General features: G+C 43.4%; 2 protein-coding genes across 4 annotated transcripts; both read right to left on the reverse strand.

Annotated features, from left to right (window-relative positions):
* Positions 1-16,712: 16,712 nt before the first annotated feature.
* FBXO5 (F-box protein 5) lies at positions 16,713-36,203 on the reverse strand. Of its 2 annotated transcripts, XM_006114979.4 has the most exons (6): positions 36,066-36,203; positions 31,728-31,835; positions 27,662-28,386; positions 25,439-25,529; positions 21,517-21,699; positions 16,713-17,869 (listed from the first exon to the last, which is right to left on the reverse strand). In XM_006114979.4, the coding sequence occupies exons 3-6, from the start codon at positions 28,366-28,368 to the stop codon at positions 17,618-17,620; spliced, it is 1,233 nt and encodes a 410-aa protein (XP_006115041.2). In that variant the 5' UTR covers positions 28,369-28,386; positions 31,728-31,835; positions 36,066-36,203; the 3' UTR covers positions 16,713-17,617. The 2 variants fall into 2 exon arrangements, with proteins under 2 accessions (XP_006115041.2, XP_075780586.1); XM_075924471.1 differs by lacking the exons at positions 31,728-31,835; positions 36,066-36,203 and adding an exon at positions 30,603-31,697.
* MTRF1L (mitochondrial translation release factor 1 like) lies at positions 34,907-56,175 on the reverse strand. Of its 2 annotated transcripts, none has more exons than XM_075924472.1 (7): positions 55,762-56,175; positions 54,075-54,154; positions 48,394-48,577; positions 42,885-43,048; positions 40,370-40,487; positions 37,547-37,683; positions 34,907-36,576 (listed from the first exon to the last, which is right to left on the reverse strand). In XM_075924472.1, exons 1-7 carry the CDS (start codon positions 56,066-56,068, stop codon positions 36,361-36,363), a joined length of 1,206 nt encoding a protein of 401 aa, XP_075780587.1. In that variant the 5' UTR covers positions 56,069-56,175; the 3' UTR covers positions 34,907-36,360. The 2 variants fall into 2 exon arrangements, with proteins under 2 accessions (XP_075780587.1, XP_075780588.1); XM_075924473.1 differs by having other exon boundaries at positions 48,394-48,552; positions 55,762-55,810.
* Between the last annotated feature and the right edge of the window lie 473 nt (positions 56,176-56,648).

Genomic DNA, 56,648 nt, shown 5'->3' on the forward strand with positions numbered 1-56,648 from the left:
GTTTTGGCCCTTCAGGTTTAAACTGCAAATCTTCTTGGCCAAAGCAAGTCCTGCCCCTCCCCCTTGTCCTCTGGGCTCCAGGCCTGAAACCTCTGGCCAGACCAAGACAAAGGGCTGGCTGGGCATGACTCCCTAGCTCACAATGGCCCTGGAATTCTCCCCCTTCCCCCACTCAGTGGGGTAACAGCAGTAAGCTGTAGACTCCCAAGTCTCTCCTCTGTCCACCTCCAACCTCTGTTTCCACATGGAACCAGATATCAACTTCCCTGATTGAGTATGAGTGTCCACCGTGTCCAGAGATGGGAGCTTAATTGCCATCTCCTGCATCCTAGGGAGAGTGACCACACAGCTGTTCTGCTCTGCATACTTAGCTACCCAGCCCTTCTCCTGAATCTGAGACACTAAGTTCCCACTCTCCTCCTTCACCTGGGAACAATCCTGTCCCACACACACTGACTTCCCAGCAAGCTGGTCACACACAGTTACTGGGTTAACCGCCTGCTCCAATTCTCTGGCTGTTCCTGCCTCCTTTGGAACAACCCTCAGTCCCTCCGAGACCTCTCCACCACCATCCATGCCGGGTTTCCCTAAACCCAAGTCAGTGGAGTCACTGTTAACAGACAAGCTCTGTCCATCAGGCACTGCAACAAGTGCCTCACACACCAAGCTGCTGCCTTTTACAGGCAGAGCTTTCTCCTGAATGCCTTTTCCACGCAAGGTCCTGTCACCTCCCTCAGTCACAGCAAACTGCTTGCTACAAGCACTGCCAGGACTCTCCTCCCTATGAGCTTCCTTAAGCAGCAGTTCACCCCTCTCTGGCTCTGCAGCAGCCTTGCCCTGCTGAGCCACAACCAACTCCTCCTGCAATTCCCTTACTCCCTGAGTCACCTCTGGCCCCTCTGGTGGATTCACAGACAATCCCCTCTCAGGCACACAGACAGACCCACAAGAGACAGGGTCAGAAGCACCTTCACTCCCTGTGCAACTCTCTAGATGGCTGTAAACTTCCACACCATCATTAGGCTCCAGAGTTAACATGACATCAATCTCACCTTGTGCCTGGGCTAAGGGGTCACCCTGGTCCCACAGAGTTGCTCCCCCCTCTGCCAGCAACACAGCAGCATTAGGCACAATATCAGGGTCACCACTGTCTGGTCTCTGGGGTTCTGGTAAAACACTGACTGACTCTACCTGAGTCACCTCATCCCTCTCCCCAGCAGACAGAAACCTTGGGCCACCCCCTTCCTGGGCCTTAGCCATATCCAGACCCAACTCTGGGACAACAACACTGCTCTCAGCCTTCACAGGCTGTGGGGCACCTTCCTCAGACAAAGGAAGAAACTCTTCCCCACACACAGACAGACAACCAGAGACAGTTTCTCCCTTGTCCCCACACCCCTGGCTAATCTCAGGCATACAGCTAGCCACTGAGACAGCTTCCTTTACTGCCCCACTGCTACTTCCACCAGCCAAATTGCCAGCTTGCACACACTGTGCTTCACACGACTCAATTTCAGCTCGTGCAGGTTCAATTCCACAAACCTCACCAGCCACCAACTCCTCAACTAAAACTTCACTCTGGCCAGCCCCTCCAGACTGCCCCAGAGAAACATTTCCCTGACTTCTGGGCTCTTCCTGCCCTGGTTCTGATTCCAGCCTCTGAGGCATCAGACGGGCCCTCACTCACAGGCTCATTGCCCCCCTGCACAGACACACAGCCATCTGCCACAGGCACACATGTAGAGACACTTTCCCCTTGGTTACAGGGAGACTGACCAGCTCCAGGAACCTTTCCATACCCACATGCACCCCCTTCCCAAACCTCCCTGTTAGCTACAGGTAACACAAAAGGTTTGCGTTCACACATGCTTTGGGGTTGGGTTATAACATCAGCTGGGCAAAATACGTCTGCCATATCATAAGCATACCGCATACCCACAGAGTTATACATTGAACCTTCAGGGGGATACAGTCTCTCTTGTTCTTTTAGTCTCTTAAGCTGGAGGTCAAGTCTAGCATTTTCCTTCCTGGCTAGGGCCATCTTCTTTGCATGCTCTACCTCTTCCCTCCGCTGTCTCTCAGCATATTCTGCCTTTTTCTCCTCAAGTTCCCGATCCATCTCCTTCTGTCTCTTAGCAATTTCTTCATCTGCCTTCTGCCTTCTTTCAGCAGCTTCCTTGGCTCGCTTCTGATCCCTTTCATCTACATCTCTGGTTAGTAACAACACTACCAGATCTAGTTTAGAGGCCCTTTTCCTAAAGGCAATGCCTCTCCCCAAACACAAATCCTTCAGAGCATTTTTGCTCAGACTCTCATATAATTCTGGGATCATCGCAGCGGCTCTTTAATCAACCAAACTCTCAACACCAAAAATCAAATTTAGACAGTGTGGGGTCCTGATCCCAAAGCTCAATTGACCAAGATCTGTGGATCCTGCCGACTACGCCACTGTGACGGACCGGGCCGTGTCTGGGCACAGCTGAGGGCGTCCGCTCAGGGCGAATTGCTCAAGTCCGGGGCTTCTTATAGCCCCCTTGACTGGTGACCTCTCCACACAGGCCACAAACCAGTCCCACCGAGCGCTTCAGCTGCCTGCCTGAAGCCTCATGAGCAAAACCCCTCCGACACCCCAGCAATATCCGTGCCCCAGATGGCCCCGGGCCTCATACACAGGTGGGGGGGTCCTAGCACCCAATCCCACCTACCCCGAACAAGTTCTGTCCGGTTCCAAGAAACCAGCCACAGATCCCTGGTCAATTTACCCTCTGGACCTTACCACAAATCACGCTGGGCCAATCCTTTAGAATCTATATCTAAAGGTTTATTATTACAAGAAAGAAAAGCCTGAGAGTAAGGTTATTAAAGTACAGTACATTACATGCACCGAATCTCCCAGTTCTCGATGCAGGCTCTAGCAGAGATGTTGCAGCTGCTGGTTTAAAAATTCTTATTGCACATCCTACGATCAGGATGGGTTCACAGGTCTTCCGGGCTCTTCAATCCCTGCAGTGCTGCCTCTGGGATGAAGTGCTGAGCTGAGAACAAAATGGCATCGACCACATGGCCTCTTTATACCCCCTTCCTGGCCTCTTCTGGTATGCAGCAGGTCACCTGGTCCTCAGCCTCTCTCTGCTGGCCGCCCTCAGGTGACAAACCCCATTCTTTGGGTGTGTCCATAGCCTATTGAGAGCCATTGTTCCACAGGGCTTCGCTACTCAGCCTGTCTTTAGCAATGCTTAACCACATTCCAAGAAATATTCAGCTTCCACACAGATTTCAGATTCCTACCTACACACATAGACATTATATACTCACATAAACAGTGTACACAGGATCAGAAAACAACAAGCTCCCATTCAATACCCCACATGGCTCCCTTTTATTCCAATTTCTGGGGCCAATACCCCCACCTAGGGGTGCAGCAGCGATCTGGCTGCTTCCCCCCAATTCGGTAATGTGACACAAACCTCTGATCATTTTAGTTGCCCTCCCCTCTTCCAGCCTCTCTCTTCCCCTCTCCCACCTCCTTTTCCCAGTCTCCCCGAGTATTGTTCAATAAAGAGAGATTCTATTTTCTAACACACGTTTTCTTTATTTTGTACATTAGGAAGGGGGGCTAGGGAAGGGTAAGTGGAAGGAGGTGAGAGAGGAATGGGGTACAAGCCCCCGATGGGGAGGACTGGGCTGGCTCTGTGGGCTTCTGGGGGTGGAAGCTCTCCTGCAGCCCCCCAATTACCTCCTCCCCCGAGATGGCAGCCTGCAGCAACTGCAGCCGGTCTGATGGCCGAGTGCTGTGATGTGCCCAGTGTGGGCACTCAGGGCACTCCAAGACAGGACTGCTTTGCAATCGGGGTACCCCTGAGAACTGTCTGTCCGGGGTAGAGGTTGGGTCCCTTTAAGCACAGCCCTCGGCTAGCCTGAGGCAGCAGTTCCACGCTCTAAGTCCTCATCTGATGCCCTGCCGGCACTGCTTCCGGCCATCCTTAACCCCGGTTCAGGGTCCACTTAATGTGGACATGCTAGTTCGAATTAGAAAAATGCTAATTCGAACTAGTTTTTTAGTCTGGATTCGTTAGTTCGAATTAGCTTAGTTCGAAGTAATTAATTCGAACTAAGTTAGTTCGAATTAGCGCTGTAGTGCAGACATACCCTGATAGAGCACTTTACAAAGGACAACAATCTCATTATCCCAGTTTTATAGGTCAGAAGACTGAGACACACAGCTGTAGAGTGACCTGCTCAAGTTGTCCCAGAAGACCAATGGCAGCGTCAAAAATAAAACTCAGGTCTCCTGGCTCAGTGTGCTATCCACCAAGGCATGCCCCAGCTATGAGGCAATACTCAGTTTGTGCATGGAACAGTAGCTTAAGATTGAGACACATGAACATGGAAGCTTGTACAATGCTGCCTGTGCTGTAACTGTATAATAAATACTGGACTTCAGTCTCTAGCCTGTCAATCAGGCAACCGTCACACACATTAAATTCAATCACACAAAATTAAAGTGAATATGAAGTTTTACTTTAAATAAGACGGGGAGACTATAATCATTAGCAACCAACTGCTGTTCCAAATTGTTATCTAGAATCTATGCTGTGACACAGATATCCTTGCTTTATTTTCATTGTTTCGTTTTCTTTGGCATATGATGACAACTCTGCCATCATTTTGTATCTCCCCACCAGAGCAAGCTTTTCTTGCTATAATTTATGTAATGATCCATTACACAGTCATTAACGCCATAAGGAATGGCAGAGATATGTGAGCAATAAGGGGACTTTCTCATTTTCATGTCAGCACCTGGCACACTAAGTAAATGTATCACAAGAAGCTAAAGCTGCATTATTCCACTGTCTTGATGTAAATGGCTACGTCTAGATTGGCATGATTTTCCGCAAATGCTTTTAACAGAAAAGTTTTTCCGTTAAAAGCATTTGCGGAAAAGAGCATCTAGATTGGCACGGATGCTTTTCTGCAAAAGCACTTTTTGCAGAAAAGCATCCGTGCCAAGCTAGACACAGTTTTGCACAAGAAAGCCCCGATCGCCATTTTCGCCATCGGGGCTTTTTTGCGCAAAACAGTTTTTAGCTGTCTACACTGGCCCTCTCGAGCAAAAATATTTCTGGAAAAGGGCTTTTGCCCTAATGGGAACGTCAAAGCATTTGCACAAAAAGCACTGATTTCGGACAGTAGAACATCAGTGCTTTTGCGCAAAATCAAGCAGCCAGTGTAGACAGCTGACAAGTTTTTGCACAAAAGCGGCCGCTTTGGCAGAAAAACTTGCCAGTCTAGACGCAGCCAATATGTTTTGGTTTGGGCAATCCCTAAAGCATTCTAATCTGAAATAATTTGTATGGACTTCTTCAAGCCGCTGGTATTTCAAATGCATTTGTAATCAAATTGCAACTGACTTCTTCCCTAGTAATTTGGCATTCTGGGACAAGTTTGAAAAATGACTTCTAAATAGGAATGAGGAAAAACTATAGCTTAATGCAATTAGCATAAAAGAGGTAGACTAAATGCACAAGGTGTCTCTCACAGGCCTGGTATCATACTGTTTGCATTATGATTCATGTGCTATTAAGCTACCATAAAGTGACAGCCCTGCACTGGTGGTGTTTATTGAAAAGGTGTTACTATGACCTCTAGTGGAAAGAAAAGAAATGAGCACAGAAATCCAGAGTTTCAACAGGTAACAATCATGATCATACTTAACATTTATTATAGAATATTGTAAAAGTCATTGCTTTTGCCATACAATAGCCTATTAGACTACTCCTGTGGTCATGCTCACCATGATAAACTTCCAGGCTGGAGAACTATCCAAAAACAGTTGTTGCTAAAGATATCAGTAAAGATAAACTGAACTGATGGAAATTGCTGACTAGTCCTATCAATGTAGAGATCCTAGAAATTAATTATTGAGCTTCTCTCTGCAGGATCCGCTATTGCTGGTATAAAAATAATATTTTCTAAAGTTGAATTAATTCCTTCTAATTCAAGAAACTTTGTAGAGAAAATCTTGTAATTACTTATTTATTTGGTTTATTACTGAAACTTACTTACTTTTACCAGCAACTTATTGACTTTTATCATGCAGCACAGCAGCAAGCTTTTATTTCAACGTAGCATTTAAAAAAATGAGTGAAAGAAAGGAAGATTGTGGGGAAGTAGAAATCATTTTCATAGGATAAAAAAAAAGATTAGCCATGTCAAACAAAAATCCATGTGATGGGATAGCTATGTAGAATATTTTATTACTAAGAGTATACAATCCTACTAAAGGAAATTGTAAAAACTCCACATTCTCTAACATGGTCCATTTCGACATTTTGTTTGTTTTAACTTGTTTATTTATTGAGGTCTATATACACACCAAATAAGAGTGTCTATCCATTAACTATCAATGCCCTTCATGTCACTTAAAAGTACAACAGAATGAATACCTCAGCATAACTAAAGCACATTAGCATTGGTACAATTCAATATATCATTCCTAGCAACTAAGACAGGCAAAAGTTCAACTCCTCCTCCCCTTCTGTCAACTCCCCACCCTTATATTGCTTCCTCCTCTCCCATTTTCAAATGTCTTGTGGGGGCAGAGAAGAGCTTTCTGCCATAACCTGGTCAAACCTGAAGACCATCTGATTCAGTCTGATTGCACTATGGGTGGAGATTGATTTCCAAAACTAGGGGTATATTCCACTGGAGAGGGAGGGCTTCAGTACAAGGGCCTCTGCTAACTGCCACTATGGCAGTATCTCACAAAAGAAAGAGAGACTCTGTCGGATATTGAGGTGCTCTTTTGCCATTTAGGGCTTTTTAGGTCACACCAACAATTCCGAAGTCACTCTGAAACAGCCATGGGGCTGTGTCTACATTGGTACCCCTTTCCGGAAAAGGGATGCTAATGAGACCAGTCGGAATTGCAAATGCTGCGGGGGATTTAAATATCCCCCACGGCATTTGCATGAACATGGCTGCCGCTTTTTTCCGGCTCGGGGTTTTGCCAGAGAAAAGCGCCAGTCTAGATGGGATCTTGCGGAAAATAAGCCCTTTTCTGGAAGATCCCTTATTCCTACTTGAAATTTGCAATTCCAACTGGTCTCATTAGCATCCCTTTTCCAGAAAGGGGTGCCAGTGTAGACACAGCCCCAGTGTTTCACCTACTTATATATACTTTATATAAATGTTGAATATGTTGGGGATGGAAGGAGTCAGTTTGGCATGTGGCATAATTCACAGAAGCCTCATAACCATTCCCCCTGCTTGTTCCAGAATACCCACTGTGCCCACTATGCAAAAGATGGTGAGCAAAGCTGGGTGAAATGCTCTGCTCCAAATGTTTGAATCTGAAAAATTATTTTTGATCAAAACAATTAAGCACAAATGTTAGAAACATTGAAGTGTTTTGCTTTGATATTTCCAAATGAAATATTTAATTTTTTCTTTCAAAATGTATTTTGTTTTTAAATTTGTCAGAATTCTTTTAAGGAGGTTTTAAAAACTCAAAAGCAAAATGAGACATTTAATTTTGGCCTGAAGAAAACATTTTGTTTGACTCTTCCCCTACAATTTTTTTTTAAAGTTTTGGTTTGCTAAAAAATCAGTTATTTGCACAACTCTAGAAGGGATTCATCAGAGTCAGGCCAATTCTTTATTATTCCCAGTTTCTCCCCAGCTTTTTGGCCCCCTTTCGTCTTCAGAATGATACAAATGCATGGAGCTGGGGGTACAGAATCTGGCCCATAACATTTACTAACTTTCATGGTAACAATGCAGTCTCTGAGAAAATGTTATTGATTTAATCAAGCAAGTCACTGCTTGAACAAAATACATATATATTGCCAGACAGCACTATTAGTTTTTTAGGGCATGTCCACACTAGGAAATTATTTCAAAATAACTTATTTCAAAATGACTCCCGAAATAACTATTTTGAAATAAGTTTATTCCCCAAGGAAAGTAGGACTTGTTATTTTGAAATAACCAGCCCCTTATTTTGAAATAATGGGTTTGATAGTGTGAACGCTCTGCTTGTTATTTCAAAATAAGGGGAGCCCTAGACCAGGGCTCAGTTAGGTAGCTTACACTTAATCAAATAATTGCAGAGGGATAGCTGTGTTAGTCTGTAACTTTAAAAACAATGGTAGCCCTGTGGCACCTTAGAGACTAACTAAATATAAATATATACTGACATTAACTTTTGTGGGCTAAAAACACTTCTTCAAATGAGCTGGAGTTTTGTCCACAAAAGCTCATGATTCTCTCTCTCTCTCTCTCTCTCTCTCTCTCTATATATATATACATTTGTTAGTCTGTACAGTGTCAAGGGATGCTCCCTGTAAATCAAATAGAGATAACACAGGATTGCATCTAATATCCAAAGCTGAGAATGAACATTACTTTTGGAACTAAAGATTAAAATCAAGTGCTTAAATTCAAGTTTGTTTGCTGTACTATTGATTTAAAACTAATATTTTTACTGAAAAATCACTAATGATCAATTTCCATGTCCTCAATCTGTATGCAAGAGAAATGGCTGAAGAGATCCCTGATGATATCAGCAAAAGGAATTTTATTAAACTAATTTTGTGTAATGTTTCAAGAGCACCATCTTGTGGTTTTCCCTTTGCACAACACATTTTAGCTTTAAGAACTCTTTAATACAGCATTAATTGCTAGGAAGGGAAATTTTAGTCTTACATTAGTGTTGCCTTTCTAGGATCTTTCATATCTCTCAGTCTTAAATTGATTTCTTCTCCTGCTATGTGATTTGACAGGCAGATCACACCTTTGGTCCTTGTTGAAACATAACTGCCTTTGTAACTTTCCTGGAACAATCATTTCCAAAGCTATGAAAGACTAATTTTTTTTGTTAGTCAAAATATTTCAGCATGGAAAATGTAAGCCATTTGTAACTGAGCCATCAGCTACTAGCAACAAGTCTGAAATATAGATTAATTCAGCAATTTCTTAGAAATACTCTATCAAATGAAGGTCAGAATAGATTATGGAACACTGAAGGGTCAAAAAAAAACCCAAACCAAACCAAAACAAAACAACCCACCAAACTGATCAGGTAAGATTTTGGCTGGTGTTTCCTCCATGTCAATCTCAAGAGTGGGAGTTGCCCAGCAGGAAAGGTCATTTCTCACAGGTGGATTACATTGATGGCATGGATTCTGAGGAAATAGGTTCCTCTTTCGAATTTTTGTCATTTTTCACTGCCGCTGGTTGCTGAGGTTGGATCTTTAATATAATTGTCTTCTTTGAAGAAGATACAGGTCTGTCTTTTTCCTCAATCTCACCAGGACAGTTCCCGCTTCATTTGGTAACAATGAAAGAGCCAACCACAACTTTTCTTGCTTCTTAATTTCTTTCAGTTTGTCTCTCAAGCTGAACCTGTAACTAACTGAGGTAAGTACAAAAGCAAGCTATTCCGCTGCGTAGGAAAGATAGAAAATATGGCAAAAGACCACCTTGGCTTAACCACGAGATCTTGCATGATCTAAAAATAAAAAAGGAGTCATATAAAAAATGGAAAGTAGGACATATTACAAAGGATGAATATAGGCAAACAACACAGGAATGCAGGGGCAAGATTAGAAAGGCAAAGGCACAAAATGAGCTCAAACTAGCTACGGGAATAAAGGGAAACCAGAAGACTTTTTATAAATACATTAGAAGCAAGAGAAAGACCAAGGACAGTGTAGGCCCACTGGTCCGTGAGGAGGGAGAAACAGTAACAGGAAACTTGGAAATGGCAGAGATGCTTAATGACTTCTTTGTTTTGGTCTTCACCAAAATGTCTGAAGGAATGCCTAACACAGTGAATGCTAGTGGGAAGGAAGGGGGTAGGTTTAGAAGATAAAATAAAAAAAGAACAAGTTAAAAATCACTTAGAAAAGTTAGATGCCTGCAAGTCACCAGGGCCTGATGAAATGCATCCTAGAATACTCAAGGAGCTGATAGAGGAGGTATCTGAGCCTCTAGCTATCATCTTTGGAAAATCATGGGAGACAGAAGAGATTCCTGAAGACTGTAAAAGGGCAAATATAGTGCCCATTTATAAAAAGGGAAATAAGAACAACCCAGGAAACCATAGACCAGTTAGTTTAACTTCTGTGCCAGGGAAGATAATGGAGCAAGTAATTAAGGAAATAATCTCCAAACACCTGGCAGATAATAAGGTGATAGGGAACCGCCAGCATGGATTTGTAAAGAACAAATCATATCAAACCAATCTGATAGCTTTCTTTGATAGGATAATGATTCTTGTGGATAAGGGAGAAGCGGTGGATGTGGTATACCTAGACTTTAGTAAGGCGTTTGATACGGTCTCGCATGATATTCTTATCAATAAACTAGGCAAATACAACTTAGATGGGGCTACTATAAGGTGGGTGCATAACTGGCTGGATAACCGTACTCAGAGAGTAGTTATTAATGGTTCACAATCCTGCTGAAAAGGTATAACAAGTGGGGTTCCGCAGGGGTCTGTTTTGGGACCGGCTCTCTTCAACGATCAACGATTTAGATATTGGCATAGAAACTTTGCAGATGATACCAAGCTGGGAGGGGTTACGACTAATCTGGAGGATAGGGTCATACTTCAAAATGATCTGGCCAAATTGGAGAAATAGTCTGAGGTAAACAGGATGAAGTTTAATAAAGACAAATGCAAAGTGCTCCACTTAGGAAGGAATAATCAGTTTCACACATACAGAATGGGAAGCGACTGTCTGGGAAGGAGTATGGCAGAAAGGGATCTAGGGGTTATAGTGGACCACAAGCTGAATGAGAGTCAGCAGTGTGAGACTGTTGCAAAAAAGGCAAACATGATTCTGGGATGCATTAACAGGTGTGTTGTAAGACACTAAAAGTCATTCTTCCGCTCTACTCTGCACTAGTTAGGCCTCAGTTGGAGTGTTGTGTCCAGTTCTGGGCACCGCATTTCAAGAAGGATGTGGAGAAATTGGAGAGGGTCCGGAGAAGAGCAACAAGAATAAATAAAGGTCTACTGAATATGACCTATGAAGGAAGGCTGAAAGAATTGGGTTTGTTTATTTTAGAAAAGAAAAGATTGAAGAGAGACATGATAGCAGTTTTCAGGTATCTAAAAGGTTGTCACAAGGAGGAGGGAGAAAACTTGTTCATCTTGGTCTCTGAGGGTAGAACAAGTAATGGGCTTAAACTGCAGCAAGGGAGGTTTAGGTAGGACATTATGAAAAAGTGCCTAGCTGTCAGGGTAGTCAAACACTGGAATAAATTGCCCAGGGAGGTTGTGGAATGTCCATCTCTGGAGATATTTAAGAGTAGGTTAGACAGTATTTGGTCCTGCCATGAGGGCAGGGGACTGGACTCAATGACCTCTCGAGGTCCCTTCCAGTCCTAATGTTCTATGATTCTAAGTAACTCCTCTGATCAAGTGAGTTTTACCCAGGAAAGCTCATCATGTAATATATTTGTTAGTCTCTAAGGGTGTGTCTAAACTATACCCCTCTGCCGACAGAGGGATGTAGATTAGGCAAATCGCTATTGCATATGAAGCAGGGATTTAAATATCCCACGCTTCATTTGACTAGAAATGACCACTGCTTTTTGCTGATGTGACACTTTACTGGCAAAAAGCGGCAGTCTAGATGGGGATCAGTTGACAAGGAAAGACTTTTCCGACCGATCCCTTATGCCTCATGCGACGAGGTTTATAGAATTGGTCGGAAAAGGCTTTCATTGTCGACCGATCCCCATCTAGACTGCCGCTTTTTGCCAGTAACGTGCCACATTGGCAAGAAGCTGCGTCCATTTCTATTCAAATGAAGCACGGGATATTTAAAGCCCTGCTTCATTTGCAATAGCGACGTGCCTAATCTACATCCCTTTGTCGGCAGAGGGGTATAGTTTAGACACACCCTAAGGTACCACAGGACTGTTCCTTGTTGTTCAAGTTACAGACTAATACAGCTACCCCTCTGAGACTTTCTCCGGATTGTAAAGGTTAAAAGCTTAAAACCTTTTCTAACCATTAAAGGGATAATTTATGTCAAAATCTTAATTAGGGCACAGGATTATCTGCCTATTCATTTTATTTCTATTATTAAATCTTTGATATTGGGGTGGTCTGGATTCTGGGGATAAGTTAGACTCACAGGAAGTGTTTGACTTTTTAGTTTACTCTTTTGGAGGAGGCTGAATATTCATGTGATTGAGGATTATGGAATTGGTTTCACCTCTTTCAAGTGTCCATTCTGACAACTGACACTCTGGGATTGAAGCTGAGAATTTTGGAAAATAGAAGCCATAGAAGAAGCAGTGTCCCATGAATTGGGATAGAACAGTCTCTAGACATAGTGGTGCTGAAGAAGAGCAGATGCATCGAGCCAAATCCTCATACGTGCTTAGTCGTTGCTTAGTTAAGTGTTGCAATGCCTGCCTCCTATAGGCCCTGCTGCCGAGTGGAATCCACAAGTTAGGCACCCAAGCTTCTCAAACAATTCATGATGGGGGTTAGATTGCTAAGGACTTATTTACATGATGTCAAGCTCACTGATGAAGGAAGGGGGAGAAAGGAGACAGTTGTCCCAGGGCCTAGTGATGCAAAAGGGCCCAGGGCTCCTGACTTTTAAAATCTCCATTGGAGTGCTGCATGCTGTGCTCCAGGCAGGGCTGACTGCCCTGGACCGTTCCTTCTTCCTGAGGCTCCACCCCTTCCAGGAGTGCAGAGCTGTCCTCACACCTTGATCTGGGGCCCAGCACAGCTGTCAGCTCCCTTGTATGATGTATTAGTGCACATCAAATGGCTGGTAAATTCTAGTGCAGTGCACACCAGCATGTTGTGCACTAACCTGTCCATATGAACCCTGCTGGCTCTCATTAAAAGTTTACTAGTGTGTGCTGACATAGCACTGTGAAACTGAACCACATCAATACAGACTAGGAACTTTTAATGGAAATCAGCAGCCTCCACTTGGCCACATTAGCACACATGAGTAGCTAGACACTAGGGCAATAAGGAGACTCAAGCACACTATGTCTCTGAGAGGCTTTGAAAATCAGTTTCATTAATGCCCCAGCACTGATGTGACAGGTATGTATGTGCGCGCTAGCATGTGGTAAAATTCACATCCCAGTTGGTGGGCACTAACACACTGTGTAGACAAGCCCTAACAAAGGAATCCTCAGAATCCAGCCAACTGAGCAGGGAGCTGCTAAAGTTAGGCAGGAAAAAAAAAATTCTGAGAAGGGCTTATGCATCTAAGCTGCTAACTGACCTGGTTGGTGGGTTAGATAAGCACAGTACACTGCTTGGAATTCTCAGCCATGAACCTTCTCCTGAAATGAGACACCTAAGCCAGATCAGATGTTTAGGTAGTCTAAGACAAAATTGCATATATCTCCTGATCACTCTCAACACCTCATGCTTATCTATATTTTCACTTTCTGGCTGTCTTCTTGAGTGCCATGTTACCCTCAACCTATCAGGGTATGGCTCTTGGAGAAGGCTTTCATTTCCCACAGCTTTGATTGCTACACAGTGCAATTGTAAGCTACATGTCCCTGTCCCTCCCACACTGTATTACCAGGCCCTTAGTCCCTGGTTATTTTTTACTATTTATTGCTCTCTGTTCAGTGTTTGTTAGCTAATAAAAATGCATGGATTGAAGACAAGAGGATCTTTGTTCATTGTGTACACTATGGTTGGTGGGGGGTTAGTTTACAGTGCAGCACATGCAAAAGAAGGGGACAGCTCGGTAAGGAACAACACACATAAGTAACCTCAGTGTTGGGGCATTCATGAAACGGATACTACTCCTCAACGTCCTCTTCTTATTGCCCTGACTTCTCATGTTGGCAGCCAGGTGATCTGCCTCAACCCACCACCCCTACTGGACATTTTCCCCCCTTAATTTCACAGATATTATGGAGCACAGAGCAAACAGCCACAATGGAAATATTGGTTTTACTGAGGTCTAACCTAGTGAGTACTGTAATCTGTACCAGAAATCCTTTAAAAAGCCTGAAGGCACATTCTACCACTATTCTGCACTTGTTCAGTCTATAGATGAGCTGTTCCTTACAGCTGTCCAGACCACCTGTGCATGGCTTCATGAGCCAGGAGAGGAAGTGTCCAAGAATAACTATTGGTATTTCATTGTCACCAATGGCAAACTCTGTTTGCAAAGGAAGTTCCTTCTTGCATCTTCCTGAATACACATTTCCCAGCCCCTACATAGATTCATTTTCCTGGCTACCCACTCTGAATTTATTCCTGGCTGGATAGTAGCAACCTGGAATTGCAAGCTTCCATGGGACTATCACCATTAACTTCTCAATTGTCAAATCAGGTCTCATTTTGGTATTGCTGCACATTAGGGCTGGGAAAGCAATTCACAAAGTTCCATGCAAGTGGCCTTATGCGTTCCAAAGTTCTGAATAAACTGTTCCTTACCCCACAGCTGCCCAATCTGGCAGTCCCATCATGTTGTGTTTATTTCCCAGGTCCAGAAGCAAAGTTCAACTGTGTCAACATGCCCAACTGCCACCAGCACATACAAATTGTTCCATTCCATGGTTTCCAGCATGCCTGTTTGTGTGTCATTACAGAAGTGGCTCCTGGCTAGGCTCTGCAAACACTACAGGATAATGTGCAAGCTATTTGCAAAGCTCACAGCAACAGTGTACAGTTAAGTGGGGTCCATACTTATCATTCTATGGCATCTGCACAAGTAACCCAGGATTAAAAAAAAGATGTGAAAACGATTGGTTGCCATTGCTTTTAGAGATGGAGGGAGGAAAAAGTACATGATTACATGTACTCAAAACAACCCGCAAAAATGTTTTTGTCCCATCAGGCATTGGGAGCCTAACCCAGAACGCCAATCAGCACCAGGAACTGTTGGATAACTGCCCACAGTACATCTCCATGGGTCGATGTGAACCCTGGTAGTAAGGGGGCACTTTACCAACTGAATGTGTGTAGTGAGGACATGCAGTATTAACTTTGTAAAATTGGAAACTTCAGTAAATTCAACCTAATTTTGTAGCATAGCCTTAGTCTGACATGCTTTGGGCTTCTGGAGCTTCAGCTTGAGCTAGGGATCTGAGCTGCTCATTATCTGTGGACCACCAACAGGCTAAGGCAGCTTTAAAAATGCCAAGTGGAGGAATCTTAGGCACCTATGCAATTTGGTGGCAGCTGAGTGGCTGTTCCGAGAATGACAGCGGTGCCTAAATGTACTTTGACACCTAAAGTAGCAGACAGGAACCCAAATATCTTTAGGATCTCGGTTATTGCTTCAGGTGAAACCAGTAAGCCAACTTCTGTTACCTGTCTGAGAGAAGCTTCAGGGAACTGAGAGAGCAGAGTTGCATTATGTATACCTTGCAGCCACAACAGTCTTACCTTAAGAACAGCTTGAACTAGGACTTCCTACCACTTCAGAAGCAATCTATACTGCTCTACTCATCTCCTATATAGTATGATTTTACACTGCCTCTGTGCTTGTGTCCACAAAAACAGTTTGGAACAATCCTTGCCCCTCATCAGACCCCAGTGTGTCTGGAGACACTGTTTGCACCTCAGAAATTTTACGCTTAAAACTCAAAGGCATATTTGCTGGCTAAATAAAACTAGGGTCTAGAAAAGGATCTAGAAAACTTTTGAATAGACATCTGAATGTTCTGCCAAAAAAAAGTCAGGCTTAATGGTTGGCTCTGGTGGCACAGAGATCTATAGAACGGAAAGTCCTATGCCTTGGTCAGTGTCCGTTCTGTAGAAAGTGTTACAACTGTGAGAGAGTGGATGCAACAATATATATTTATAGTCATAAGCTTTAAACTAAAACTCAATGTATCATCTTACAATCATATGAAAAGCAATTACTAAAGCACCTTATCTTTTCCAGTTCTTGGCAAAGGATATTGGACACTTCCCCTGCCCCTCCCATAGGGCTATCCCTCTGCTAACACAGGTCTTCCCTTAGCTAGAAAAACATTCTATATTACTTAAAATATTTCTTACCATTAAAGCTCCACTTGTAGAAGCACTATGACAGGCAGGGTTCAGACAGACACCGGCATTTTAATCATATTTTGGCTGTGCTAACCAACATTGGACAGCAATTTACATGATAGAGGTTGCTCTGCACTACTACTCCCAACATGGTTGCAAAATTAAGAAAAAAGCTGAACATAGACCAAGTAAAGATGCAGCATTCTGAGAGCACTCTATGAAAAAGCACTAAGAACAGCAAGATTTGGCTTCAATGTGTCCTACTATGCAGCTGAAATATATCTTCTCAGACTGTAGGCACCTGCAATGGTTGCCAAAAATCATGTATTTACATTTGGCAGCACAATTGATCTGCTCTTCTGTTTCAGATCCTGTCTTTAAACATGACAGAACAGCAGTGACATGTTGTCTGTGATCTGAATCTAGAAAATTAGGACCACAAATTCTTCAGTCTACAGCAGACCTTCCATTGACATGGGCTTGTTCTTGAAGTGATGAGCATTCACTTTCCCTTATCTTTCAATTGCAAATAGCTTGAACAACAGGAACAAATTCAATATGAGTCGTACATAAAAAGGAAAGGTTTTTGGTTTTTGTATAAACAAACTTTTAGGAATCAGAAATCTCCAAAAACATTAAACTTGAATTTACGTTAGATTTGGTGATATGAGGAAACAAACAAGAACATCTACATTACTTCTGTTGAAAACATTTTAATTTATTTTCACATTTACAGTATGAAAGGGACACGGACAAATATTTAAAGTAATATTTACAAATATATACAAAAAACCTAAAATTTAACATAGTTTGCAGAAAAGCGACAACCCAGTTCTCTAGCTATTTCGTGACACTATATTTTTTTTTTTCCTTTTTGGGATGGAGTCAGTATGGCAAGAGTGCTATGTCAGTCCATAGCTCCTTGATCACACAAAACAGGGGAGGAATGAAGAAACACCAGTAAAATCCAAGATTAATTTAAGGTAAATCATTAGACTTGCTAGTGTTTTGAAAATTTGGCTAACTTCTGATTCCAATTTTAGACTGATGAGGAAAAGCCTTGAACACAAAGCACATGCCCTAAAGACCAAGAGTCTTGAAACTCTCTGAAAATAAAAGGGCCTCATATACACATGCCATTTCCAATTTCTACTGTGAACTCATTTGAAAGACTTTTCTGGAGAAATAAAATCAAACATTATTTAATTAAAACAAAATTCAGTCCTCAAAATAATTCTTCAGACTCCGCAATAAGCTAGTTTCAGACATATAGAACCGCACGCCAAAAATGACTAGTTAACCTTGCTCTTTTTTTAAGTTCATAGTTAAGAACATTCTTTAAAATATACTGTATAATTCATATATAAAATTTTCTTTTAAAGGTTATAAATGAATAAAAAACATGTTTAGGAAAGGACAAATTTCGGAAAATTCTCAAAAAGTTTAAAAATTGCCTAGGAATGGATCTAGGACATATTTAACTTATTTTCTTTTTAAAAATAGAATATTTACCAAGAAGCACTTCCACACTTTTCTTCAGGATAACTTCCACCTCTGAATTAACCTCTGGGATATAATAGCTGCCCCTGATAGCACAACAGATCATAATCTCCGCAAATTCTGCTTGCTTTTTTTTGTACCAGGAAGAAGTCCGAGCTTAGAGCTAGATTTCAGAGGTTTGCCACTTGCACAGTCTCTGGAATTGTGGTAGCAGCACAGGCACTTGGTGCAAAAGTCAAAGCCACAGCTTTCACGGCTGCATGTTGCCCTCTGTAGATAGGAGTTATATTTTGCAGGTGAGCTACAGCGGCTGCAAACCTTAAGGCTTTCGGTATTTTTCAAGGTCTTGGCAGCCTATTGGGAAAATACACATTTTTTTAATTGAAATAATCATTGGAATAAGTCAATACACAAACATCAAAGCCTTCCCCCTTATTCTGTAAGAGCCTGACTTTGTTAAGGGCATGTAGCAAGACCCATGTTTTCTCTCTTCTTGCTGAAGTTGAGTGACAGAACTAGAGAGCAAAGTGCTGGTCTACAAGAAAATGGGCAACCTAGCCTAGTGAGTAGGCCACAAGAGTGACCCTCCATTTTAGTGGGCTGAAAGATTGTTGTAACCAAGATAGTCTCCTGGGATAGGGTAGTTATGCTAACTGCACTTATGTACCTAGAATTTGTAGGGTGTGCCAACTGAACTTTTACAGTGTTTTGACTGGATGCAGACAGCGCACACATCTTTCACAGGCAATGTTATGTGCTATCAGCACGTACCTCACTTCAAATGCCCTTGCTTTACATGTGAGTCACTTTAATACCAGTAGGAAAAACATCTTTATGGACAGAAACCAGTGGAATTTGGCAACGGTAAACAAAATGTTTTGTGGACCACACACAGAACCCTAATGTACTGCATACAGCCCATGGGCTGCAAATTGCCCACCACTGCTCTAAGATGTGCAGCTGCCTAAGAAACCCTGTGCAGGGTCTTAGGGCTGCCACGCACATAGCCGTGTGCAGCCAGGGGAAGTGCACCTTCTCAAAGTTCCCCTTACCCCATCCCCAGCAGCATGGACCTACCATAGCCAGGAGAGAGGTGCCCATCTGCCAAACCCAACCCAGCCTCACCAGAGCAGCCATTACTGGCAGAGAGATGCCTCTCACCTGGCCCAGAGCTGCTGCAGTGAAAGAGGACTGAGGATCAGGGGAAAAATCTCTCCCAAGGAAGCTTGTACCCCTAAATCCCAGCCCCATCCCATATCCAGTACCCCTAGCCTTCACTACCACTATGTCCCAATCCTCTGCCCCAACCCTGAGCCCCTCCCACACTAAACCGCTCAGCACATTTGCTTTCACAAGAGATAACATCTATTTAGAATTACATTCAACTTAAAACACTGTAAATGGGACTAATTTTGAAAAGTGATAAGCACCCATCCTCTGAAAAATCAGTCTCCTCCCAAGATACCTGAAGGTGGGCACTCAAAAATGGAGGCAGTCAAAATCACTTATCCAGTGTTCCCTGTTAGCTGAGCACTTGTGCAGCTACTCAGAGATTCAGGTGCTGCCCACAGACGGCAAACATATTTCTAGTGGTAGTGCATATCCACATATGCCTCAGTGAACATAACATTTATTTTTATTTATTTGTCATCTTGGTGAATTTAGTGTTTTAATGTTTTCTTAGTTCAAACACCAGATCTGGCTCACCCGATTACTGTGTCATATGACTAATATTTGAAGCTTACCCAAATTACGAAGCACTTGGCTAACCTCAAAATCATCTCCAATCAGACAAAAATTTCACTTGCAGCAGCTATTAGCCAAGTAAAAATCCCAACTAAAATGAAATCAGAAACTTCTGATTTGAAAGATGAGGCAAATCATCTGAACTAGAAGATCTGGAGGTTAGTAAATTCTTGAGTAGCAAAAGCCACTGATCCTAAAGTGCAAATTCAGCATGTCAAGAATAATAGTCTTGTGATCAAATTAGGAAAAGCTATAAAGTCAAAACAAGAGATTCAGTTTACCCCAGAAAACACACAAATTTGTGCTGAATGTTCCATACAATTTGATAAACGTGCGTGTGACTGTGTGCAAGAATTAAGCACATTGTATTTGCACTTTCATCTTTAATATGTACAACACTTTCTACATAAGCCCTACGTTGGACAAACAAGAAGTTCCAAACCCAGAGAAATTCAAATTTTTATCTTTGCAACATTTATGCCCCTTGGGAGATAGAATGGTCTGTTTAGTCAGTTTCACCATCTAGTTGTCAGTGCTGTTGTGTTCATGGAAACAGATTCAGCATAGTAGAGGCATATCCATGATCCCTTCTATACCATGAACTATATTATGACAGGCTTCTTCAATGAAGGTTGCAGAGTAGGTGAGGTCTTAACTGTTAGGCAAGTAAAGAGGCTAAGCATGCTGAAACATTGTGTTGTAGTCTCATTGAAGCACACTAGTAGGTATACTAGGAAACAGAGCCTTTTTCAGTTCTATACAACTAGAAGAGAAGCATAGCATAGGCAAGCAACACAGATTTTTTTTCCCCACAGATGTGCTGATATTAGGGATATAGATGTTCAATCAGTTAATTGGTAAGGAATGGAGCAGCTAACCACCTGCCATGAGCAGGGGCCTGCTAACAGACCCACTGGAGTCCCACCACAGACAGGAACTTCTCTGATCCTTCTGTGCAAGGAGCCCTCCCCCCACCACTGCATTTAATCAGTTAACCAGTTAAACAAGATTTTATATCCCTAGTTGACATAGGCCTGTACTGGCTTAAAATTGACCTACGAGTCATTGGCCTTTCTTGGATAGACACTAGAGATGTCAATGTGTAGTCCACTACATGATTAACTGATAAGCTTAGGCCTATTGACTACACACACTCCCCCCACCATATATCAGAGGCAGCAAGGGGGGAGGAGCAGGAGTCAGTGTCTGTGAAGAGCTGGCTTTAAGCAGGCTCCCCACGAGCACCCAATCTGACTGTAACCCACCATTCTACTGCCTCAGAGAATGAGGGGGGCAGGCTGAAGCTGATTCACATGGAGAGCCAGCTTTCAAGCAGGCTCCCTGGGCATGCCAGCTCCGAAGACCCGGCTGCACCCCCTCTCCTGTCCCCACGCTGCCAGATACAGAGGCAGCAGCACGGGGTGGCTGGAGACTCCCCAGGAGTGGGACTGGGAGCACACTGGCTGCCAGCTCTGCCCCCGGAGACTATCAAAGAGTCATGTAACCACTAAGATTTAATGCGGTTACACAACTGTTCAGTTACACAATATCTAGCATCCCTAGTAGACATGTTATATTACAAAGTGAGACAGTTCTTTAGGGGCAGGGAAAGAACAGAAGGCAACCAGGGAGAAGCCACAAACACTTTTCACTTGTGCCCTGAGCTAAGACACCCAAGTATTCTTCTAATAGCTTTATACAATGAAGTACAGCTTATTGTATTATGCATGCCCTCTCATCGCATTAGTGATTTTGACTCTGTCCTACTCTACTTACTTTGCAATACTGAGGTGCCACAAAGGGGGTAGAAACTTCTTTCAAGTCTCCTGACAAAGTCTCTCCTGTAGGCTGTGCCTACATTTTACACTTTTTTCAGTGTACTCAATTAGCGCCATTAGCACAGGTTTACGCAGCAGTGTCAGTGTATGCATCTCCCAACAAGCATAAACAGTGAAAAGATAGAATTCTAATTACTCTGTGTTTGAAACCTCCTATTTATCAGTCATGGGGCTTATGTAAAAGTTGTTGTACACATTCAAGATGATGTGCAAATACATGTGCTTAATGCTCCTCACTTATCAAATTGTATAGAACATTCAGCACAATTTTAAACAATATAGTTTTCATAATTATCAAATTTAGATTATACTTAGAAAATGCTACTAGTGTTTAGAGTTGTTCATTTTAGAAGCTGTTCATGTGCTATTCCTGACAATGCGTCAGTAGTTGAAAAGGAAAAGAAATATCAGCATTACCTCTGAAAACTCCATATGTCGGCTGTAAGAAACATTGTGATTGCTCTGGTTGGATGCTTTGGATCTGGATGCTTTTTTGGATGAACTGCTTGGAGGAGCTGCTGTCTGAACAGAAGCTAAAGCTGCTCGGTATAGTACATATTCCCTTGTTACTGTATGTTCTGAGGGCGGTACACTACCATCCTGTTAAGAAGTAAAACGTGATTAAGATTTAACAAGGCTCCTCTAAGTAACTGCCAGTATAAAAATCTAATTTTTAATGTAAAGTAACTTTGTGTTTGTCTTTAACATTGCAATTAATCACAATTAATTTTAAAAAAACAATTATTTAAGAACCCTAGTTTAAAATAGTAATGAGAGAAGCTACTTACACAACAAGCACAGGTAAAATGATGGGCACATAACTTACTATGGAGGGTTGAAAAAAATTACCATAGTCTTGCAAGCCAGAGAAAAGTTTACAAATAAAATGCCAATACTTAATTTTAAACAGTGCTAGAATACCAATTTAAATGTAATTTGTAATAAAAATAATATAAGCCATCACTATGCCTTCAGTGTTGCCATGGAAATTTATGTATTTTAAAAGTAAAAAAATAATAATTATAATTATTTAAATAGGTATTCTATTATTGTTTAGCAGTCAGATTAAAACCACAATTAAGCACAACTTTGTAATCAAATTAATTTGTCTTCAGTTAATTTCTTGAGTTAACTATAATTAATTGACAGCCCTATTTTAAACACCAGGAGACAACATGGTTACGGTCATCCTTAACTTCAGTACTTTTCAGTCACAGTGAATGTTGTTTTCAAGTTACTACACTAAGACAAACAATACAACTGAGTCAACTGTAAAATTCTAGAACAAGCCACTTTTTTTAAGCAATACTTTGTTGTGGTGAATAGGAATGTTTGTATCTTTTCCACCAACTGGATTTTTAGTTCAGATTTTCCACATTTGCACTTCGGGATTAAAAAAAGGAAATCTTAATAGAATATGTATTTAAATCAGCAGTGTTCCACCTTTCTAGCCAGTGGGCCAAACAGTTTAAAAGAAAAAAGGCAATAATCAATAATTTTGGGACAGATTCTCAGCCCTGCTCCACTACTGAGGTGACACAGAGTGTAGAACTCCTTCAAGTCTCTCGACACACAGTTCCACCTGTAGGTTGTATCTACATTTAACACTTTTTTCAGGATTCAGAGTATGTACTCAACTTGATTAGCACAGGTTTAAGTAGCAGAGTCAACAGTGAGGCATGGCTGAAGCAAGTAGAGAACAGACATATCTGAAGGATGTGCATACGTACCCTAGCACCACATTGCTCTCTACTTACCCACAACATGGCTTCCCATTACGGATGTAAAATCCCAGTTAAATGTTAGGCTTGACTGGTATTTAACCAATTGACTAACTACAGTGGGATCCTGGCCTGAGGGCTGCTCCATATCTACTGGAGTGATCTCTGTCCACTGTGTACAACAGGTGGGGAGCTGCTCTAACCCCCACCTGTTATCCAGAATAGGGATGTAATACTGTAGTTCCGTGGTCCCCAACACGGTGACCGCGGGCGCCATGGCGCCCGCGGGGGCATTTCAATGCGCCCGCCAGGTGCTTGGGGCTGGCCTGGCCCCGGGCACATGGCGCACGGGCGCTTGGCGGGGAGAGCGCCGGGCGCTCGGCACTCGGGGGGGGGGGGGAGCGCCGGCTCCGGGCGCGCGGCACTCGGCGGGAGTGGGGGGGAGCGCGGCACTCGGCGGGAGGGGGGGGGAGCGCCGGCTCCGGGCGCGCGGCACTGGGGGGGGGGGGGGGGGGGGGCGGGGAGCGCCGGCCCCGGGTGCGTGGCCCTTGGAGGGGGCCCCACCCCCGGGTGCGCAGCTATGGGGGGGCCGCCCCCGGTCCCTGCCCCCTGGCGCCCGGCGGGCAAACGGCCACGCCCCCTGGCACCCGACAACCTAAAAAGGTTGGGGACCACTGCTGTAGTTGATTAACTGATAAGCAAAAGCTTTTAAGTCAATGTTATGGACTACACGCATTCTTCCCCCTTCCCTCCAGTACATTTTTTGGCAGCCCAGCTCAGTTCGGGCTCCCATCGGGTCTGGGACTGACCCCTGCTATGGATATGTATTTAAAGTGTATTAGAAGCCAGGCAGGCAGGCAGCTCGGCTCACGCCAGGTCTGGGAGTTCAGCCCCCCACCCTCCTCTCAGACAAGGGCTGCTGCCACCCTGCACTGCTGCTTCTGTATCAGCAGCGGACCAGCCCCAGCCTGGCATCCCATGCTGCTGTCTCTGATACAGAGGCAGCAGCACAGAGTGGCAAGAGGTGCCTGGGGAGTGGGGCTGGAGCACACTGGCTGCTGGCCCCACACCTTGGGACTATAGAATAGTTGAGTAAAGGATAAGAATTCATGAGGTTAATCAACTATTCAATTAACCGATATTTAACATCCCTAATTCAGAACCCATAAATGTTAGGGTGATGCTTACTGGTTAACCATTCACATCCCTATTCCCAATCTGCACTAATATTTTTAGCCTGTAGTGTCCTGCTGCCTTCCCACTGCTGGAGCCTTCTCCAGTTTTAAACCAAGACTGCTGCAACAGGAAAAAGATCTAGCAGAGAAGGCAGCTGTGGAAAGCCTCCATCAGTTCTCAGAGCACTCCCTTGCCAGACGAAAAGTTTTGGTAAGAATCAGTCTTTCCCCTCTGCCTCGCCCTGCCAGAGGGTTATACTGTTGCTTAACTATTATACGCTGCAATCTGGATGCAGCTTGCATTTCTCTGTAGTATGTAGTTACACATACGCTGCATGTTGCTGAATGTGGGGTGTAGTGAAGAATAGCCATATATATAGACCTGATGTATTTCAATTTAATTCGGGGGGAGAGGGATAGCTCAGTGGCTTGAGCATTGGCCTGCCAAACCCAGGGTTGTGAGTTCAATCCGTGAGGAGGCCATTAGAGATCTGGGGCAAATATGTCAGAGATGGTACTTGGTCCTGCTGTGAGGACTGGACTCAATGACCTCTCAAGGTCCCTTCCAGCTCTATGATATAGATATATCTTCATAGATCATGCTTACCATTTCACAAAAGGAACACATTGGCAGTGACTTGAATACTTCCTTAGCTGGCATGTGGTTCACTGGAGACTAGATGCTGCTTTTATAAATTAGAGCAGCCATTAATGCTGGGCAGTAAATCAGTATGCCTTGGCTAGCTGAGGCCTCTATTTACACTTCCGGAGTGCCTGGCTGTTACAGTGAGGAAGGAGCTCCATCTTCTAGTAGGTAAGGCTCAGGCATTCAGTCACAACTTCTATCCCACTCACTCAGACTTCCAAATCCTTACAGGGAAAGGGATAATGCAGGAATCTCAAAAATATTTTATCTTTCCTCCTCCGAAACACAGCACACAGTAGAGAGCTATAGATCATTTACAGTAGTGATGTAAAATCTGTTTAAACTGCTTAACTGATTAAAAGGGGAAGGTGGGCAAGGCCTGTTTTGGCCGGTCTAGAGCACTCCTGCCTGTGGCAGGCCCAGCAGGACTGGAGCAGTCCCCTACCAGCAGCAGGCAGCTACAGCAACCACTGGTCAACAGTAACTGGTAACGGGTGAGGATTACAGGTTGACCATTAATATCCCTAATCTGCAGCAGACAGCACCTGGGTCAAAGCACTCCTGGCTCTAGGGCTACAAGTGAAGCAGTGGGTAGCATTTGAGGAGGGATGCCTCTACATCCTCTTCCTAAGAAACACCTCAGTTTAAATATCTCAGGGCACAAATCAGAGAACACACTTTTAATATAGAATCAAACAATTTAAGGTCTTCAATCTCAAAAGCAAAAGCTTGCCCTCAAGCAACAAGTTGGATACTCCTGAATCAGATTTAAAAAATTATCAAATGCAGGAACTTACAGAAAGGCTTTTCACTGCTCTATTGTACACTTGGAACGCCCATTTGTCTTCTTTTAAAATTTTCTTCCATGTTTTGCTCACTTTAGCCACACTATAATGAAAACATAAACATCTTAAGCACCTTCTGAAAGTAAAAATTAATTTGTTTTATCAACATTATGTCCAAGATATAGTCCACTACTTTAAATGTCCTCAAGAGACGGATTCCACCCTTCTCCATTTCAAGAGGAAGGCTACTCTATCACCTCTTCACTATTTATAATTGGTAGTATAAGCTGAACCTCTCTCATCTGGCATTCTCTGGTCTGGCAATATCCATGGTCCAGTACGATTTTAGTTAGCAAGATGTCCACTTATCATGGGTTTGGCTAAGTTTCTTGGGGTCCCATAGTTTGTTTACAGCCACCAGACATGGATCTCAGTGTTCTGTGCTGCTATTTAGCTCTAATTTACCCCTAAATGTTTTCTAAGAGCTCAATAAACAGTGGAAGTGTGGGTAATGCCGCTTGATAATATTGAACTCCCGTGGTCTGGCAAATTCTTTGGTCTAGTACAGGCAGTCCCTGGGTTACGTACAAGATAGGGACTGTAGGTTTGTTCTTAAGTTGAATCTGTATGTAAGTCGGAACTGGCGTCCAGTTCTGACTTACATACAGAATCAACTTAAGAACCCCAAGCGTCCCCAAGTCAGCTGCTGCTGAAACTGATCAGCAGCTGATTCCAGGAAGCCCGGGGCAGAGCAACTCTGCCTGGGGCTTCCTGTAGTCAGCGCTGGTCAGTTTCAGCAGCAGCTAAATCAGGACGCCTGGGGCAGAGCAGCTGGGGTGCTGCTGGGTTGCTCCAGTAGCGCCGCTCCTCAGCACTACTGGAGCAACCCAGCAGCACCCCATCTGCTCTGCCGCAGGCGTCCTGATTCAGCCGCTGCTGAAACTGACCAGCAGCGGCTGAATCAGGACCAGAGCAGCTGGGGTGCTCCTGGGTTGGATCAGTAGCGCCCAGAGCGGCGCTGCGGGACCAACCGGCAGCACCCCAGCTGCTCTGCCACAGGCGTCCAGAGAAAAGCCTAGTCTGCTTGGGGGGGGGGGGGGGGGGGGCGTACTAGCTGCGCAACCCCCCACCCCAGCAGACCAGGAAGACACAGGCGGCGGACCGAGACGCACCGCGGTCCCGCCGCCTGGGTCCTCTGCGGCTTTGCTCCCCGTCTCCCTGGTCTGCTGGAGACCAGCAGACCAGGGAGACGGGGAGCAAAGCCTCTGAGGACGCCGGCAGCGGGACAGCCGCAGGGCGTCTGTGCTGTCCCGCTGCCGGCTTCCCCCGCGGCTTTGCAAAGCCTCGGGGAAGCCGGCAGAGGAGCAGCCCAGGCGCGCCTGGGGTGCCCCACTGCCCGAGCCCCCTCCTCGGCTTTGCAAAGCCGCAGGGAAGCCGGCAGAGGAGCAGCCCAGGCGCGCCTGGGGTGCCCCACTGCCCGAGCCCCCTCCTCGGCTTTGCAAAGCCGCAGGGAAGCTGGCAGAGGAGCAGCCCATGCGCGCCTGGGGTGCCCCACTGCCCGAGCCCCCCCCCGGCTTTGCAAAGCCGCTGGGAAGCCGAGCCCCCCCACAGCTGGACTGCTCCGCTGCCGGCTTCCCTGCGGCTTTGCAAAGCCGCGGGGGGGTGGAGGAAGGGGGGGGCTCGGGCAGCCCAGGCACCCCTGGTCTGCCCGAGCACCTCCGCGGCTTTGCTCTGCGTCTTCCTGGTCTGCAGACCAGGGAGACGCAGAGAAAGCCCCAGAGTACACGGGCGGCAGGACCGCGAGGTCCCGCAGTCCGTGTACTCTGGGGCAGCCCTGTTCGTATCTGCGGATCCGACATAAGTCGGATCCGCGTAAGTCGGGGACTGCCTGTATCAGTCAGGTCCTGAGGGTGCCAGATTAGAGGTTCAACCTGTACTCAAAATGTGCCAGACTGCTGCAAAAATAAAAGATGACATGGTGTCCATCCCCATGATTTTATCTCATGAATAGATAATAAGTTTTTAATTAAAGATGTATATCACCTCTATATAGGAACATGCATCACATTGATAGTAATGCAACTTTTAAAGGATACTTCTGAAGTTATTAGAAAAAATATAATATTAACCAATATGCACAAGTCAAGTTCATATGCACAGAACAGCATCCTTTCTGGTCCCCACTAGCACTATTACTTTCCCAATGAGAAACTCCTACAAGATTAGTAAACTTACTTTATTAAGTCCATCTCATCAAGATGCCTTAAGATGTTTGCTAACAGATGTCTGAGGTCCCTTTGGAAGAGTTCATCAAGAAAGTCTATTCCATCTAATCCCATTTTCTTGCCAATTAGATTCTGAAGTCCAAGGCTTCCCTGGGAAACAATTCTGTCCACAATAGCCCATGATTTCAAATTTCTTTTACCACTTTTTTTCAAAGTTGAGCAAACCAATTCTTCAAAATGGGTAACTGGTAACAAGTTTTTTTTACAGAGTTGTACTTGGCTTTGGTTCTTCATGAGAGAGTGATTTGGTGTGCCATATATATTTCCTGCCAGTAATATACTGTCATCATGTTCTGTCGGATCAGTGTACTGGTTGCTCAACATAGAGGAATAACCACTATCCTCATTTAGCTTACTGTTTTCTAATGCCTCCATTTCACAGGCCCCTTCAACAAACCTGCATAATACTTGCTGATTTTCTTTGTTATGTACATGTTTTCCTTCAGCTTTGGGATCAAAATTTCTGGGGGTTGCATTCTGCAGTTCACTATGCAACAGCCTCTGATATGCTTTTGCACAGTCTTTACAAGACCCTTCCCCATAATTCGAGGTAGAGAATTCTAGTTTTGTCTTTACTGCCTCAGTCTTTGCGAGTCCAGAACAGACATGGTTACAATTAAAATCACATTTCATTTTGGCAGAGTTGTTTGCTTTCATTATTTTCTGGCTTGTGCTCTGCAACAAAACAACAAAGTATTAATCCAAAACAGCACAGTGCTGTAGAAGTCAAGCAGGTGATTCAAAATGTGGTACTCTTCAGAGATATTACTGACTCTCATCTAGCATGGGTTAGGCCTCAGCATTGCTTGAGTGCATGCCCTTCTGGTTCCAAACACCAAGTGATGATTAAAATTCCAACAGCATCTTTTCACAAGTATAGGGTGTTACCCCCTGGGTATAATTGTACCAACATGAATTCAATTTTTTCTCCTGCCTTTTAGGATGGATTTAAAGGCACTCACTTCCTATCTTAAATACCATATTTTCAAGTGGCCCCTAACATCAACAGAGCGCTTGCAACTAAGGGTTCCACGACATAGTTCAACTAAGGGTAGCCACTGAACTAGAGAACTTGGCTCTTGGATGTTAATTTGCCACCAGGCAGAACCAGGCACAGAATATCAGGCCAAAGTACACTTAAAAGGATGGCTTAGGATGTCCTAATCTCCTCCCCCCAATGAGGGAGTGGAAGTGATGGTGGAATGGGTCAAGAAGGCACTCTCAGGCACAGGGTTTTTGACTGAAAGGGGAAGAGGGGGCACAGCAGGGCAGGTATTAGGGAAGCTAAATCCTTTGCCATTACAGGCAGTCCCCGGGTTACATGAATCCGACTTACATCGGATCCCTACTTACAAACGGGGTGAGACAACCCCGCACTAGCTGCTTCCCCCCAGCAGACCAGGGAGATGCAAAGCTAGCGCCCCCCCACAGCAGACCAGGGAGCAGCTTTTCTCAGCAGACACCTCAGCTTGAGAATAAAGGACTGAGGGAAGTGAGGTGTGGGAGAACAGAACTGAGCTCTGGAGAAATGTTTGTCTAGAGTTTCCCCTACAATATGTACCAGTTCCGACTTACATACAAATTCAACTTAAGAACAAACCTACAGTCCCTATCTTGTACGTAACCCGGGGACTGCCTGTAATGGCACTATACCATCACATATATTTGTGGTAAAACATGAGGGTACTCTTTGTATGCTGTGGTGAGGGATTATTTCCTCTATATGTTCACAATGTGGGGAAAATAGGTGATCTTCTGCACACTAGGAATAGCTAAAGTGTCTATCCATGTGGTCACAGTACAAAGGCAAAATAGCAATCATAGGCATTTCCAGGCCTTTGGGGAAAATGGGTGCTCCATAAATGTCTGAGGTGGAGGGAACTGGTGTCTGTATAATTAGGACCATGAACATCCTTTTTGTAAGGTAAAAATAATTAAAGTAGACGGAGCTTGGTCCTGCCTTGAGGGCGGGGGGCTGGACTCGATGACCTCTTGAGGTCCCTTCCAGTCCTATTATTCTATGAAATCCACCTGTGTATTGTAAATGGTGCAAAGAGGCAGTTCTTGCTTAGCTAAATTAGTGAAGATGACCCCCCCCCTGCACTGTGGTTAGAGAAGGTGCCTCTCATAGCCTTATTTGCAGCAGAAATAAGGTCCTTGCCGCCTTCTGGGGTCACTAAGCCACACCAGGCTAGGGAGCTGATAAGTACATTGCAGGGGCCGAGAGCTGTCAATGTATTTTCATGCTCAACAGCCAGTGCCTGTGCTGGGCCCCTGCAGAAGGACCCCCAGCTCTGCCATCCTCACAATAGGTCTTACCATTTCTTTTCCACATTTTAAGCGTTTTCCCCCCAAAACGGGGGCGCGGGGCCAATCGGCCGCCAGTTTGGGCAGTGTCCCCTCCCGCCGGCATGGCCTGGGCGGGCGGGAGATTGGGCGGCGCGGCTCCTCCTCAGCCTTCCTCCCGCCCGCCGAGACCCTCGGGCTGCGCTTCCCTCGCTTGGGGGAGCAGCGCGGGGCCCCGCTTTCCCGCCACAAGTGGAGGGGAGGTTGCCCGAAAGGCAGCCGGGGGGCAAATGCATGAAAAGCCCGGGGGGGGGGGGGTGGGCGGAGGGTCTCGGGATGCGGGCCGGTGCCATTCGGCGGCTGCTCTGGGGAACCCCCCCCCCGCCGGTCCCAGGCACGTTCGGCTTCCCCAGCCCAAGCCCCCAGCCCGGCAGCGAGCCCCGCTCCCGCCATCTGCCCGGGGCCCGAGCAGGGCGCCCCAGCCCGACCGAGGTGCCCGGGCGCCGAGCCCGCCTCAGCCTGGGGGTGCCAGAGCCCCGCGCCCGGGACAAGTCAGCCCCTCCTCCCCGCCCCTGCGGCGGCTCCTCGGCCCGTCCCCGCGGTACCTGGGGCGCTGCTGCCTCCGCGCCAACCGCGGCTTCTGACTCTGGGCTGCTGCGCCGCCGCGCTTGCCGGGTACTTTTAAAAACTTTGAATTTGGTATCCAAAATCCCGGCGGCCAATCAGATGCCGCCGCACGAGCCAGGTCGCCCAATGGCGGCGAGGCTGCAAACGGCGGCCAATCCCGGGCCTCGCGAGGAGGAGCCACCCTCAGATTTTTCCCTCGTCGCAGAGGGAGGAGCGAGGTGAGCGCGCGCGCAAGGGTGTGTCCGAGAGACTGGCGGGCAGCGCGCGCTCTCCCGGCACACACGTGGAGCGCGGCAGAGAGAATTCCGCGCCGCCAGCTGCAGTGGCGCCTTCTCTGAACCGCCCAACCCATTACCCTCCTGGGTCCTAGCTCGCTCCGTCACTACGTGCTGCTGCATGCAGTCACTGCGCGCCCAGCGTCTCTGCACTAGCTGTGCTGAGTAACCAGCGGACCCCTTTTTTAGGAAAATGTATTGCAGAGGAGCGGGACATACGCTATTGAGGTTTATTTTGTAAATCATTCTCTGATCGTCGGTAAATCACCCCCCAAGTCTATATGCCTCAGTTTCCCTAATCTGTAAGGGTGTGGGGAACTGTACTTTATTGGACTTCTGGGGCTGCCCAACACCTAGAATGTAAATTCCTTGGAAACCTTCTTAGGGAGAACAGGAATGCAGGTCTTTCCAATGTGCTAGCACAAGTGAACCAGGCTTACATTAACTATAAACTGCGGTATAGTATAATCCAACAGGAATTTTGTGCAGAATATTCTTTGCAGATTTTGTGATTTCTCCCCAGCCCTTGCGCTCCCACCTGTGCCTAGCAAATGCCTGTGCCTATGGCAGACAGCAAAAGCCCTAGCCACCCCAGGCTGTCAACAGGAGCAGTAGCAGCCTGGGGCTGACAGCTGGAGCATTATTATATTGTGTTGTTGTGAGAAATAAGATGCTTCATTTTAAAATACCAGGTGTGGAATTTTTTATATTACGGTGCAAAATTATCCCAGGAGTTAGTTCCTGTTAACTAATATCTTCTTCCCCCTATATATGTTATTGGACCATTTAATTATTCTTTTGAACTACAGGAGCTGCAGTTTCACTTACCCAGTGCTGTGGTTTGGTTTATGCCTCTCAGGTTCCAATATTCTCCCTCACCCCTAGTGGTGGTTAGCTGACCAAAGTTCTTCAGTACCCCCAAATAGTCAGTGTCACCTAGACAATAGTGGAACAGAGTTCAGCAGATAAAATCCTATCTCAGGACTGGCTTGTTTCATACTTCTCAGCTATACAAAATACGTTTAACAAGGATCTTTCATGTATGCAGCATGTGATTTACTTTATTTGTAGGAAGAAGAGGATAGAATAGGTTGCCCTGCTCTCCATAATAGAACCATTCACTTTAGACTCTGCTTGCCTGTCTAATAAATAAATTCCCATGGCTATTAGAACAATGGAAATGCTTATTCCTTTAAGTACTTGTCTATAAGATGCTCAGTTGCAGTGGAGAAGCAATTCAGGATTAAGTCCACTATCTACATAAAACAAGAGTCCATCCAGGCCTGGAAATAGGTATCAATAAAGGATAGTGTCTGTGGACAATGTTATAGGTAGCAATGTAAGACATATTGTTCATTCAACAACTGTTAGGTTTAAAAGCTTCAGGGGGTAGCCAACTTAGTATGTACAGGAAAAAACAACAAATGATCTGGTAGCATTTTATAGACTAACAAAACATGTAGATGGTATCATGAGCTTTCGTGGGCTCAGCCCACTTCTAGATGACAGGAGTTTTGAGGTTAAGATGTGCAGACCCAAAATAAATAGAAGAAAAGCAGGGGAGGGGAGGAGGGTATTTCAATTTTAGGAATGATCTATAAAGATCCTGTAGGTGATTGTCTCTGTCTGTGGGATTGGAACAAATCCGGTTGTATCTTAGGGCTAGGCTGTATCCACCCCAGACACATTTCTCAGTCTATTGTATACAGCCAAGCCCTAAAGAACTCAATCCTGATGAAGGATGGTTGGGACACTATCAACCTAACATTCAATGAAGGTGCAAGCAGCTCTTTGTGTAGATTCCTGTCAGGAAGAATACTATCTATTGACTTTGATTCTTATCTGCTTCGTTTTAACTACCCAATCTTCAGATACTTACTGACTCCCTTCCTGTTTTTCCCTTTGATTTTCCATACTCTCTGCTCCCTGTCTCCCACCCCTCCTCCTCTCCTATTTATTTTGGGTCTGCATATCCTAAACTCAAAACTCCAGTCATCTGAAGAAGTGGGCTGTGTCCACGAAAGCTCATGATACCATCTACATGTTTTGTTAGTCTATAAAGTGCTACCAGTCCATTTGTTGTTAGGTTTAAATAAGCCTTTCTCTTTCCAACACCCATTTTGTTCCCTAAGTGATCCTGTATACCAGCCTTAGTACTAACCTGCATTCTATAGAGCATTGATGCAGATGCTTTATTTTACCCATTAAAGTAGTTCCACTGAAGTCAGGGAAGTACTTAACACTCAAAGTTAGGTATATGTATCAGTTTGCAAGAGAGGTGCCTTTACATTATAAGTTCAGACTATATCATTTACATGCAAAATCAGAAGGTACTGTGTGTCCGTTACAGCAATCCTCATTCCCCTTAAGTTCTTAAAATCAGCTCCACAGGGAACACAATATAGTCATCTCACATCTCAGTGGGCCCACACAAGAACAGTGTCAGTGAAGCCACAAAGTTGTTGGAGAATGGGTCCCTCCACTCAAATGAACATGAAATGGAGGGGAGGTGATTTTATGAACTCAGGGCAGGCTGGTAGAGTGAGAGACTTTGTGTACTCTCCTCCCCCCACAACCCTGATTGGCCCAGAGGCAGGAGTGTGTGAAGTCTCCTCCAGCCACCAGGGATGGGGCGCACCTAGACGGAACAGTCCCCCTCTGCCCGAGGCCCCATGATCACTTCCAAAATTTGTGAATTGGCTCCCTTCAAAAATTATTGCCCACCCTTGCTTCAAAGCAACTACATTCATGGATAAAGTTAAGCTTGTGCTTTACAGAATAGAGCTTAGTACTAAGGCCAGGTTACAGGATCTCTTGATATCTTGCCTCTGCAAGCCAGATTTAAATGAACCCTTAATTTTATATGAAACTTTAATGAAGATATAAACTTGCTGATGTTTAGTTTTGTAACCCACATTTCCTAATTTTTTAGAATATATCATGTTACATTTTATATGTATGTGAAATTGTTTTTATAAGCAAACTGCTGCAAAGATTGTTTTACATACTAACTTGTTTTTATTCTAATATATAATGGTGACTTTGTTATATAGAAGCCTGAAATAAACATTTTTACCTGTAACAACATTTTGCTTCATTTTATGAATCATTTGTTGTCCTATAGATTTTATTATATATGCAATACATAGTGTTATGGTCTGTTATAAAGATTGTGCTTATCATCACTGTGTGTATGTGGGCAGTCACAGTTGCTTTCAGCAAATATAAATATAGTGTTGCTAATTTATCCTCTGTTTTAATGACAGAAAAAATACCAGTAGAGTTGAAAGGCAGAATTTTCCTTTATATAAATTGTGCTGGTTTGTCCCCATCACATGTTATTCATTTAGATATGATAATTTAAAAAATTATAAAATTTCAAGCACCTCACCTGGTACTAAAATAAGCCTTGGCTTATCAGTTACTGTTAATAGTTACACGCAGGCTCCCGGTCCCGCTCCCAGGGAGCAGGATCAGAGCCTGCAACATGGGGCAACAGCTGGGTCCTAGAAGTGGGGCCAGTAGTTGGTACAGCAAGCTGGCTGCCATCCTGCACTGCTGCCTCTGATACAGAAATTGACCAACAGAAGCTGCAAGTGCGGTGCTTGCAGGCACTTGCAGTGGACCAGCTGCCTCCCTGTCCCCAAGAGGTGCACAGAGTCATGCCTGCCAGTAGCACCCAACCATTTTGAGTGGTGTGGGGTCACGATGGCATGCAGGCAGCTTGCTTGCTTAAGTGCTCCACTGAAGTGCCAGACAAGAGCTGCCTATTGTAAGCATCTCCCAGCCAGGGTCAGATCCTACACCTCCTTCTGCATCCCAACCCTCTGCCCTTGGTCAGAATTTGCTCCAGCATCCAAATTCTGTCCCAGACACCATACCTCCTTCATTAATATAACAGAAAAGTGCAGCCCATAAGCACTTACCACAGGCAATAAAAACCCTACCTTTACAGATGACATTAACATTTTACTGAAAGTTACAGAAAATAGTCTCACCACCATAAGTTTTCTAATAGTATATAACCTTTATATAACTGATAAAGCAAGAAATACCTGAGGTTTTGGCTTCCAGATAGTACATCCCAAATCCATAAAGGAATTGGGTTTTGCAACACTGAGCCTATCTTCCCACTGCTTTGAAAATAACTGGAATTCACAAAGTGTATGTGAGGTGCCTAGATTCCCTATATGATTCATGGGGAGAGATAGCATCAGAATATGATATCCACAAAAGTCAGCAAGCTAAGCCACAGCTGCCTAAGCTAGCAGATGGAAGATGTTGATGAGAAAGATGTGTCCTATGTCCTGGTCATCTCAAATGCCTTTTAGAGTTCAGTTCCTAAATCTGGTCTTCAGGGAGGCACCTATTTTTGCTTGTAATCCACAACCAGGAACCCTTCTTAGGATACATCTAGACTACAGAGCTTTTCCAGGATACCAGAGATATCCCAGAAAAACTCTGCCATGTTCAAGGATTGCGTCTGCTTTTCAGAAAAAATTTTCGGAAAAGCAGATGTGTCTTTTCGGCATCCCTATAAACCTCATTCTATGAGGAAGAAGAGATGTTCCAAAAGAGAGTTTTTTTCCGACATTTGACCCTACATAGATTGCGGTTCGCAATTTGTGTATCTTTTTCCAAATGTTCTTTGTAGTGTAGACACAGCCTTGGAGTCATTTTCATAAGAAACAGCTTAAGTACCTGACTCACTCCACACAAAGTGGCTGTAGAGAAGAGGGAATATCCCTTGTAATTTTTAGCTCATTGGTTAAAGTACTCAGCTGAGACATGGGAGACCGACCCTCTTTTAATTTTCCCCTCTGTCTGATGAGAAGGGATTTGAAGAGGCATCTCCTACCTCTCAAGAATCTTAGCCACTGGATTATGGAATATTCTGATGTAAATCTCTCTGTCTCTCATATTTAATTCATTCTACTTTAATAAGATAATTGAATATTAATTGGGCTAGCGACCAAAACAGTCATTGTTAGTCACATGGCTAGATCAATCACCTGTGATGTAGGCCACCTCACTTCAGTGCACAACTAAGTGGCCTAAATGTTATCAAAAGGAGGCTCCCTACATACTTGGCTTTATACTGTACGGAACAGATTTTTATGCTCAAATGAAGCCTAGAACTAGAAGCAACTAAGTTTTTCTGCATACCTTTTGAAAGTAGAGCAGCAATGTCCTCAGGTGAGAAAGTAAAAACTGCAATCACTTCAAACTCAATCGTATTTACTTTAGATTTCCTATTCTGTAACAACGTCTCATAGAAAAATCTAGTCTTCTACTCCGGTCAATAGGAAAAAATGTTTAGAGGTCATGAGGAGATAAATTAGTCCTCCGTGATGGTCTGAAATACAATTTATACCGCCTATGTAATGTTCCAGCAGTCATGCAGCTAATCTTTGTCAGGGTATCCATACCTGTCAGTACAGGATTTGGCAAAGAACAAAGTTCAGGTCAGATTTGTTTTTTCATTTTCTGAAATAATTTCCATTAAAGTTTCATAATCAGCATATTCTCTCAGGGATTTTATCATTTCATTTAGAAGTTCTTCCCCTAACATAAATTTATGAATATGATGCACTGTTCTGTTTATCCTGTGTTCAGTAACACGATCCTGTGGAAAGTTGTATGTTCTGATCTTCTCGGATCTTCCTTTGGTCCCAATCTACCACATAAGAAGAATAAATTTATCACCATGGTATTCTTTTTAAGCATAGAACAATATACTGGTTAAGGATTTGAATATCAGTTCTTTTCTTCCTAATGGAAATATACAAATATTCAATACAGGGATTTAGTAATTGGATTAACCCACAGATTTGCTCACTATAGCTATGGCTAAGAATAACAAGTTCCTAGAGTTCTTAGATATCTATATGAAAAACTGTACCTATATGAAGTCTAGTGTAGCCATCACTGGATAATAAATTTATATGTGAATTAAAATCCAGTATTGTCTCTAGTATTATGATTAGTTATATTCAGCAGTTGTTTCAATTCACTTGTTTCATCAGGACTCTAGATCTTCTATAACACTATGTATCAAATATAGCTAGAATGCAAATTTTATGTATGTCACTTCATAGTTAAAGGTCAAATATTTAATAAATTACCAGGTTTAGAAACTTTTTTTGTGCTGTATCCTGCTGCAAAGTCTTTCCTTTCTAATAGCACATAGTTTCTAATTACAATGAATTTTCACAACGCGGACTGAATATTATACATCTTGTACCTGAAATATTTTTCAGGCAGGTTAATTAATTAAAAAAAAAAAAAAGGTAGCAATTTGAAATCTGTTCAGAGATTTAATGTGATTAGTACTATGTCCTGATGGAACTAGATGAGTAGTAACAAGTGCTACTACTTGTGTGATCATACTGCTATTAACATTACATGCATGGTAATTAAATATTGTCAATCCCTGTGTATGACAATTAGCTCAATGTGTAAGATTACTAGCCAGGGTGAACAATACTCGTGCCACCAAGCTTTACCTAATCCTTTTGCACTGCAATTTAATGGAATAAGATATTTGTGCACTGCATTTAACTATTTCCCTACTTCTGTCTCCCACTTGTACGTCAGCCCAGCAGTCTCATACACACAAAGCTATTCATTTGCAAAATAAATCCTACCTGAATCTTTCTGGCATTATATCTCTTTTTTGTCTCTTCTTCTAGTTTGATGCTGTAGAGTTTAGCACGAAGAATTTTCATAGCAATCTCTTTATTTTTTATTTGAGATCTCTCTTGTTGACATTCAGACACTACACCTGATTATAGCCAAAAACATAATCCAAATTAACTTTTAGTAAGTACAAAAATATTGTGATTGCATCTGCTACTACCTTATTTACCACATTAAGGAGGCAAAAACATAACATAAAATCCAAAATTTGTAATAATTAAGTATGCGATTTGATCATGGAGGTCATGGATTCTGTAACTTTAGCAGAAGTCCATGACTTCTTTAGCTTCAGATTCAGCCACACTTTAGCTTTCTTTTCAGCTCCACTGTGACATATCCTGATTTTTTACTTTTTGTTCCATGACTGTTCTGTGAATTTTGCTTAATTTTACCATGAAAAAAATCATATCCGTAGTAAAAGTTCAGGCTGATATTCAGGTTAGGATTGAACTGCACAGGCCCTTTATTCACCATATACACAAGATACATACATTTATAGTTGAATATGATACCCTATGGGGAATCTGTGAAAAAAGATGAGTGATGTGATCTGACCCTCAGATGAGGAAGATAATCTTATCATCTATGTTTTGTATAATCTTGATTAAAGAAATTTTCTTTAAAGAGAGGCCAAAGAAGCTGCAGTAATCAATGTGGGAGGATCAGGGCCTAAACAATTATTAGAGCACCACACATATATGATCTTCCACCATAAAAAGACATGATCCCCATCCTGAAAGCTTACAGTCTAAGTTAAACAAGGAGAAGGAGGTGTGAGAAATGAATATCAAGACATGAAATACACTGAAGGAAACAGAAATCAGAATCACCAAATAAACTACAGTCCTCAAAACTGGCATAACTGAGCAAATGTTGAAAGAGACTGAACCAAGATAAGCCAGAAAAATGGGATGAACCTGGAACAGGATTGCTTCTCAATGAACCTTACACAAAAGAGATAAAATGGAGAAATTTGGTGTAGTGCCGTGTTTTGGCATAGCTAACCCAATGTTTAAGGTTTGAAAACTAGAAGACTATAGTATTGAAAACCAAATTGAGTATAGCCCTTTTTGTTAAAACATAGTAATTAATGTGTTTATAGGGATGAAGAAAAAAACCACACTTAATGGAATTCCTTTTTTAAAAATAATTACTAAAATTAACTAAAAATAACACTGTTTTTGAAAAATAGAATCATTTCCATGAAGTATGTACATTTTCCCTTTATTTTTAAAAAATATTGACTTATGGATCTGAGCATTGCTGGGTAAATTTGCTAGTTGTGAATAAAAAGTGAGAATGGTTTACATGAACTGGAGTGTTAAAAGGAGGTGGTCTGCAAAACTGTGACCAGGAGAGTTAGGAAAACATTTGAGATGGAGACTCTTTTGTTCTCATAGTTTTGGAATACATTAGAGTTATATCAAACAAAACAGAAATTGATTTGCATGATAAAATTATCATTGCTAACTAAGAAGAGGTAAATTCCACGTACAGGCAATCACCGAGTTACGCGGATCCGACTTATGTCGGATCCGCAGTTACGAACGGGGCCCTCCCTCTTCCTGGTCTCCAGCAGACCAGGGAGAGGAAGCAAAGCGGCGGAACACGCGGGCAGCGGACAGCCCAGACGCGTCTGGACTGTCAGCTGCCCGCGTGCTCCGCGGCTTTGCTCTGCTTTGCTCTGTCCGCTGCCCGCGTTTTCCGCTGCTTTGCTCCCCGTCCCCCTGGTCTGCAGACCAGGGGGACGGGGAGCAAAGCAGAGCAAAGCGGCAGAGCACGCGGGCAGCTGACAGCCCAGACGCGACTGGGCTGTCCGCTGCCCGCGTGTTCTGCTGCTTTGCTCCCTGTCCCCCTGGTCCCTGTCCCACCGTTTCAAGTCTGCAGACCAGGGGGACAGGGAGCAAAGCAGAGGAAAGCCGCGGAGCCTGGGGTTCTTAAGTTGAATCTGTATGTAAGTCAGAACTGGCGTCCAGATTCAGCCGCTGTTGAAACTGATCAGTTTCAGCAGCGGCTGAATCTGGACGCCAGTTCCTACTTACATATAGATTCAACTTAAGAACAAACCTACAGTCCCTATCTTGTACGTAACCCGGGGACTGCCTGTATAGAGTACTTCCATACTCAAGCAAATCATTGTCCTAATAGTCTTACCTTTTTGGAAGAACTACTTCTTGTTATATGTGAAATTTACTAAACACAAAAAGTGATAAGTTGTAATCAATTGGCTCCCCTCATCGCGAAAGCAGACATTTATCACAATGCACCTCCATCTTCAGTTCTAACATACTAATAATTTACTACCAAACCCCATGAAACAGAAGCCACCAGGTGTGCCAAAAGGGATTGTGGTTTTGTGATGTAGAGAAATATCCACTGAGATCTACATTTGGATATAGTTTTATAAAGTTTGCAGAAACAACCATTTATTACACTGACACTTTCTGAAATCCTTATCCTATTAGGATTTTACAATATAAAGTTACATAATTTTTGTATTCCAGCTCTTAAAAAGAGTTTGAAGTAGGAGAAGAACACAGAATTATTCAGCTTTATGATCTTTCATTCTGAGAAGATATCTGCATTTTAGTTATGACTAGGGGGCTTCTTCCTGCTTCCTACGCTTGCCTCCCCCCTACTCTCTACACTCGCCAACCGCAAGCTTGATGACATCATTCTGTCGCACGGCAGGAAAACCTTTTTAAATCTAGAGAGAGAAGAGACAATAGCTTTATACTGTGGATTATTTATAAATAGTAACTTGTAGGTACCTGTTGGAATATGAACTATCCGTACAGCACTGTCAGTGGTATTTACATGCTGGCCCCCAGCTCCACTTGCTCGTTTAGTTTCAATTTGCAAATCTTTAGGATTAATTATCAGATTGATCTGTGATAGGGAAGACAGAACAAACAAAAGCAAACCTCACACACCTCTTGTTCTTTTCTAGACCAATGACAATTATTTTAATATAAATACACACAACTTTTTTAAACAGTATATTTCAGCAGGAGACCAAAACCATTTCAAGTTGATGAGGAGTGCAATGTAATAACAAGTTACAGAAAGCACAATACGGTACTGATAATCAGACTGCAGTGCAAACTGGAAGGCAAAGATCAACACAAATCTTTAATTCTCAGCTAGTTTAAAGTTGCTAACTCAGTAAAACTCTGATGAGAACAAAAGTCACAGAAAATAATTTTAGGAAGAGGAAAATATGATATATATAGAGAATGCATAGGTAAATGAAATCTCTAAGTTCAACATAGAATAATCACAGTTTTTTGCCACTGTGTTCAGGATGCAAGGCCACCTCTGATACACCTTTGCTGAAGTCCAACTAAGGAAGAACCAACATTTGGATGAGAGATTCCTGGCACATTTTTCCTTCCCTCTCTGACCAATTTGCATTCCCACTTCCCCTATACTAAAGCATTCTTCGGGAATTATTATGGACTTTGATTCTAAAACACTGATTTTGAATGGAGCATTTTTTTGTGTTTAGCAAACTTTTATTATAAATAAGGTATCAAAACTAAAGAGATCTTATTCCATACAAAGTAATTGTCCACAAGCTATATCAGAGAAGATCCTATTGAACTCACAACAGGAGGATCTGGAAGAAATCCACAAACACACACTATTATGTGTGCCCCTGCTCTCTAGCTTCTTCAGTCAGAAATATGATCATTAGGCACAACTTGACTTGGGATATTATATTAACCCCATACAAAGGAAAGAGAGATCAAAAAACTGAAAAAAGGAAAGATTTTACATCTATTCAATATGTCAAGTAATGGGGGTTGTTCATGGGAAAGAACATAAGAATGAACATACTGGCCCCTTTTCCGAAAGGGGCATGTTAATTTCACAGGTCGTAATAGGGAAATCCGCGGGGGATTTAAATATCCCCCGCGGCATTTAAATAAAAATGTCCCCCGCTTTTTTCCGGCTTTTAGAAAAGCCGGAAAAGAGCGTCTACACTGGCCCCGATCCTCCGGAAAAAAAGCCCTTTTCCAGAGGATCTTATTCCTACTTTGAAGGAATAAGATCCTCCGGAAAAGGGCTTTTTTTCCGGAGGATCAGGGCCAGTGTAGACGCTCTTTTCCGGCTTTTCTAAAAGCCGGAAAAAAGCGGCGGACATTTTTATTTAAATGCCGCGGGGGATATTTAAATCCCCCGCGGATTTCCCTATTACGACCTGTGAAATTAACATGCCCCTTTCGGAAAAGGGGCCAGTGTAGACGAGCCCATTGGGTCAGACCAAAGGTCCATCTAGCACAGTATCCTATCTTCCGACAGTGGCCAATGCCAAGTGCCCTAGAGGGACTGTACAAAACAGGTAATCATCAAGTGATCCTACCCCTGTTGCCCACCCTAGCTTCTGACATACAGAAGCTAGAGACACCATTCCTACCCATCCTGGCAAATAGCCATTAATGGACCTATCCTCCATGAATTTTTGAACCCTGCTGAAGTCCTGGCCTTCAAAATATCCTCTGGCAAGGATTTCCACAGGTTGACTGTGTTGCATAAAGTAGGACTTTATTTTGGTTGTTTTAAACCTGCTACCTATTAATTTCATTTGGTGATCCCTAGTCCTTATGGGAACAAGTAAATATCTTTCTTATTCACCTTCTCCACACTAGTCAAGATTTTGTAGATGTCTCTTGTACTTCCACTTAGTCTCCTCTTTTCTAAGCTGAAAAGTCACAGTCTTTTTAATCTTTCTTTGTAAGGCACCTGTTCCAAACCCCTAATCATTTTTGTTGCCCTTTTCTGAACTTTTTCTAATGCTAAGATTTTTTTTTGAGATGAGGTGACCACATCTGTATGCAGTATTAAAGATGTGGGCACACCACGGATTTAGAGAGGCAGTAAGATATCCTCTATCACTTTTTTAATGATACCTAACATTCTCTTTGTTTTTTTGACTATTGCTACAAATTGAGTGGATGTTTTCAGACAACTATCCACATTGACTCCAAGATCTCTCTCGAGTGGTAGCAGCTAATTTAGCTCCATATAATTTTGTACATATATTTCGGATTATTTTTTCCAATGTGCATTACTTTACATTCATCAACTTTAAATTTCATTTGTCATTTTGTTGTCCAGTCTCTTAGTTTTGTGAGATCCTTCTGAATCTCTTCACAGTCTACTTTGGTCTTAACTAACTTGAGCAGTTTAATGTCATCTGCAAATTTTGCCACCTCACTGTGTACTCCTCTCTCCAGATCATTTATCATTAGGGACAATTTATTATATTTAAATACATCTTACCTCCATTGGTTGGGGTAATATTGCAATAGTCATTGTACTGGTGTGAACACGGCCTTGCTTTTCTGTCTTTGGCACTCGCTGAACACGGTGCACTCCTCCTTCAAACTTCATGAGCTTGTATGCTTCAAGACCTACTATACTGGCAGCTGCATGTCTCAGGCCACCTTAAAGACAAAGACAAAACAGTCTTAATACAACTATCCTGTTCTAAATTAAATGCTTTAAATTGTAGGATACTAAAATGTGTTGTTGGGGAAAATATAGGAATGATTTATCAAGTGATTTATCTATTTGTAGTCTGAATCAGACTTTACTTAATTATAAAGTACCTCCTCATCAGTCAACCTTGCACATGCTAAATAAATAAAACCAGCCAACCTGTGTTCGATTCCTCAACATTCTGCAGCACTCCTGCTTTCTATACATGTTGTCCCATGTAGCTTTCAGTTTTGGGGGAAAAAATCAAGACTGCTGATTATACAGTGAAGAGGCAGACAACGTTCTGTCTTGACTGAGTGTTCCAATAGGAAATTTCCATAGGAGTTATCTTCTAATTATTTTAAAAAAGCAAGCAGTGAACAAGGAAAAATGTTTTAAATAACATCTTCAGTCTTGTTTATACCCAAATATGCAAAAACTCCCAAGAACAAAATTCCCTACAGGCTGTTTGTTAAAGGGAGGTTTGTCAAATTCATTCTGTGGAGGAGGCCAAATGCCATTTTAAATTATGCTTATGGGCCATGATGTATATTTAGAACTATTTATCCTCCTCTCACTGATATCAATGGGAAGTTTAAAAAAAGAACATGAGTGGAATACGGTCTCTGTACAGTAACAAACTTATTATTTGTAAGTAATTTGTCATATTCAATATTATTTAAAGGAAAAAGTTGCTCAACTTCAGGATGACTATTTTTGTTCTTTGCGTCTCCTTCCCATCTTCCTTTAGTCTTCTTCCTCTCATCCCTGTTTTTATATTTATTTTCTTTCTTTCTCTGCATTTCCTTTCCTGATGAGAAGGAGGAAACATCCTCAGTTCCAAACCACACCCTTTCAGCAAATGAAACAGTTAAGGCTGACAACTGGAATTTGGAGTTAAACCCAATGAGATTAATAGGAATGGAAAGGTGATATCATAAATGTCATTCCTAAATCAGTATTCATGTTAGATTCTCTCTTCAAGGACTAGGCAGAATCTTTTGTAATGAAAGCCAAAACAGTGCAGAAACTGACAATGACATTTAGGTCACCAAAAACTATTTCACGGGCCAGATCCACCCAGTGGGACTGCTGTTTGACAACTGTAATTAAGGATATTGCAAACACTGCTGTTCTCTGCAGATTCTTAATATTCTATTAACATTTTCCTCACAAAAAAAGTAACAAGTAGTCCTGTGGCACCTTAGAGGCTAAGACTCTCTCTCTCTGACTCTGACTCTCTCTCTCTCTCTATATATATATATGTATGTATCATGAGCTTTCATGGGCAAAACCCATTTCTTCAGATGAGATGATCTTGAGTGGACAAAAAAAGTGGACCCCTCAGAATAAGAGAGAGGGAGAAAAAAAGTACCTGACAATTGTAGCCCTTGCACTAATTAAACTAATTGAGGGGGTTGGAAGTGTCCCATACTTAGTTTTTTGATTGCAATAGGTGTTGAATGTAAGGAAAGCTGGTATTACAATATGTTAACCAGTTCAAGTCTTTGTTCAGGCCCAGGGAGGCAGTATCAAATTAGCATATGAAGGTCAATTCTGCAGTCTCTGTAGTTGGCTTGTGAAATTCCTTTGTAGAAGAATAGCTACTTTTAAGCTATTAATGAGTGCCCAGGAAGATTTGATTACATTAAGTCAGTCTGGAAGAACCAAAAAAATAAGAAGTCTATGAGCCAACTTTATTATTTTCCTCCCTACGACATTACAAAACCATCAGACCTATCTCAGTGATTTTTTTTTTAAATCTTGCCCCTACATGCCAATAAAAGAGGGTTTTATATGAATCTGTCACTTTGTTACCTCAATGCGTAATTAATCCTTATTATAGCTTAAGTGATTTGTCAGGATGTATCAGTTTACTATGTTAATGTTGTATGTTAAATGCACCACTAAATACAGCTATCCAACTTCAGTTTGGATATGTCTGTTACATAAGAAGACTTGCTGAAGCAGCCTGAAACTTTATCATATACTGTCCAAGCTAATAATTCTTGTGAAGTCTTTCACTTGTAAAATATGGCCATCATCAGACTGAGCAAAAGATTTATTGCAGTATATTCAAAGATTTTTGCTCAACTACACAGAATTTAGGCTTACTTTAATACTTTAAGCACATTTATTCTAATTAAGAAGCTAAATATCTCTTCTATATAGCTAGCTTAAGAGGAAGGTAGCTGATGATCACAGTAAAAATATTTTGAAATCACACAGTCCTATATATTAGGAATTAAGGCAATGATTCAAATTCTCCCCTATCTTTCCCATGTCTTGACCCAAATGCTGTTTTTGTTTCCAAAACAGATTTATGTTAACACTATACAAGTCAAACATCTCACTTGTTTACTGTTTGGTGAGCCTATTATTTGTGAAATGTTTAAGAGCAGAAGTTCTCAAACTGTGGTCTGTGCATCAACAGTGGTTCACAAGTTCCATTCTGGCGGTCTGCGGATAGTTCCCTCTAAGGTGTATGCTTGGGCAGCCATACACAAGAGAATGAAAGGCCACTCACCTAACTGAGCCACGCACTAATTAGATGTTTGGACATTGGAGAAGATAAACATGTGAGGTGAGGTGGTGACCTTGGAGGGAATAGGGGTTAGGTGGGAGGGATCAGTGGGGTGAGGTGGGAGCCATAAGAGGTAAGCGGAGCATGGGTGGGCAGATTTGGAATGTGCAGGGCTGTGGCAGTCAGAGAAAGAAGTGACTATCTCCAGCTCCAGGGAGAAACAGCCCACCTTCCCAGCCCCTGCTCTGTGGCTGTCACATCAGCTCTGTGGCTGCTGGCACATGGGAGAGAGAACCTCCTCATTGCCAGGACAGCTTGGTGGCTGCCGCTGCAGGAGAAATACCCCTACCACCTTCCCAGCCTAAGCTCAACCCAATTATTCAGGTTTTATATATATATATATATATATATATATATATATATATATATATATATATATATATATATATATATATATATATATATATATAGTGCTTTTATCCAAAGTGCTTTACAACAGTTAGCTAATGGTAACATCAACATTTAGAAAGATCATTAAGAGGTCCGCCATGACCCTCAACAATTTTCAAGTGAGTATCCAAAAAAAAAAGTTGTAGAACCACTGTTTTAGAGGTAATCTGCAACGATTGTGTATTTAATCAGAAGCTACCACTGCATGTGGCTCATAAAAAATAGAATGGCTATTAGTTAACTTGACATTCATACCTAAGGTACACCCAAAAGGAATGCCTAATACCATCCTGTATTGTGACTTTGCAAGCAAATTTACTGGAAAACAAGATACGCTTGACAACAACAATCAATTTACTTGTGATAGACTAATCCTATCTGATGGATATCACTGAATTATACATTTTAGTATGTTTAAGCACTAGCACATGGGAAACTGATTAATCCAGGTATCAACATCATTTCTAGAAGGAAATTCTGAAATAACCTAACACTTGAGCACAGTCATTAGCAACTAGCAGTCCATCTTGTTCAGATGACAATTAGAAAAGAACTGAAGAAGACTGTAGCTTATTTTACAGATTTGTATTTTTCTAGGTTTTTTAATTCTCTTTACACAATTTAACTGTAGTAGATTGAATACAAGATATAAATGAATAAGTCCTATCTTTATTAAGATGGAGTCACCAGGATCATTTATGTCAGTTAGAAAATGACCTATATAGCTTACCAAAAGGATGGGTTTCACAAAGGAACCAGATCTAAATTTTCAGAAGTATAAATAAATGCAACAACCAATACATGCATACAAGAAAGGTTTGCCCATTAAAATATGGCCCTATAATTCCCAAAGGGTAATATTCATTTCAGTGCCAAGGCAAGACTTTGCACACTATTTAAGCATTTATCATAAGAGTTACATGATGAAATGGAGATCGCCAGGTTTATGTCATGACTCAACCTTAAAACTTACTTTCCAAGTGAATTTAAAACTAATCATGTTCTATTGAGTCCAGATTGGACCTCCCTGGTCCAGTACCCTGGGGACCTGAGTGGTCCTGAACCAGAGAGTTTGCTGGATAAGGGGAAGTGAATGCTCCCCTGATGGCTCCCACCTTATGACCTTGCTTACAGCTGCCAGAGTTCCCCTGCTGGAGCCATTTGGCTGCTGCCAGCCCCACTGGTGCGGGGAGTCCCCTGAGATTCCCCAGCAAACACTCCCTTCCTGCCACTTGGCCCCACAGCTGCCAAAGATTCCCTGGCTCTGTATGGCCCTGCTAACATGGAACAGGGGTGTTCCCCAGCTGGGACGCTCAGCTACCCCGTCCCGCTAACACAGCGGGTTTCGCAAGGTTCCCTGGCCGGGGCCGCCTGACCACCACCGGCCCCCAATGCCGGGGCCACTCCTGCTCCTGCCATGGGTTCCACCAGGATTCCTTGGCCTGAGTATCCTGGTCTGCCATCTAAGGTGGCTAACACTGTGGGGTTCCCTGGCTGGGGTGGGGGGTTCCCGTTCCCCAATTCCCCTAATGCCAAAAGTTCCCTCGCCAGGGCAGGGGGCTCCCTGTTACTTGCCTTTCCGAGTCAGGGCTTCCCAGCTCTGCACTATTCCAGCTGGCCTTTAGGGCTCCTTGGCCTGTTCCTGGCCTCTAGGGCTCTTTGGCCCTGCGAGACCACGGATGTTGCCAAACCAGAGAGTCATGGATTTGGGATGTTCAATCTGAATATGCCTATCTAGTGAAAATTAGTAAGGTTTTAATGTACAATTATACTGAAATGAAACTTGAAATGGATGAGAAAATATATGGCAAAAGACTACACTTCAGATAAATTCAAGATATTTCAGCTTAGTTACTGCACATGATTTTTAATTAAGTAGTGCCCCTCCCTGTCTGTGCCAAATCACCCAGAGCAATGAACAAATATTCAGAATACAAACAGAATGCAGGTATTATAAAAACAAGATTAAATAGCTAAATAGATCTGTGTCCAAATCAATAAAATATGATTGAGAATGTGTAAGTGTGCCATTATGCAGATATCTTCACCCCTAACATTTAACTTCAATTCATCTTGATTTTTCTCAAGTAACACCTATTACATTGTATAAAACTATGGATTTTCTTCCTTTCCTTTACAAAACATTAGACATGCTATTTCATTCTCATAGTAATATTAAGTAAAATCTTGTTTATGTATTAAAACTGCTCCACTGATTCTGCTTACTTATAAATTTATGTGAAGTGCTTGTAGGGAGGCAAAAAAATCCTCATGTAAACAAACTGCTTTTAACTATACAACTTTTCAGTTCATGTTATTAGAGTATTAATTACTAACCTATTTCACTTGGAAAATATTCCAGTATTTCAAATCTCCAGTTTTTGTATGCAGCATATTGTTGATACATATCAAATATCTCTGCAGTGAACAGCATGGCTTCCTGTCCACCAACTCCAGCAGTTACTTCCATGACCAAATCACTGTTGTCTGTTTGTTCTGAAGGAACCAAATGAAATAGTATCTGTAAATACAAAAATTACAAACCTTTTTACCTGAGATTGTCTTCTCCTACATCTGAAAGCATACTCAAAGTATTTCATATGTTCAGATGTTATGGAAAGATCACAGATGCTAGCAATCATTTTATTTTGCAGTCTATTACAGTATCTCCTTAACATTCTCCAAGTAGGTAGTTTTCTTAATGCTCTTTCTCTGCACTCAATGTTTAAGCTCAACTTACTTTTTTTTGGATACTATAATTTTCCCCAGGCAATTCCCATTAATACATGAATGTATATTACTTACTAGAATTTATCTGCAGACTTCAAGAGACAAGTATCATTATCCTTTTTATAGGTAAGAAACTGAGGCATAGGTGAAATAACCTGCCCAAAATAATACAGTAGATCAACTGGAAGTCCTAGGAATATAACCCAAATCTCCTGACTTCCAGTATAATGTCTTTTCTGCTAAAACACTACCTTCCTGAAGGTTAACTGGAGTCAAATATATTTTTGCAAAGAGAAGGCTATAGCTCTTTGTGTTTGTGTGTAATGGTGGAAGGCTCCTTTTAAAAAGACCAACAAAGCTTATACTGATTTCCATAAGAAGCCTCTACCTTTGCAGATGAAAGAAACACTGACCAATATCTTGAGATGGAAAGTCTTTTTTAAACAGAGATCTTCTTTTATCAACTAAGTAGCTCCCTGACTGATAAAGTGCAGAAATGGATTGAGTAACTGTTGGATTTCTGCTTTTTTTTAAATCAGAGATGTGAATTTGTAATAAGTCACAGAAATTAAAGATACACTGGTACTAAAACCTGAACATAAATAATTAATAGCCCTTATAAAACCATTTTAGGTGTTGGACAAAACCCAAGATTTACACCCTTGCCTGTAATGTTTTCCACCCACTACTGCTTGCTTGTACAGAGTACAATTTTCTATACTTCTTTGTTCTATCTGTTCTTCCTGTAAATCTATATATATTTGTATGCTTACAAAAAATAAATGTAGGAACCAACTGTCATTTCGGTGATGGATCAGCATGTGGCAAAATGAATCAGTTTTCTTTTGGCGACAAAACTCTGATAGCATTCACACTGCAATGATACAACAGTCGCGAAAAACACCCAGTTTTGGTGACAAAAAAATTCCACCTCCACCAAGGGCTTTTTTCTTTCCTCCTCCCTTTACTGTCATCAATCATGCAGTGTATATCATGGGAGGCTTTTTTTCACCTTTATTGAACTCCACGATGTTCCCACAATACCCAGCTAGTCACTCTGGGCAGTGTTCCTGGCTGCCCTGCAAAAATAATGGAGCTGACACAGTCATACCATAAGGTAAGGGACGCAATCTGTCAATCTGGTACTGCACCCAAGATATGCTGTTTTTAAAAGGTGCTGGACACACTCCACCTCCACCAAGACAGAGGACTTAACCTGAACACCTGGGGGGACAACCCCACCTCCACCAAGAATCCTGAGGATACTTCTGAAGGCTCTGAGTCAGCAGAAAGAGGACTTAACATGAAGGATCAAGAAGTAGAGCTGGATGAGGATGCGTTGTCGCCTGGTATGCCAGGAAGCCAGGAACAGTTCTCAACTCCAGAGGAAACGGTCAGTCTCCTACTTTCAGGTAGGAATAAGAGATCCTCCGGAAAAGGGCTTTAGTCCGGAGGATCGCGCCAGTCTAGACGCTTTTTTCCGGCTTTTCCCCAAGCCGGAAAAAAAGCGGCGGACATGTTTATTTAAATCCCACGGGAGATATTTAAATCCCCCGCGGATTTCCCTATCCTGACTTACCTGCTTTGCATGACTTTTCCGGAGAAGGGGCCAGTCTAGACGTAGCCCACGTCTCTGGCTTAGGAGTGCAGTGGTGCGGGTAGAGCACAGATATGTAGGAGGCTGACTGTGTCTGTGAGCTGGCATAACCCTGTATGGCTACAAGTTATGTCCAAGCAGGATGTTGATGCACACTGAGATGTCAACTGAATCCTGTTGTGAGATAGATGCTCTGAAAACTTTGCCTGATATATTTATTGACTTTTCTCTCTCAAGTGCCAAGGCAGTGCAGCAGTGTTTCTCCCTCAACCCATCCCATGGTATAATACCATTCTTCAGTGCTGCAGGAACTAAAGCAGCACAAAATTGTGGGGTGATAGAATTAGAGCACAAGTTCCCCTGCTTACCCTCATGAGTGAGATATCAGCAAAACTGATATCTGCATGTGGGGCATCATTAGAATTATTTCCATGCAAATCTTCTGCATACGTCAGGCCTATGCTTTCTTAAGCCCCTATGCATCCCCCACATCCCCCTCTTCTCCTTCCCCCAAAACTCACCATATTCACAGTGCCTGCAGAGATGTATGAGTCTTCAAGAGCCAGTGAGAAAGTGGCTGCATATGTTGAAAAAGGTGCTTGTAACTGTAATGTTTCAACTTTGAGTCGGAATTTAACAATCCCAATTTTGTTACATCCTATGTTGCAGATGAGAGCTTGAGAACTCAGAAAACGTCCCCAGCTGACAGACTGTCAACTAAGAAAAGAGTGGTGACTCTTGGGGGATTATCTTGGGAGGAAGGTTCTAAATCATTCCTCAATTGAGGCACAAAAAAGGGAGGAGCGATGGCCAAGTGAAAGGCAAGATCGGAAAGATGCCACTAAATACATGATCAAGGTTGTGGAGGAACAGAGATGCTCACGTGTTTAATTAAGCTGCACAGTGAGCAGAGCCAGCCTTGACCTCCTCTGCAAGGCATACAGAATTCTTTGTCTATCAACTCATCCTCGGCACCCATACATTCTTTTTCACTGTCCGGGAATGCTCAGTTTCCTCCCTACTCCACTCCCCATCACAACTATGATTATAACAGCTAGATTTACACATGGTTGTGAGGCTTTACCCTAACCCAACTCTACCATTACCAGCAACACTGAGTCTTAGGTGAGTGGCCATGATTTTCAGTGATCAATAAAGACAAACATTTTTAAAGTACAATGACTTTATTTTCTGTTCCATAACCTAGAGCAAATTGCACAGGCCCTTGGTACAGGCTGTTAAATCACTTTCATGGAAATTACTTGGGATGAAGAATGGAGTGCACCAGGGAAGCAACCGCAAAAGAGAGACATTTCAGTGCCGCTCATTGTCAAAGTGGTTCCTCAAAACCTCCCTGATGTTAATGGCAGCTCTATGGGATCATCTCACAGGCCTAGTGTCTAGCTGCTCAGACTGTACGCCCAAGCACTGTGCCTCAGTGCTCCACCTATGAGCACATATTTCACTCTTAGTTTCACACAAATCATGCAAACAACAGCATGCAGCTATAACCATGGGGATATGATCCTCCGTAAGGTCAAACTTGCCAGAGAGACATCCTTTTCAATCTGCCAAAAGCACATTCCATTACCATGTGGCATCAGCTCAGCCTATTGTTGAACTGCTCCTTATTGCTATCTAGGTGCCTCATGTAACGTTTCATGAGCCAGGAATGTAAGGGGTAAGCCAGGTCTCCTAGGATCACTATGGGCATTTCCACATCCCCCACTATAATCATGTGGTCTTGAAAGAAAGTCCTCTCTTGCAGGTTTCTGTACAGGCCAATGTTCCTGGATATGTGTGCATCATGTACCTTTCCAGATCACCCCATGTTTATGTCTGTGAAACACCCACCATTTCACAAGTGCCTGAAGCAATATTGAGAAGTACCCCTTCTGGCTGATGTACTATGTGGCAAGGTGGGCTGGTGCTAAAATTGGAATATTTGCACCATTGATTGCCTCACCTCAGTTAGGAATAGGGATGTAAAAATTAACTGGCTAATTGTTATGTGTAACCAGTTAACTGCTTAAACAAGGGTGGGTGGGAGCCGCTTCAGCTGGGTGGGGGCCTGCTACAAGCGATGGCTGGGCTGAGGAGGGATGCTTACTGGTTAGCTGGTTAACCATTGACATCCTTAGTTAGGAAAGCCCATCTGTGCAAAGCCGGACACTACATCATCCATATTTCCCAGAGTCACAGTCCTCCACAGCAGAATATGATTTATTTCCCTGCACACTTGGGAAAATGCAGCCCCAATGGTGGACTTCTTCACTCCAAACTGATTTTCAACAGATCAGTAGCAATTGGGAGTCATCAGCTTCCATACAGAAATTGCCACATGCTTCTCTACTGAGAGGGCAGTTCTCATTCAGGTGTCCTTACGTTGCAGTTTGGGGGCCAGCTTAGCACACAGCTCCAGGAAGGTTGTTTCATGTACCCTAAAGTTCTGTAGCCACAGGTCTTCATTCCATACCTACATGACAATGCAATCCCACCACTCAGTGCTGGTTTCCCTAGCCCCAAAGCAATGGTCTACCCTGTACAGGTGCTCTGTGACAGATAAATACAACGCCAGGCTGCTGTTGTCCATGTCATTCACAGCGTCATCCACCTACGACTCATCTTCCTCTGTAAGAACCTTCAACAGTAACTCTGGTGCAATGAGCGATGCCCTCCCGACACTGAACACAGCATAAGAGACCAGTAGAGAAGTGTGGGATCCATATTCTCACTGCAGATATTGGAGTGCACAGCAAAGATTGGCAGTTTTACAAATGGCACAAAAGGGAAGCCCCGGGAGGGCTGGGAAACAAAGCAGTGCCTGATGGGTTATTTTTCACGGTCCCAAGATGCACTACACTCCATTCTGTTTTTCCACAGTGCTTAGCGAAGAAGGTGTTCTCAGGTACTATGGAATGCATACCCACAGAGCATTGCTCAGTTTGTCAACAAGGGAGCTAAAAATGTGGCCATAGTCTATTAAAAGAGAAAGCCAGCGTAAATACACTTTGGTGACTTTTTTTGGCCACTTCTGCATGTTGACATTATTTTCATCACCAAAACTTTGCAGTGTAGACATACTTTTAGAAAAATGCAATAACTTTTTAACTTGTGATTGTATACTTTCCAGAGGGAATGATTTTGATTAAAATTACTACGCAGATATCTATACAAACTAACAAGTGGGAATTAGTTGCACAGTTTAAAAACGTCTTTTGTAAAAGCAATAGCCTACTCTCACAGTGATCCTATGAATATTTGCCTTTATCAACTGATATAGGCCCTGTGTACATATGCAGTCAATCTAATTAACAAATTCTTCTGCAGTCAGAGAAAGGAGGAGCCTTATTAGAGTTTACAGTTTGAAATTCTCAGCAAGTGATCACAGGGCTCTATAAATAAAAATAAATGACTTTCAGGGATGGTCTAAGGATATTTGGTCCATGGGAAGAATGGGTTATATTACTTAAAGCCCCTTCCAGCCCTATATTTCTATAATTCTGTGTGTCAACTGTACAGTTCTTCACTTTGTTTAAACATGGGATGATGTTTCATTTTATCAACTATAAAAATGAAAAACTAATTTGAATGAAGTTGTAAAATTATAAATGAGGACAGAATTTGACTCTCGCTCATTTAACATTGGCTAGTAAATTGATATATGATGTTACTTTACAAAGGACTATACCTGGCGCTTCAATTCAGTTATCTCTTCCTGACAGGAAACTATTTCCTCTTCTGCAAGCTTCTGCAAATCTTCATTCTCATCTGCAACATTGGAATGTGTTAATCCTCAACAGTTATGATTTACAATGTCATTAATCCTCCTCCCACCACAGCTGTATGATCAATCATATTTCTTACTGAATAAAGACTTATTTTGCTTGTCATTAAAGGTTGAAGAATGATATGTGGTAGAGATGAATAATTATTTTTAATACTGTTTTTTGGCATTGTTTGGATTAGATATGGGGAGACCCACCCTATTCAATATCTATTCCTGCTAGAAAGAAATGTCAACACTTACAAGGAGTTTATCTTAAAATTCTGTATTTACTTTAGGGATGTGAATCGTTAACCGGTTAACCAGTAAGCACCACACTTATTGGTGATGATTGATGCTTACCGGTTACAGTTAACTGTTGGGATGGGAACAGGCCCTCTGCATACCATGGGTAGGGAGCTGCTCCAGCCTGGCAGGGCCTGCTGCAGGCAGGGAACACTCCAGCCCAGCCAGAGCACTCCCCTCCATGGCGAGCATGGTCTGGACGAAGCAGTCCCCACTAGAGATGTTATGTAAATTAATAGTCATGTAACCACATGAATTCTTATCAGTTACACAAATATTTGATAGCTCCTGGGGGCAAGGGGCGGCAGCCAGTGCGCTCCTGGCCCTACTCCTAGGGAGTCCCCTGCCACCGAGCACTATCAGAGGCAACAGTGTGGGGTGGCAGGTGGAAGTTGGTCCATGAGGAAAGCCAAAAAACAGCTCACTATGCAGACTGGCTGCATGCTGCCCCGATCCACTGGGGGTCTGAGCTCCCCAGGGATAGAAGCTGCTGGGAGGGGGAGAGGGCGGACAGGAGGAGGCAGGGGAGGCTCTCGCAAAGCAACATCTGTCCCTGGTGGCCGGGGCTGTAATTGTTCAATGAATAGCATATGCAAGCACATTTCAGCCCATCCTCTATTTGCAAATGACAGTTATGATCTTTTATAGTCTGGGAAAATATATAATGATAAATTAATTTTAGGGCTGCCCACACAATAAGAGAAATGCTTTTAGTATGAATTTGCTAGCACATTTTAATTTCAATAGTGCAAACCTTAAAAAAAAAATCAGTCTCCTTAAAAACATGAGTTTTTCCAAAAGTAATTTTAATATTTGCTTTCTGGTTATGGCACCTTTAAGGGTTCTCATGTGCAATGTTTTCCCTCTTCATCCCTGAAAAGTGGAAATTGTATCCAAAAAGTAAAGGTGTGAATCTCACGCTAATAAACACAACTGCAAGAACTAGGGCCCAGAGGGCTGGAAATCCTAACCGAGACAGGACAGTCACAAGCCCATTTAACACTCACTGATATTGGGGAAATCATTTCCCACTGGGGACAAGTCTGAGTGTAAAGCACGCCGGCTATGACTGTTTCACTCCCTGCCTGCTCGCTCTTACTCTGCACCACAAGAGCCTTCACCTGAGCCACGCTCTGAAATCCGGAATTAACTCCCCACGGATCGGCCTGAGCAGCCAGAAGGCGCGTGCACGCGCCCACGCGCACGGCTCTGTCCCAGCGCCTGGACCGGTGGGCGGAGCCAGAGCCAGGGGGCGGAGCCAGGCGCGCTCTGCCGTTGGGGGAGGGTGGGGAGGGGGGAGTCTCACCTGCCAGCTCTTGGGTGTCCCGCAGCTCCTGCTCCTTCGCCCACAGCCGTTGGATCTGCGCTGCCAGCTCGGGGCCGGCCCCGCCCGCTGCCTGCTTCTCTAGGAAGCGGCGCAGCTCGGGCGCGGCGAACAGCGCCTCCCAGCCGGGCCGGGAGCTCAGCGCGCGCCAAGGCTGCTGCGGGGCGCGTCCCCCCCAGGGCCTGCCCTCGGCGGCGGCCCCGCGGCAGCTCCAGGCGGGCGGCGAGGCCGCGCGCAGCCCGCGCGCCGCGCGGAGGAGAGGCCGCGCGAGCAGCAGCAGCAGCAGCATGTCCCAGGCGAGGGCGCCTCTGCGGAACGAACCGAGGAGACTCGGGTCTGCCTCCGGCGCGCTCGGGTGTCTCACAGTGACATTCCGGAACGTGCCGAATGCGCTCGGGTCCCTGCAAGCTTCGGAAATACCCGGCGAGGTTCGGATTTGCGGTAGCGGAGTTCTGATTGGACGCCCAGGAAAAGGGGCGGGAAAGGAGGCGGACCCACGCCCCGTCACTCTCCCGCCGGAACTCTCGCTGCAGGCTGCGGGCATCCAGGAGCGTTCCGAGACAGCCCCTCGGAGATCGCCCTGCAGCCCTGGGACCCGCCGGGGTGCACATCCTACAGCCCCTGTGGGCCCCTCCGCGCTGCGCATCCTTGCAGCCCCAAATCGGCCCCTTCTGTACCTCCCTTGCCACAACATCTCTATACATTGCAAACGCCTCTGAACGCCTCCCTCCCCTGCCTTACTACAGCCTCTGCTCCCCCATCTGTACATCACTACAGCTCCTATAGACTCCCACCTATACATGCAATGCCTCCCATCATCTCTACAGCCCCATACTGGCCCCTCCGTCAATTACTACAGCTCTTGTATG

Source organism: Pelodiscus sinensis, chromosome 3, assembly GCF_049634645.1.
Source record: "Pelodiscus sinensis isolate JC-2024 chromosome 3, ASM4963464v1, whole genome shotgun sequence".
Classification (NCBI taxonomy): Eukaryota; Metazoa; Chordata; order Testudines; family Trionychidae; genus Pelodiscus; species Pelodiscus sinensis.

Excerpts from the sequence above, each read along its gene's own strand:
- FBXO5 (XM_006114979.4), bottom strand. The coding sequence starts at position 28,368 with ATGAAAGCAAACAACTCTGCCAAAATGAAATGTGATTTTAATTGTAAC. Across the intron at positions 25,530-27,661 it reads GATGAGATGGACTTAATAAA|TGTGGCTAAAGTGAGCAAAA; the intron begins GTAAGTTTACTA and ends TTTTCATTATAG. Across the intron at positions 21,700-25,438 it reads GAGCAGTGAAAAGCCTTTCT|GATGGTAGTGTACCGCCCTC; the intron begins GTAAGTTCCTGC and ends ACTTCTTAACAG.
- MTRF1L (XM_075924472.1), bottom strand. The coding sequence starts at position 56,068 with ATGCTGCTGCTGCTGCTGCTCGCGCGGCCTCTCCTCCGCGCGGCGCGC. Across the intron at positions 40,488-42,884 it reads TATTACCCCAACCAATGGAG|ATCAATCTGATAATTAATCC; the intron begins GTAAGATGTATT and ends TCCCTATCACAG. Across the intron at positions 37,684-40,369 it reads GATAGTTCATATTCCAACAG|GTGTAGTGTCTGAATGTCAA; the intron begins GTACCTACAAGT and ends GGCTATAATCAG.